Source organism: Triticum dicoccoides, chromosome 3B (assembly GCF_002162155.2).
Source record: "Triticum dicoccoides isolate Atlit2015 ecotype Zavitan chromosome 3B, WEW_v2.0, whole genome shotgun sequence".
Lineage (NCBI taxonomy): Eukaryota > Viridiplantae > Streptophyta > Magnoliopsida > Poales > Poaceae > Triticum > Triticum dicoccoides.
This window is the reverse complement of record NC_041385.1, coordinates 366,225,928-366,298,016: the sequence shown is the minus strand read 5'-3', so window position 1 is coordinate 366,298,016 and position 72,089 is coordinate 366,225,928.

Below are 72,089 nucleotides of genomic sequence, written 5' to 3'. Positions count from 1 at the left end.
TATCAATGACTTGAGTAATTATATGAGACTATTTGGTGGATTATGAGGCTTCGATGTTGGTAGATGAACTTGGTGGGATCATGAGTATAGATTAGCATAGCTTTCATTACCCCTGAGTAAATTGGATTTAGTAGGATAATTGTGTTCGCAAGCTGGAATTCTTGGAAGTATTTGGATTTAACTTAGCCATGGGATAGTGATAGGAGACAGTTGATATTACGTAAATGACTTGGGGGAACATGTAGGAATTCTCGTTGGACAAGAGATTTGGATTTAAGTAGGTGATTCTAGTTGAATATAGATGCTGAGTATGTCTACATGGTTCGGAGTAAATTGGATTTAGACGGATGATCTCGATCATGATACCATGTTTCTCGGTGGACGATAAACTAGGAGATTGGACTAATTGTCGGAGTTTATTTAGGCATCTTTGTGAGCTTGACCTTGGAGTATTACTAGATCACAATAACGAGAATTGGTGGACTGACTATAGTAAGGCAGCTTTTTCAAGTATTGGAGATTATAAGGACTTTAGGAGATCATGTGGAACACCAGCATAGGCGTTGGATTTGTAGAATTAATGGATTATGTAGTGATTAATGGAAGTTAACGGGTTGTTGGAGTTGATTCATAGAAAAGGAAACAAGATTTTGGAGTGGCATACGACGTGTTTCCTTAGGATAGAGATGCACTAGCATGGACCTTGGAAGAATAGGATGAGCACTTTGATTGTCCTGTTTTATTCCAGCTTGGAAGCTTGTATGCTCTACACATGGATTTTAGGGGTATCCACACACATGAGTTTGGGGATCATAGACATATATGATTTTGTTAGACCTCCTCTTGGGAGTCATGAGGATATGAATAGAATGAGTGATGATTGGAATTGACCTATACGAAATGATGCTTTCAGCAGTATAAGGTGATCTGTTTGGAGGACTAAGTAGAACAATTGGCATCTCAGGAATTGTGCTCAAGGATAAACGTTCACTCGCACCCTAGAATCCTTGAAACCCTTAAGCCCTACCAAGCTACAACATGGTCGGACCATGACCGTGGGTCTTGACTCTAGATCAAGAACACCTTGGACCATACTCAACCGTGACCACCACCAGTACCCCCATCCTACTTTATGTACCTCATGAACAAAGTCTTCATGGAGTAGTTGGACAAGTTTGTTGTCATCTTTATTTTGGTAACATACTTGTCTACCCGAAGACGGAATAAGAATCACTGAGCTGGTCAAGGAACATCTGAAGATCACCATGTCCAGGAGGAAGAACTAAACCAACCACCATCGTCAAGAAGTAAACCTCCGCATCGAAGACCATGCATATCTGCAAGCCACTTCTCTCAAAGGAACCAAGCATTTCCGTGTCAAAGGGAAGCTCACACCAAGATTTGTCGGCCCCCTTCGAGATCACTCTAAGATTTAACAACCCCTCTAAGATCACTACAAGACGAAGAGAAGACAGTTACCAGTTGGAGTTGCCACCTGAGTTACCTGATGTGCACAACGCTTTCCATGCATCACAACCCCGGAAGTGTTTCCAACTTCCTAACTTGCCCGATCTCTACGAGGGAATTGACCACCAAGCCATCGACCCCTAGCCCAATCTAACCTACCGCGAGCTACCCATTAGCAACCTGGATCAAGAAGAGCGTCATACACGAAGCCACACCATCAAGTACTTCAAGCTCAATGGAGCACTACACGGAAGCACAAGCAACATGAGGACTTGAAGACTACCCCAGATCCAAGTTTTTATATCCCTTTCTGCGCCTAGTTTGGGAATCTCGGGGACAAGATTCTTGTAAGGGGGGTAGGTCTGTCACACCCTGATTTTCATGCCACTACACTTAAGCTAACAATCATGATAAAATGTGGTTTGACAAAAACTTTTGAGTGTTTTGGACCTTGCCTTGATTGGTTTTTGTCTGTTGTTTGCAAGTGCTCTAAAAATAAAATAAATCCTCCAACTCTTATACTCCTTCTCCTTGATCCAAAAACCTTTCCCAATGATCATGCCATGTGTATAGGACATAAAAATAATTTCTTGCAAAAATAATTTGGCCAAATAGTATTTTCAAAAATTAGTTTTTCAAAAACCCCTGAATTGAGGTTTGCACTGCAAGTACTTAATTAAGGGCAGTAAAAATATTTCCAAAAATATATTTCACTCCTATTAGATATAGGATACCCAGAAACCACAAAAATATAATTTTAAAAGTTATTTTCCTATTTTATTTAAAAGCTTTTTCTTAAGGCCAGAAATGGTCTTTAATAGGGAAAAATTAATTTATTGTTTTAAAAATATTTGACAAAAATCAGGGAAACTCAGTGGGCATATATTTTCCATATATAAGAGTTTCAACACATGGTCATGTTTACAATATTGGACAAAACCTCCCAAAACCATTTCTGCCCATTTCAAGGGTTTGAAATATTTCTACAGGAAATATTTTCATAAAATTCCAAGGAAAATCCATCAAGTCGCAAATGCATATTCTGATCACCTTGCAAAGCTTCATGTCAATCAAGGTCATTTTGGTTCACCCAAATGCCCCAAAACCCTCTCTGACCAGAATCAAATTTGAACAACTTTGTACTACCAACTTTGTCTCCTTGACCCCAACTTTTGTGAGCATGTTCACATGACCAAATGAGGCCACTACACCAAGTGGTTCATCAAGGGGAAGTGATTTGCTCAACTAGATATACACAAGTTCATTTCTGCTAATTTCTAGGGTTTACAAAAGTTGCATTTGCAACTTTGCCCAAATAAGCTCCAAATTAGTGGAAGGCACTAATTATATGTGTCATTTCACCCTATGGAGTCTCATGGCAGATGGAAATCATCTACTTTCCCAAACCATTATCAAACACCTTCTAACACTTTACCAAAATGCCATTTTTGACCTCTTCCACTAATCTCCCTGGGCTCAACTTTGTACCACAGCTTCTCCTGACCATCTCCTACCTCCAGTAACTCTCCCCTGGCCATTGATCAATGATTAAGGGGTGAAGCACCCCCATTTACCTCCCTGGACAGCAACTTCTCTCTCTCCCTCAACTTCCCTCCTCACTCTAGTGGCTCCCCAGGGCATCTAAGGCCATATCCCACTTCTTTACTTCCCCCTAGAGCTACCAGACACCTTTGGTCGTGGCCACATTGCATAGAAAATGGCCATGCCGGCCATTTGGGCGCTTTGGAGCATGCTACCGTGCGCTCCCGCACTGTAGCCGCCCCCTTCCAACCGCCTCCGGCCACCTCGGGCCTCCCCAGCACGCCCGACGATGCACCTCGACGCCTGCGACACGCCACACCTCTGTCCCCCTCCTTCTCCCTCCTATCGCCCTAGCTCACACGCGTGCCAGCCGCCCGAGAGCTCCAATGAGCAGACTCACACGCGCGATGCTCTGACCCTTCCCCGCTATCTCTCTTCTCTCCCCTCGCCCTGGACCAACCCCACGAGCACCCCAGACACGCCCACACGCGCCCCGGTGGCCTATAGCGACAGCAACAGCCTCACCGGCGCATGAGCTCACGGTGCACCATCGCCCCGCCATAAAAGGCCACCCCAAGCCATCTTTGGCCTCGGTTCACTCCCTCTTTCCCCCAGCAACCTCCTTGAGCAGCCTGATCCTCCTCCTGCACCTTCCTTCTCCTCCTACCACCACATGGCCGCCGCTTTCGCTCGCTCAAATTCGAGCAACACCGAGCTCACCTCCCTCCCTTTCCTCCACACAAAGGCTCCCCGTGGTCCGGCGAACCTACCCACCTCCTCGAACCGTCGCGGGGATGCTCGAACGCCGAGAGCCACGGATGGCCGACGACCTCCCCCGCCACCGTCAAAGTTGCGGTCACCTCGGCCCTCTCCAGCGGCCGTGACCTACACCAGCGGATGCGCCGCTCTGCGCTGAGCTCGCCCATAGGCAGAGCGCCGCGGGAGACGGCTGGAGGCGCCGGCTATCGCCGGACGAGTGCTGGCGTGCGCTCTGCCTCAAGCGGGAGGTAGAGGACGACCGCCCAGATAGCTGGCAGGTGGCCCGCCCGTCAGCGGCAGAGGCGACTGAGCCGGCCCACCAGTCGGGTTAAGTGGAAACGGCTTCGGTCTGATCCGCTTGCCCCACTGGGTGGCGCCTTTCCCCAGTACGCCTTTGGCGTCACCACATCTGCCCGCGCAGCCGAGCCGCTAGGCCGGCCCACGGTCTATCTGTCGCCATGTGCGCAGGATAAGGTTAAAGCCTTATTCTCCTTTTCTTTTTCTAGTCAACTTCAAAAATCCATAAATAATTCAAATTAACTCCAAATTTGATGATTCAAATTTAGTAGTTTCTAAAATCATGCCCTACAACATGGTGCTATTGTCACATTTTTACGAAAGCATTTCCTTCACAAATATTTATCAAATCCTATTTTTCCTATTTCTGTGATGAACTTTAGAAAATCACAAAGAGCTCAACATTGATCCAAATGCCATGATTCAAATTCCTAGATGCTTCTAAGTTCATAACTTAGTTTATGAACATTTTTCTTAATACTTTCTGTACCCCACAAAATAATGAGCCGTTTCTTCATATTTGTCAACTTTGCCAATTCATAGGAAAATCATTTGAACTCCAAATCCAATAAAACCAACTCCAAGAGTCTTCTAAAATCATGCTTTGTTAAATGTGTTCGTTTGCTCATTTTTCAATATAATGTTTCTGTGCACTTCTTGCAAATCCATAAACCCCTTGATTCCATCATATCGAAATGTTTAGAAATATCCATTGATCCACTTCCAATGAATTCACCTTGGTCATTCCTCATATGACCAGAGGTATCCTAGAAAAGTCCAACTCACATTTTTAGAGCACTTTTATTTATTTATTTTGCCTTGTCGTGTTGCTTATTATGGTTGTTTTTGACGATAGTTGATGAAGTAGACGAAATGCTCAGAGTTGGACCAAAGATATTTGAAGACCTCGAAGACTTTGTTAAAACAGGCAAGCAGCCCTTTGACCATGTCTATGAAACCCTTTTTATGCATGTCATATAGCACCATATTGTTGTTGCAACAGAATCATGATGAGGTGGTAACCACTTTGATGGTTTGCCATCGTACTTCCTTGTTGATACTTGCATTGTGCATGACCCTACCTTCTTATGAGGGTTATGCCGGTGGGGGTAAATAGGATGCTAAAGTAGTGCTACGCAAAAAGGGACGGGAATATGCATGGTGATGGAGACAAAGTATTTTCAAAAGACTTTTCAAAAACCCCATCGGGTGCCACTTATGCCCGGGGGAGATGATGGGTTGGGTAGCCACTTGATGACGAAGTGGTGTTCCGAGGCAAGTGTGTGTTCTTTTCAAAACGGATTGGTTTAAGTTGCGACCATTATTCCAACCTTACATGCGCAACCACTCTACCCTTGTATGGGAAAGGGCATTATAGATTACCTAGGCCGATACTAGCTTGGAGCCTGCATTACTAGTGACGGGGGAGAGTTGGTACTCTCTCTCGGTACGGGTCGTGCCAGGTAGGGCGGCCATGACTATTTTGACAGGGCACCGGATACACCGTTGTGTCCCCTCTCGAATGTTACGATCTTGAGTGAGTCTCGTATGATGTACATCGTGAGGATACGGAACAACGAGTGGACTCCTTCTTAGTGTCGTCGAGGGAAAGATAGTGATCGGGTGCTTACCCCGGCTACTTGAGGTATCGCGGGTCGTGGATGACACGGAAGTTCCCCGGATCTTGTGGGTAAAGTGTGCAACCTCTGTAGAGTGTAAAACTATTCGAATAGTCGTGTCCACGGTCAAGGACAGTTGGGTAACCACTCTTGGGCTACGTCCACATGTTTACAAACCAGTGTGTGTGTTTGGATAAGTGGGAAGATCTACTTGGGTCAAGTCAAAGGACTTGACATGATTGAGTTGGGTTGATGCCCACTCTCTTTATGTTGATATATGTAACCTGTCCTCATGGTTACTTGAATTCTCCTGATGCATGTCTTACAAGTTGTTGAACAAGTCATTGCACTCAAAACTAGCTTTCTGCAAAAAATTACCTATATCATGCATTGTTGTATCTTGAAGCAAAACATGGGTTGCTTGCGAGTACATTCAAAGTACTCATTGGCTTGCCACTGGTTATTTTATTGGGCAGGCATGAAAGAACAGGATATAATGAAGAGTACCTTGGTGACGAACATGCGAGCTAGGATGCTTCCCAGTCAGAATGCCTGTAGGGTTAAGGCAGATGACATGGGTACAAGTTGTTATCGAAGATTTCCGCTGCGATGATACACTCAAGACTTGACCATGATGGTCCTACTTGTGTAAAACGGTATGTATGGATGTAAGACTCTTGTTATTCAGCTTATGTGTGTTCAGTGAGCATTAATCTCTGGGATCACTGTACACATGCATTCAGTGATCTCGACTTATGAGTCGGGGTCCCCACAGAAGTATTTTAATCTCCTCGAGCGCCGCAGTTGCTTCGTCTGTCCATTGGAAGTTCTTGGTCTTTTTAAGCAGTCTGTAGAGTGGGAGCACCTTTTCTTCGAGGCAAGATATGAAGCGGCTCAAAGCTGCCACACATCTGGCCAATTTCTGGATGTGCTTGAGCTCTGTTCGTATTGCAAGCTAGGATACCACTCTAATATTGGCCGGGTTGGCCTCGATTCCTCTATCGGAGATGATGAATTCGAGCAACTTTCAGGTAGGGACCCCGAAGACACATTTTTCCAGGTTGAGTCGTATATCATAGGCTCGTAAGTTGTCGAAGGTTTGGCGGAGGTCGTCTATCAGCTGGTCGATGTTTTTAGTTTTGACAACCACATCGTCCACATACGCCTCTACCGTTGTGCATATTTGGTTTTTGAAGCATGCTTGAATCATGTGTTTGTATGTGGCTCCTGCGTTTTTCAGCCCGAGCAGCATGGTCTTGAAGCAGAAAGGCCCGTAAGGAGCGATGAATGCGGTTGCCGCCTGGTCGGACTCCTTCATCTTGATCTGATGGTATCCGGAGTACGCGTCAAGGAAGCATAGCAAGTCATGTCCGATGGTGGCATCAATGATTTGGTCTATTCTTGGCAGGGGGAAGGGTCCTTAGGGCAGGCCTTGTTAAGGTCTTTAAAACTGACACAGAGCCGCCATGATTTGGCCATTTTTGGTACCATAGCAAGATTTTCTAACCACTCGGGATGCTCGATCTCGCGAATGAATCCGGCCTCCAGCAGTTTTGCTAGTTCATCGCCCATGGCTTGCCCTTTGGGTTCGGAAAACCAGCGTAGAGTCGGCTTTACTAGCTTGAAGCCTTGTAAGATGTTTAGGTTGTGCTCTGCCAGCCTGCGTGGGATTCCGAGCATGTCTGAGGGGTGCCAGGCGAATATTTCCCTGTTTTCACATAGGAACGTTCTTAACGCCTCGTTGACTATGAGGTCCAGTTGTGCTCCTATAGATGTCATTTTATTGGGATCAATTGGGTGCACTTGAAATTTTACTATTTCATCTGCTAGCTTGAATGATGTGGATTTTTGTCTTTTACTGAGGACCACATCATCCCTGTCGACTGTAGTGCATAGTGATGTCAACTCTTCGGCCGCGAGGGCTTCGTATAGTGGCTCTAGGGCAAGGGATGTCGTCTTCTTTCGGGCTCGTAAGGCTTTATTTGGGTCGCTTTTAAGTGAGATTACCCCGTTGGGCCCCGACATTTTGAGTTTCATGTACTCGTAATGCGGTATGGCGTGAAATCTTGAGAATGCCTCACGTCCTAGGAGGGCGTGGTATCTGCTATGAAAGGGCACAATGTGAAATATCAAGGGTTCGGATCTATAGTTCTTGGGTGTGCCGAACACAACGTCTAGGGTTATGCGTCCTGAGCAGTGTGCCTCCCTACCGGGTATTATACCTCGGATTGTGGTATGACTACTTTCGATGTGAGACCTATTGAACTGCATCTTATCGAGAGTATCCTCATAAATGAGGTTGAGGCCGCTGCCTCCGTCCATTAGCACTTTAGTTAGCCCCGAAAACCATCGACAATGGGGTCGAGGACCAGTGTGGCTGGTGTGTAGTTGTTACAGGGGCTTGGCTCGTCCTTCTCGTTGAAGGCGATAGGCGTGGCTACCCATGGTTGTGCGGTCGTCACTTGATATATCTGGCTGAGCTCTCGAAGAGCCTTTTTCCTTTTATTGTTTCAGGCGAACGTCTCATAGACCATAACGACATTCTGGTCCTGTGGTGAAGCTATGAACTATTTATCTAGAGGTGTAAGGCCCAAGATTGACCCCATGTTTGGCTACTTGTCTCACCACCCAACAGGCTCAAAGTTTGTGGGTTGGGTTTGCGTCTAGCAGGATCGACTGTATTGGGCATGGTTTATCCAGCAACTCGTCGAGCACTGATCTAGGCCTACTTTTCTTTTCATCGGGCTCATGTTCGGGCGATCGATGTGTGTATGCTCGTTTGATGCGAGACTTCCCATGTTGCGCAGCGGGCGGTGGCCCCATGTTCATATGTTGCTCGCTCCACGTGTTCTCCATGGTGCAATACTTGTGTACCATGTCTGATAGTTCGGTGTAGCTTTGAATTCGGCGATGGCGAGGGCGTTTAAGAGGCCCTCGTCCTTGCAGTTGAACTGGAAGGCTTTAATTATCTCTTTGTCACAGCAAGGTGCCATCCTATTCTTCACCAGGAGAAAGCTAGCCCAATAATGATGGACTTTCTCGTTTGGCAACTGTTTGACATACATGAGGTCCGATATGTCCAGGTTTCCCAAATCCTGGGAGTATTCCATATGGTGGGTTGGTGGGAAAAATTCGAGGATTCCCTCTTGCGGCGGACCCGGGCTATCCTTGATGGGTGGTCGAGTTATGTACGGTTCTGATCATGCAAGACTTGGATCCGGGCTGGTGCATGGCTAGATCGGCTCGAGGCCGGATCTTGCATTGGGGCTCAAGTCCAGGCATATCTCTGGGCTGGTGTCTGACTCCGAGCTGGAGGCTCGAGTGTACACCGTTCATAGCTTGTAAGGTTGTGGCCCCTCCCGGGCCTCTTCGACGGTGGCGATGAGGTGCGTGACTAGAGGGGTGTTGATTTCTCGGTCGTTGGGTAAGCCCGATCCGATCATAGGCCATGGGCCTGATAATGGAGATTCCCATTGCACGGAATAGTCTTACTAAGTGGTCTGCCGGCTGGGCACACGGGGGTGCCGGACACTCCGGCGATTCGGCGGGGGATCTTGCGGACGGTCTGTCAGACTCAGGCTTCAAGGCCAGACCCTAGGAGGCATCCGATTTTTTTAGGTCTACTGGCCCCAGGGATGATGCCCCCGAGCCAGCAGGTCCCTCCATGGGGGCGAAGCTATCAATCTGGTCAAGGTGAGAAGTGTGATCGGTGCATAATAATACGCCACCGAACACGAAGAGATGATCCGGGGCAGGAAAACCCTCGGCACAGGTGTGGTCTGTAGCGACCGGCCGACCCATCGATCCTTAGGCAATCCAACAGTGGAACTCTCAATCAAAGCACCAATGTCGGTGTCAAAACGCCAGACCTCGGGGTAGGGGGTCCCGAGCTGTGGATCTAGGATCGATGGGGAACAAGAGATGATGAACATGGTGTTTACCCTAGTGCGGGCCCTCTCGAAGAGGTAATACCCTATGTCCTGCTTGATTGTATTGGATGTATAGTATGATTTACAGAGTAAATCTACCTCGAGGTCAGCATGAGCTAAACCCTAAGGTGATGAGGTGATGAATATAGCTCTAGCCCTAAAGACTAAAACCCTCGGTTTACATAGACACCGGTAGGGTTAGAGTTACTGGAGATAGATTACAATAAGGGATAAAGAGATCATGCCTATCCTTGACTAGGAGGGTACACCATGGCTTCATAGGTCTCCCATCACTATATGGCTTCTCCAGTCCGGCCCATGTTCAATGGGCCGACGCCCCGAGGACCCCTTAGTCCATAACTCCCTCAATGAGGGTACAATGGTTCGGGTATTACAAAGGATTACATTGGCACAACAACAATACACCTGCTAAGATAGATCTATGCTAGTAGTGGAACAACTCGCAGCAACAGAATAACATCAAGCAGCGGAACAACAACGACAGTGATGAGCTCCACTCTGCAGGGACTCTAGTTGGGACACGGCCTCGATCGCAAAATCGGGATCCTTGACAAGCAATAAACCACGGCATCATCTGCAATCTGGCATGACACTCTAGGTAAGTACTTTGAATGTACTCGCAAGCTCACACCAACCAAAGCAATCAAGACAAACAACATCATGGCATTTATAGGTTAACTATTGATGACGGGCATGATACTACTAGAACAACATGAGATGAGCATGGCATGTACATGTTACTCATGATATGAACATGGTGATTCTAGTACTAGCATGAGAGGGGGTCACGTTTAAGATCTCATGGACCAACTTACTCTTCTTGAAGCTTATCTCGTAACCACCACAGATATCAATCTTTCTTATTGTCGTGACCATCACACAATCACCTCATGATTGTCGGTTTACACAAACAGGGGTATTTGTTTCCCCTGACTGGTGCACAGACTCATGAGCAAAACTGCCCTTGCTGGGCACGACAACAAACCAAGGAAAGCATTAAGGAGAGAAATATAGTTGTGGCCACCTTGGGAAGTGTCGGTGTCAAAACCGGCGGATCTCGGGTAGGGGGTCTCGATCTGTGTGTCAAGGATGATGGTAACAGGAAGCAAGGGACACAGATGTTTACCCAGGTTCGGGCCCTCTCGATGGAGGTAAAACCCTACTTCCTACTTGATTAATATTGAAGATATGGGTAGTACAAGAGTAGATCTACCACGAGATCGTAGAGGCTAAACCCTAGAAGCTAGCCTATGATGGTATGATTGTAATTGTGATCGGCCTTCTAAGGACCAACCTCTCCGGTTTATATAGACACCGGAGAGGGCTAGGGTTTACATGGAGTCGGTTACGAGGAAGGAAACACAATATCCGGATCGCCAAGCTTGTCTTCCACGCAAAGGAGAGTCCCATCCGGACACGGGCCGAAGTCTTGAGTCTTGTATCTTCACGCTTCAATAGTCCGGACGATGTATATTGTCCGGTTGTTCGGACACCCCCTAATCCAGGACTCCCTCAGTAGCCCCTGAACCAGGCTTCAATGATGATGAGGCCGGCGCGCAGTATTGTCTTCGGCATTGCAAGGCGGGTTCCTTCTCCGAATACTCCAAAGTAATTATCGAACACTTTAATCGTGTCCGGATCTGCAAGATGATCTTCACATGCCATCGTAGAGAGAATGATACTTCACAAATGCAATCTGCTGACAACTTTTTAGACAACGCGACGTGTCATTACGGTCGGGCCATTATTCGAACTAGCCACAGCGCATATTGTGAGGCAGTTTCCTTGACACGTCTTTGTCAAAGCAGAGATCGTGTCCCCTTATCACGGGATTCTCATCAATACAGGTATGGGTAACCCAACCGCACCATTGATCGCGGCGAGTGGGAGGCAGACGGGCTCCACCAGGCAAGTGGGGAGGCGCAAAAAACATTTACCGCTCCTATAAAGAGGTAAGGTCTCTTTCTCTTTCCCCACGCCTTCTCCTCCCGTTAGCTCATTCCCCTCTGTTCAAGCCCTAACGCCCAAGTACTCTTTTTCTCCATTGATGAGAGGTTTTACAAAGATGTCCGGATCTGGAGCGGGAGGCAGATGGATGGCCTCGACCATCCAGGAGAAGGACATCAAGAAGCTCCGGGGAGCCGGGTATCTGGCCCTGAAGATCGGCCACCGTCTCCCACCGGCGGGACAGGTTATCCCCACTCCGGAGTCTCATGAGAGAGTCGTGTTCCTTCCCCACTTCGTCCGCGGGCTCGGTTTTCCCCTCCACCCATTTGTCCGTGGAGTCATGTATTACTATGGGATTGATTTTCATGATCTTTCCCCCAACTCTTTTCTCAATATCTCGACGTTCATCGTCGTGTGCGAGGCCTTTCTCTGGATCTCGCCTCACTTCGGCCTGTGGCTGAAGATTTTCAATGTGAAGCCCAAGGTGGTGAGTGGCGAACACGCCGAGTGTGGCGGCGCCATGGTGAGAAAGATGCCCAAGGCGGTTTGGCCGAAGGGCGCCTTCAACGACTCCGACAAGGAGTGGTAGCAGCAGTGGTTTTATATCACCGAACCACGCGGCAAAAAGTGGGTTGCAGTTCCCGAGTTCAGGTCCGGAGCTCCACTGCGACTGACGTCCTAGCCCAAGAAGGGCCCGAACTGGTCCTCGACGGATGAGCTGTCACTGCTCTAGACACGCGTTCAGAGTGTGGTTGAAAGGGACGTCAAACTCGTCGACGTAGTCCAGGTGATGCTAGTTCGCCTGGTTCTCCCTTGTCAGCGCCGAGCCTGCACTCTGTGGGAGTTCGACCCAACCGAGCACCAAACCCTTCAAGAGCTCTATGATTCCTCCCACAAGGATATCTGCAAGGTGCTCTTCAAGTCTGGCAAATCATGGTCGGGCCCCGCCAAGGACCGTGGGTATCAATTATCCCATTCTGCAAGCTCGGTAAATTACAGCTACGCTCTGTCCATTCATGCCTCAGCTGGCATGTCATGAGGGTGACATCTTAATCGTGTTTCATTGTGACCTCAGGGATGGATAAAGAAGGTGGAGCGGATACATTTTCCGGCCTCGCTGCCGGAGGAACCGGCCGGACCTCTTCTGTCGAAGATGCTGGTCCCCGCGCCTTACGAAGCGCCAAAGAAGGAGGCCTCCAAGAAGGTCAAGAAGACCTGGAGTGGCCTCCGTCGCCGCGAGGCTTCGGACGAAAAATCCGAAGACTCAACCGACGTTCCTTCTTCAGAAGGCGAAGAGGAGGAAGGAGAGGAGGACGAGCCTCACTCTGAAGGTGGGACGAAGCATGCAGCTTCCCCGTCCCTGTAGGCCGAATCACCAAAGAGGGGGAAAGGTTCCCTCCCGGAGACATCCACCACGGCTGCCGACAGCAGCTCGGAGTGGGATCCCAGGGCCAAGCCCCTGGAGAAGTCGTAAGTATACGTGATCCGAACGCGCATATCCGTCCGGTGATTAATTTTGGATATAGTAACTTTAACCGTTGCCATATTTTGCACAGCCCGGCGAGGCCTCGCACCGGACAGTCCTCATCGGAGGATTCGCTGGGATTAGACGCCTTGGCGAGCAAGACGCCTCCGCGGGCCCTTTCCTTGAAGTCCAGGCGCGACACTGAGGTGTCATCTCGACAGGACCCGGACCAAGGAGGACATATCCCTGGAGCCGGACACACGGGGGCGGATAAGGCCCCCGGGACCTCTAAGGTTCTAGAGTCGAGCGAACAGCCACCTTTGATGGTGGGAGGCCTGCCTACCCCGCCGGCATCCTCTGTTCTAGCAAAGCTGCCCGGTGGTCTATCGATAGTGTTGAAGAATGCTTCTATCGTCGATGAGCACCGGACCCTCATGGGCGCGGTGGTTGAGAAGATTCAGTCCGCCGAGAGTGGGCTAAACGAGTCTTGCTTTGGCCTTATAAAGGCCTTTGAGGTATGTTTCCTAAGAAACCTTTGAGGAGTTGTCATAATATGAGTAGTAGCCCCTGATGCACTATCCGGCGAAGGAGACGGAGTCGGGCAGGGGATCAAATCCTCTGCTTTCGCAGGAGCCTATGTGAATGACGTATACCCCTTTGTGTGAAAACAGGCGTCTGCAGAGAGGACGGCCGCTTATAATGCGGAAGTGTCCGAACTGAAGCAGAGCCTTGCACGGGCCGAGGAAGAACTTGGCCGTGTGAAGAAGCAATTGGAAGACAAGCAGGGTATGTTGAAAACATTTGTCTTGAAGTTGGCATGAATGAATAGTTGTGCTTAGTGAAAAGTGTTTGTATTGTATGCTCTAGGAGCGAGTGCCGAATACGAAGCACTAAAGAAGGTTGTGGCTGATACCAACGAGAAGGTTGCTGCCGAACAAGCGCTTCGTGAAAAACACGAGGCCAGGGTCATCGCCGTTGAGCGAGAGCTCCAGGAAGCTGTGAAGAAAAGCGAGGGCTTGGAGCAAAGTCTAATAGGGAAAGAATCCGAACTCGCCCAAGCTCTCGAGGCTGCGGAAGGTGCTCGGGAAGAAGCCCGAGGTGCTGCGCGGGACATTCAAGAGGCCCGAAAAGTTGCGGCTGGTAAGGCCTTCTGTATTCTTAGCCCTTTGTACATGGTAATGGGAAGAATCCTAAGACGCAAGCTTAATTCTTATTTTCCCAGGGGCTTTTGCGGATCTTCCTCGCAGCATATCAGATGCCGCCCAATTCTACCGAACCGAGGAGAAGAAGTCTGTGGAGAGGGATTTCTGGTCGCAGTTTTTGGCGCCGATTTATCCGGTGCCTTTTATCGATCAGCTGAAACAGCTGGTCGAACTGCACCAGGCGGCCGAACTAGCCATGAAGGACTTAGTTGTCTGGCTGTGGCCTGCGAAGCCAATTCCAAGCAGTTACTTCGGACTCGTCAAGTGGATTGTGGGCGCCTGTCCTCGGCTTGATGTTATCAAGCGATCAGTCTGTATAGAAGGCACGCGCATGGCGTTTGCCCATGCAAAAGTGCATTGGGGGAAGCTTGACGCGGAGAAGCTGATGACTGAGGGACCGCCGGAGGGTAAGGAGCACCGCAAGCCCGAGCTGTACTGTGAAGGTGTACTGAAAGGGGCCCGCGTTGCGGCAGATAAGTGTGCCAAAGACATTATATTTCCTTGAGGGCATTCGTTCCGCTTTTTTAATATGGGATAATGGCATTTTTATTATATATTGCCTGTTTTGTTTGAACATATGTTCTTCCTGTGCCGCTGTTTATTGTATGTACATCCTGAGAGTTGGCCAGTCGTCGGCTTGTGCCCCCACGTAAAAAAGAATACGGGGGTGTTCGAGGTATATCTGAATGCTCTTTAACCCACAGTTGGGTCCTTTTAAGGAGGTGTTTCTCACCACGAACCAGGCAATCGGACTATAAGGCTTTATTACTCTCACTTAGCCATAGGAATTCGAGTGTGGTCGGCGCAGCCCGTAGTGTTCGGAAGGCCGAACTAGTGGCTCTATTGGCGCCTGATCAGAAGACCGATCCGTCGCACTCTGCATTTATAATGGCGTTGTGCGGAATAAATCTTTAGGGATTTTACGACCTCTCGAACAGCTGACCAGCTCTCGCTGCATCATGACAGTCGGTTTTCGGCTTTCTCTACTGAGGTGCTCGTCCGGCAGAACCGGGACACAATCGTAGTAGTTCTCCCAGCGCTACCTTAGCCGATAGAACGGAATGTAAGGTACCAAAACATGGGAGCCGGGCAAACCCAACCAATGACCCAAGACATGATTCAGAGCTGATGCATATAGTGCTATAAGTTCGGGGTGCCAAGCGACCGAAAAGGTGGTCGGACTGTATTGTCGTACTGTGCAGCCCCTGGCATAACCGGGCATAACACGAAGCGTGGCTACCATTTTTGGCAAAGATGCGTCGGCGATAAACGTCGTTTGGTTATTGTTATTTAAATCTACGCATTGTAGTAGGATGATATGTCTATGCATATGAGTACGATGTATGAAAAGAGGTGTTTTTGGCGGGACCTGTGATGGCTAGACTGGAGGGGGTTGTGAGTGGATCAAGAGTGAATCTGAACTGCCTTCTACCTGCATGTTCCTGCCATTGTGTGTCCAGGCTGATTCCATGCCGCCAATCCTGTTCTGCGTCAAAGTTAGTTTGTAAAGGCAAATGCTATGAGGTAGTTGAATGTCCTCTTGTGGTTGGTCTAAGGGTTCCTGATCGGACCCTGGTAAACCCCGCCATTATACCGTGAAATAGCGCGGACTCCTCAATTGGTGTCCGTATAGTTGGCTGTCATATCAAAATTTTGATAGGCATGCGCGACTCGCTACCCCGATAGCTGTGTGGTGTCCACTCTAAGTGCGGAGTCCGGCCTTGCCCGTGGGCATGATTATATCACACGGTGTTGGCCTAATGGTTTATCACATGGAATCTTAGTCAACGTGATTCGTCCCGTTAGCATACGGTAAATTACCGTATGAGGGGAAGGTGTCAAAGGATTACTCTTTGGCGTGGTATTTTTTTGGTGATTCGAAGGACAACCATTAGGGTGGTGGGCCAATGAACTTGGCCTTTGCACCTGGCATCCTTTAGGGCATGTTATTTGCGGCTTCATACACGTGTGGGCTTTATGTGTGATGGAGCCCCGGACTACTAGGTCTAGGGGTACGGCAATTGAATTGCTGTGGTTGGTGTGATCGGGGGCGATCGGCCGTACTTTTATGCTCTGGGGGGGTCTCTTGACTAGACGCCTCCCCTCATTGTTTCCGGCACACGACCAGCCGCCTTGTTTTGAGGATCCGGCATTCTCTATTGGTATGCTTTGCCGTCCTTCTAGGAGTACCATGAATTTCACATGGTTGATCGAGCGCGTGGCTCGGGCCGAATAGGCTTGAGCTGCTCTTTGTCCGTTGACCGGACTCGGATTTGCTGGACCTGGCACTAGTTTCCTTAACTTGACGTTTGTGGCCATTGCGCCGAGGCTTGAGGGTGTCTCTTTGCGTATCCTTCTTACTGTCTTGGACCGTAATGATGTGTGGATGTCGGGGTGTGTGCCTTGGGTTCTCCTGCTTGGGTTGAGGTAGCCAATTGTGCCGTGTGTGCCCTTTGTTGGGGCTGTCGAGTTTGTACTTTTCAGTGGCCAGTACCTTGGTCCACCTATCCACTAGCAAGTCTTGGTCAGCTTTAAGCAGCTCTTGCTTCCTTTGCAGGCTCCTTGCCATGGCGATGAGCTGTCGCTTGAAGCGAACTTGTTCCACTGGATCTTCAGGTACGCCGAATTCATCATTGCCGACGCTCACCTCGTCATTGGAGGGGGGTGTATGGTTGTCCCTCTCCAAGTATCCCATCTGGCCGGTCCAGCCTGCTTGAAGGTAGGCTGATCAGGACTGTATTCCTCTTCGGCACCCTCCGGATTGCTTTCGTCTCCGGGGGCGGTGTTGATGTGGCGGGGCTTGGAGTGGTGCCGACGACGCCCATGCTTTGCCTTTCTCCCTGAGGGGTTATCCTCCGTTGCCTCATCGCCATTGGTTTCCTTTGGATTGTCCACCATGTATATATCATATGAGGATGTGGCCGTCCACCGCCCTGTGAGCGGTGGCTCCTGTAATTCTCCTGCATCGTCGCCCATAACATCGATGTCTTCGGAGTAGAAAGCAAGCGCGTCGGTTAAATCATCGACCGTGGCAATGAAGTGGGTGGCGGGTGGGCAGCGAATTCCTTCGTCGCCTGCTTCCCACTCAAGTTGGACATACCTCGGCCCAGAGCCTCCTGACAAAGATAGAGACTTTAGTGAGTTCAGCATGTCGCCAAAGGGCGAGTGCTGGAAGATGTCTGCAGCGGTACACTCCATTATCGGAGCCCAACCTGGCTCAGTTGGCTCAAGGGTGTGCGGACCAGAACCAACAACCGGGTACGAGTCCGGGGGCCCGGGGTGACAGGCCTCCACAGAGGTGAGGCCCGTATCCGACTCCAACGCCGACGAGTGTGCGGCCTGCAGGGCAAGGTCCACCCCTCCATCCTTAGGCAACGCAACTTGCTTCGGATTTAGATCTGGGGCTACTGCAGGGGTATATCCCGGGCTTTGTCCGACAACAGGTTTAAGCCGTGCTCGTCGTGACTGTTCGGTGCTCCTGGCGCAGGCCCAAATCCGTCGAAGATCGAGTCTCCATGAATATCAGCTGTGTAGTTCAAATTTCCAAACCTGACCTGGTGGCCGGGGCCGTAGCTATCGATCTGCTCCAGATGGCCAAGCGAATTGGCCCGCAGTGCGAAGCCGCCGAACATGAAGGTCTGCCCGGGGGGGAAAGTCTCCCCCTGGACCGTGTTGCTGATGATTCAAGGTGCCATCAAACCCAGAAGCGACGACACAGAGGAACTCTCAACGAAAGCACCAATGTCGGTGTCAAAACCGGCGGATCTCGGGTAGGGGGTCCTGATCTGTGCGTCAAGGCTGATGGTAATAGGAAGCAAGGGACACAGATGTTTACCAAGGTTCGGGCCCTCTCGATGGAGGTAAAACCATACTTCCTGCTTGATTAATATTGAAGATATGGGTAGTACAAGAGTAGATCTACCACGAGATCATAGAGGCTAAACCCTAGAAGCTAGCCTATGATGGTATGATTGTAATTGTGATCGGCCTTCTAAGGACCAACCTCTCCGGTTTATATAGACACCGGAGAGGGCTAGGGTTTACATGGAGTCGGTTACAAGGAAGGAAACACAATATCCGGATCGCCAAGCTTGTCTTCCACACAAAGGAGAGTCCCATCCGGACACGGGCCGAAGTCTTGAGTCTTGTATCTTCATGCTTCAATAGTCCGGACGATGTATACTGTCCGGCTAGCCGGACACCCCCTAATCCAGGACTCCCTCAGGAAGGCCTCACTTGCCGGGCAGGAGAGCCTGGTAGGGTTGAGGACACTCCCAAGAACGAGTCTAGAATCACCCTGGTAGACTTGCTGGGGTCACTAAGATCAAACCCCGCCAAGCTCCTTCAATAGGGAACCTTCACCAAGGCGCCACCGCTCCACCTCGCCACACCCAAGTCACTGATCAGCACGGTGTCATGGTGTTAAGCAACCAGGTGGATCCTACCAAGCACGTGGCAGCATCAAGGAGGAGAGATTATCTTTATTGACACCAGTCCAGTAGGCGTGTCAAACTGATAAGAAGAGGCAGATAAGCGGTGCGATAGGCTTTTCGGGATTCGCCCTCGGCATGACACCTAGCAGTACATTTAATGCACTTTGTCCTAACTGCCAGAGTTAGGTATGATAGCACCGCTAGCTATCTAATTACACCCAAATGACTGTTTTGCCACTATGGTCACCCCCAACCTATAAAAGGAGGCCTGAGGCAACCTAGCAAGGGTTTGAACACTTTGACCCTCTGGTACTTGTAAGTTCATGTTGCTCTCCCCAAGGCACCCTTGCTGGGCCAGAGCGTGTCGAGCCTTCATCCACCTCCAAATCAATCCATCAAGCAGGAGTAGGGTTTTACACTGCAAAGCGGCCTGAACCTGGGTAAAATAAAGTGAGTTCATCGCCGTGCTGTCCCACACTGCTTCTGCTCTTTGTGCAATGCGGCCATCCCCATGCCGAACCACAAAGGGGCACCCCTGCCCCATAGGTGATCGTGCTTCCACGCCAAGATGTTTGGCGTGCCGGGTAGGGGGAGACGCTTGTGCGAACCTGAAGCAGTGGCCAGCGTGTCGATCTCCATCGACTTTCATCATCCATTGCTCCCAAGAAAGGGAGATCAGAGCGGCGGCGCCATTCCCTAGTTCGTCAGCTCCTCCACCTACGGCTGCGAGCGCCGTGGACACCGTGGCCGCAGTGGGCAGGTTGGGCGCGATGGGCAGCGCAACCTTTGTAGGCAGTGCTGCTATCACTCCTGCTATGAACTCATTCATGTGGGTGGCGCAGTGGCGTCGACACGGAGACAGATGACCCAATCGTTGACGAGCTGCAACTAGTGGAGCAGCCCTTCTTCCCATTGGAATGAATGTTTGGCTAGGTCGTTAGCCGCAGCAAGTCTGTCGGGGCCCTACCCCCATCCGTGTAGCAGCACTGCCCTGAAAGGAAACCGCGTCAGGGCTCGTTTTTTGTCTCACCCCAGCAAACCTCACCACGCGCGTTAGTGCCTTGCGATCGTGCTACACATGCGTAGAGCACTACCTTTTGTGTGTGGAAGGCTTCCCGAGGAAGGGGAGGACCTGCGCTATTGCGACAACAGCAGCTACCTGATAAAAATAAAGATGAGTTGCAACACTTTTTATTCTGGTTCCAGGATTCTTTCTGTGTGTCCCTTGCAATTCCTTTGGTTTAAAACCCTAGCATTTTGTGTGAGTTATCTGTACCGCAAGAGGGACTCTTTCGTTCTCGCCTGCGTCCTCGTCTGTTTCGAGTCCGCTCACTAGACCAGGCAGCCGCTAAAAGGATCGAGATGGACCTAGAGGGGGGGTGAATAGGTACAATTACAAATCTTAATTATTACTTAGCAATTTTAGGCAATAATGTAAAATATGAGAGTGAGCCTAACAATTGCAAGTGTAGTACTAAGTGCTAAGCAAGTAACACGAGTATGTAAGGAAGCAAGCACAATATGATATAAGTAAGTGCTAAGAGACAAGTAACCACAAGTAGAGAGTTAGGGTTAGGAATAACCGCAACTCCAGGAGACGAGGATGTATGTCTATGTTCACTTCCTTGGAGGGAAGCTACGTCACCGTTAGGGAGGTGGATGTTACCACGAAGGCACACCAACACCACGAAGGCTCACCCTATTCTCCCTTTGAGACAACACACGGAGGCGTTTCTCAACCACTATCTCCAAACCCTCACAAACTTTTCCGGGGGTAATCACAAAGGTCGATTCCTCTCCGAAAGACTCCTACCGCCTAGGAGTCTCCAACCTCCAAGAGTAACAAGAACGATGGGAAAAGCTCAAGACTTGCTCAAATCATGAAATCCTTTGGTGCAAAGAAGGAGAAGGAGTGGATCTATCACTTGATTGGAAAACTTCTCTCAAATGCTCTCAAATCCCTTGGGGATCTAAGGTTTGGTTTGGAGGAGTGAGAAAGAGAGTGAAATGTGTTCTAGGGTTTGTTCAAAGTGAGTGGTCAGCCCTCTCCCATGGGGAAGAAGGGCTATATATAGTGTGAGCACAATTATGGCCATTGTAGTGTAAGTGAATGGGAAGCCCGAACATCTGGGCTAGGGGCCGGACATGCGGCCTGGCAAGGTTCGAGGAACAAAAACAGAACCAGAACAGAAAACAGAGGGACCAGACATCCTGGGGCCAAGCCCAGACATCCGGCATATCAGGAAGGCTAGGATATCCGGTAGATGGCCGGACATCTCGCGTGATCACTAACAGGTTACAAAACCTCAGCTATTCTACGGGTAGTGGAGGCCAGACATCCGGCGTATCAGGAAGGCCCGGACATCCGGGGAAACACCCCGGACATCCGTCGTGCAGCACAGCATAAAAGTGTTCTCTGGATGGCTAGGCCCGGATATCCAGCAAGAAGGCCGGATATCCGGTGTGAGGCCCGGACATCTAGCGTGAAGCCCAGACATCCGGCAGCCAAGAGACAGAAACATGAAGGTTTTAGCATGTGCATGTATGGCAATGAGGTTTGTGGCAAGAGCAAGCCTTTAACTAACCCTATCGATCCCCTCTTAATAGTGCGGGATCCTATTCTCAAGAAAACAAATATGAAATCAATTTTTATGCTTCATCCTTGGGTAAAATCACTTTGTATGCTCTTGATCCACACACTTCGATTAACCGGGGACTAACACCTGAGATTTACTTAACAACCATTGTTAGTCCCCTAAATGTATATTGTCATCAACATCAAAACATGATGTAAGGGCATGATTGCTCTTTCAATCTCCCCTTTTTGTTTGTTGATGACAATCACACATGTAGTATTACAGTTGCAATAAATAATCTTAGCATTGACAAACATGAGAGCAAGAATACAAAGTATATTGATGTTTCTATTTGTATTTAGCTCCCCCTCATTGTGAGCATGAGATGAATATGTTAGGATGCATATGTATCTCCAGGAGATATATATGTGAGAGACATGTGCATATGAAACCACTGAGGGAGTCCTGGATTAGGGGTTCCTCGGATAGCCGGACTATATACTTTGGTCGGACTGTTGGATTATGAAGACACAAGATTGAAGACTTCGTCCCGTGTCTGGGTGGGACTCTCCTTTGCGTGGAAGGCAAGCTCGGCAATTCGGATATGTAGATATGATCCCCTGTAACCGACTCTGTGTAACCCTAGCCCCCTCTGGTGTCTATATAAACCGGAGGGTTTAGTCCATAGGACAACAACAATCATAATCATAGGCTAGCTTCTACGGTTTAGCCTCTACGATCTCGTGGTAGATCAACTCTTGTAATACTCATATCATCAAGATCAATCAAGCAGGAAGTAGGGTATTACCACCATCGAGAGGGCTCGAACCTGGGTAAACATTGTGTCCCCCGCCTCCTGTTACCATTAGCCTTAGACGCACAGTTCGGGACCTCCTACCCAAGATCCGCCAGTTTTGACACTGACATTGGTGCTTTCATTGAGAGTTCCACTGTGCCGTCATGATAAGGCTTGATGGCTCCTTCAATCATCTGCAACGATGCGATCCAGGGTGAGGTTTTTCTCCCCGGACAGATCTTCATATTCGGAGGCTTTGTACCGCGGGCCAACTCGCTTGGCCATCTGGAGCAGATCGATAGCTACGCCCCTGGCCATCAAGTCAGGTTTGGAAACTTCAACTACACTGCAGACACCCGCGGAGACTTGATCTTCGACGGATTCGAGCCCATGTCAGGTGCGCCGAACAGTCACGACGAGCATGACTTGGATCTGCCATCGTCCCTTAATCTGGAGCAGATTGTGCCATCCGAGGACGGGTGGATGGACCCCGCCCCGGAGGCCGCACACTCATTGGCGATAGAGCCGAGCACAGACTTCGCCACCAAAGAGGTCTGTGTCGTCGGACCCTCGGACTCTTCTCCGATCATAGGCTCTGAACTGCGCACGTCCGTGCCCGTCGAATCCGATTGGGCACCAACCATGGATTTTACCTTCGCGGATATTTTTCAGCACTCGCCCTTGGGTGATGTGCTAAACTCATTAAAGTCTCTCTCCCTGTGAGGAGACTCTTGGCCAAACTATGTCCGGCTTGAGTGGGAAGTGGACGAAGAAGAAATTCGTTCCCCACCCACCACCTACTTAATAGCCACTATCGACAACTTAACCAACATGCTTGACTTCGACTCCGAAGACATCGACGGTATGGACGACGATACAGGAGAAGAACAGGAACCACCACCTACATGGCGCTAGACAGCCACCTCATCATATGATATATATATATATATATATATATATATATATATATATATATATATATGGTGGACACGCCCAAAGAAAGCAATGGCAATGAGGCAACGGAGGATAATCCCCTTAAGAAGCAATCCAAGCACCAGCGTCACCGGCGCCTCTCTAAGCCCCGCCATAGCAAAAATAGCAATACTGGCACAAGAGATGATAGCAATCAGGATGGTGCCGAAGACGAAAACAATCCCGCCCAGTCAGGCTTTGAGCAGGCCAAACGGGAGGATGGGAAGCTAGCCCTAAGGAACAGGCAACGGACGGAGAATCAGAGGATGACAATTACATGCCCCTCTCTGTAGACGAAGTGAGCCTTGGAGATGAAGAATTCATCATGCCTAAGGATCTCGTCGAGCAGGAGCGCTTCAAGCGCCGGCTTATAGCCACTGCAAAAAGCCTGAAGATAAAGCAGCAGCAGCTTCAAGCTGATCAAGATCTGCTAACTGATAGATGGACTGACGTCCTGGCAGCCAAGGAATACGGACTCGAGCACCCAACCAAAACTTACCCAAAGCGCAGGTTGCTACCTCAACTCGAGGAGGAGGCATTAAAGCCCACACTACCAGCGCACAATGCGGCTGACCGGCCACCTCGTGGCCGAGACAAAGCGGCGTATCAGCCCGAACACCAGCCCGCACCCCGTCGCCAATCAAACAAAAACACTAAGGCATGGGGCTACACGCAGGACCTGCGGTACGTATTGGAAAACAAAGCAGGACAGCCAAGATCGATCTATGGATCATGAGGGCGCGCCCCAACGCGCGACGAGGACTGTCACGCCGGATATACTAAAAGCAAATCCGGCTGGGCCGAATACAACAGACCAGACCCATTTGAACTGCGTTGTGATGTAGCCCGGCATAGAGGCGCCGCACACCCCCTATGCTTCACTGATGAAGTAATGGATCATGAATTCCCAGAAGGGTTTAAACCCGTGAACATTGAATCATATGATGGTACAACAGACCCTGCGGTATGGATTGAAGATTTCTTTCTCCACATACAAAAGGCCCGCAGTGATGATCTACATGCCATCAAGTACCTCCCACTTAAGCTCAAAGGATTGGCTCGGCATTGGCTGAATAGCCTACCGGCAAACTCCATTGATAGTTGGGAGAACCTAGAAGACGCATTCCTTGACAACTTCCAGGGCACTTATGTGCGACCACCGGATGCTGATGACTTAAGTCACATAACCCAACAGCCCGGAGAGTCAGCCAGGAAATTCTGGACTCGGTTCCTAACTAAAAAGAACCAAATTATCAACTGTCCGGATGCCGAATCCCTAGCGGCCTTTAAGCATAACATCCGCGACGAGTGGCTCACCCGACACCTCGGCCAAGAGAAGCCGAAGTCCATGCCAGCCCTCACGACACTCATGACCCGCTTTTGTGCGGGCGAGGACAGCTGGCTGGCTCGTAGCAACAACACGTCAAGAAATCCTGGCACTTCAGATGCCAAATATAGCAACGGAAACCACGACGCAACAGACACAAGCGTCGCAACAATGGAGACAACACCGAAGACACGGCAGTCAATGCCGAATTCAGTGGCTCTAAGTCTGGTCAGCGGAAAAAACCATTCAAAAGAAACAATTCGGGCTCGTCCAGTCTGGACCGCATACTCGATCGCTCATGTCAAATTCACGGCACCCCTGATAAACCAGCCAACCACACCAACAGAGAATGCTGGGTGTTCAAACAGGCTGGCAAGTTGAACATCGAAAACAAGGAAAAGGGGCTGCATAGCGATGACGACAACGAGCCCCGGTCGCCGAACATAGGAGGGCAGAAGAAATTTCCTCCCCGGGTGAAAACGGTGAACATGATATACGCAACCCATATCCCCAAGTGGGAACGAAAGCATGCTCTAAGGGATGTCTATGCGATGGAGCCAGTCGCCCCAAAATTCAACCCATGGTCTTCTTGTCCGATCACTTTCGACCACAGGGACCATCCTACCAGTATCCATCATGGCGGTTCGGCCGCATTGGTCCTCGACCCCATCATTAACGGATTCCACCTCACACGAGTCCTTATGGACGGTGGAAGCAGCCTGAACCTGCTCTATCAGGATACAGTGTGCAAAATGGGCATCAACCCCTCAAGGATCAAACCCACAAAAACCACCTTTAAAGGTGTCATACCAGGTGTAGAGGCCTGTTGCACGGGCTCAATCACACTGGAAGTAGTCTTCGGATCTCCGGACAACTTCCGAAGCGAGGAGTTAATCTTCGATATCGTCCCTTACCGCAGTGGCTACCACACACTGCTCGGACGAACCGCATTTGCTAGATTCAATGCGGTACCGCATTATGCATACCTCAAGCTCAAAATGCCAGGACCTCGCGGGGTTATAACAGTTAATGGAAACACAGAACGCTTGCTCCATATGGAGGAGCACACTGCAGCCTTCGCAGCAGAAGTACAGAGCAGCCTTCTTAGGCAGACCCCTAATTCGGCAATAAAGCCTTCGGACACCGTCAAGCGAGTCCGGAGTACCCTGCAACAGGATCGTCCGGCACGTCTAGAGCTCGCCTAGCAATTCGGCCTCCGTCCTGATCCCAGTCAAGCGGTGAAATTTGTGCCATGCGTACATAATTACGCACTTAAAATACCATGGGCACAGGCGGAGGCATGGCCATACCGCGGTCCACAATATGGCTCAACCGCCCGAGGAACCTTCATCATTTTCTTTCTTTCAGGACCCTATTTTCTGGAAGCTCTTTTAGATAGCCTGATTATCGGACCCATCATAGGAAGGAAACACCAAGGAGGCAAGAAGCTTTGATGTATAAGGGAATACCCAGGTGGTCTTTGATAATGATCATTATACCTGTTTTACATACCCACACGCATCTTACCCTTGGCTAGGACATGTTAAATAGTCCTATTTTGCTTATCGCACTACTTGTATACATACGCTTTGACGTATTATTTAAATAAACAATGGAAAATAATGTACAGCGTCAGCTTATTATTACATTCCTTTACCTTTTTCCCTTGACTGCTTATTTATTACAAATTGCACCCGTACACTTTGGTACGTTCAGCTCGCCAGGGGCTTCAGCGTACCCCATAACACGACAAGAAAAGTCCGAACACTTTCGATAGTGCGGCACCCCGAACTTATAGCATTATATGCATCAGCTCCGAATCATGTCTTGGGTCAATAGTTGGGTTTGCCCGGCTCCCTTGTTTTGGTACCTTACGTTCCGCTATATCGGCTAAGGTAGCACAGGGAGAACTACTGCGATTGTGTCCCGGTTCTTCCGAACGAGCACCTCAGTAGAGAAAGTCGAAAATTGACTGTCATTATGCGGCAAGAGCTGGTCGCTGTTCGAGAGGTCTAAAATCCTTAAAGATTTTTTCCGCTTCAGGCGAGGAATCGGCCTTGTCCGATTTGGGCGTGTATAGCGCCCCAAGTTCGGCCTTCCGAATACTAGGGGCTTCGCCAATATTTAAAATTGTAGACTTCTATGGCTAAGTAAGAGTGATAAAGCTGTATAGTCCGATTGCCTTGTTCGCTGCGCTAAACACCTCCTTAAAGGACCAAAAAATTGGATGAAGAGTGTTTAGATTTATCCCGAACACCCCAGTACTAGTTACATGGGGGCAAAAGCCAACGACTGGCCAACTCTTAGATTTTATAAACGGCCGCACAGAAGGTAATATTTTAAATCAACAAGCATTATATAGCGCACATGAAATCGTTTTCATATTACAGGATCACATGAGTAGATTCATTCAAATATTACATCCTTAGCACATTCCTCCGCCACAAGGCGGGCAACCTTCAGGACGCCTCATAATACTTTTCGGGGTGGCAATGCTCCTTGCCCTTCGGTGGCCCCTCTGTCACTAGCTTCTCGGCATCCATCTTCGCCCAGTGCACTTTCGCATGGGCGAAGGCCCGGCGTGCACCTTCAATGCAGACGGACCGCTTTATGACTTTGAGCCGCGGGCAGGCAGACACAAGCCGCTTCACCAAGCCGAAGTAGCTACTGGGCAGGGGCTCGGCAGGCCACATATGGGCTATGAGATCCTTCATGACCAGTTTGGCCGCCTTGTGAAGTTTGACCAGTTGCTTCAGCTGGTCGCTCAAGGTCATTGGATGTTCGGCCCCAATATAATGGGACCAGAACAACTTCTCCATGGAGCTCCCTTCTTCGGCCCGGTAGAAACTCCGCGGCATCTGATATGATGCGCGGCAGATCTGCGAACACTCCTGGAGAGTCCCGAATTCGGGTAAGTAAAAGGAAAGTCTCCTTCACTTGCTTGCTTTGCATAATGAATGCCTTACCCGCCGCTATCTTCTTGGCCGCCTGAATCTCCTGAAGGGCCTTTTGGGCTTCGGCCTTGGCATCTTGTGTGCTCTGGAGGGCCTTCGCAAGCTCGGACTCTTGCATTTTTGAGTCACGCTCCAAGGACTCATATTTCTTGACAAAATCCTAGAGCTCTTGCTGGACCTCGTCGACTCGGGCCTCTTGCTTTTCGCGCTTGATGCGCACCTTGGCCGCTTTGTCTTCAGCCTTAGACAGCGCCTTCTTCAGGGCCGCCACTTTGGTTGTGGCCCCTATTAAAGTTCATGACGATTCTATGAGCTAAAACCATTTTTCCTTTATCAATATATGGACAGGGTATCACTTACCTTTGTTCTCCTCGAGCTGCCTCTTCGTGCGGCCGAGCTCTTCCTTGGACCGCTCCAGGTCCCGCTTCAGTCCGGAGACCTCCGCAGTATGAGCGGCAGCGGCCAGCAGTGACGCCTGCTTATTCACATAGACATACTATGATTAGACTCCTGTCGACATTATTTGATCCTTTGTTCGGCCTTTCTTTCCGAACACCAAACAGAGCATCAGGGGCTACTGTCTATACTGTGATAATTTTACTACTTACCTCGAAGCCTGTTAGGAGGCTAACGCAGGCGTCGGTCAATCCGCTTTTGGCGGACCGGACCTTCTCAATCACCGCACTCATGACAGTGCGGTGCTCTTCGTCTATGGAAGCGCCATGAAGCGCTTCCAGCAGGTTGTCCGATGCCTCTGGATGGACAGAGGTCATCAGCGCAGGCGGCTCACCCTCCTTAGTGAGGGGATGCCTACCTGAATCTGGAACCACTCGAGGTTCCGGCGTAGTATCCGGCTGGGGGCCAGACTTGCTGCGGCCCCCGTCATCAGAATCCATGGAGGTCTTTCCCCCATGTGCCTGGCGTCGGGGATTTCGCCTTGGGGCATCCCCAGAACGGTCTCCCCCTAGTCCGGTATCCTCTAAGACAACACCTCGGTGGCATCCACGGGCCGGGGGTGGTGGCCATCGGGAGTGAATCACTGTTCATCACCGACTGGCTCAAAGACCCATCCGAGGAGGATGCGCCGATGTGGGCTTTGGACGGACTGCACAATCATATTTGACATGATAAGAAGCAATAAAGCGAAACATACCGGAAGTATTGTGGTGTCCGGATACTTACGACTTCGCCAGGGGCTTGTCCCTAGGCAACCACTCCTTGTCGTTGTAGGTGGCTGTTGTTGAGTGGTCCGGAGGGAGGGTCCTTCCCTTCTTAGACCCTTCAGCCTCCCCAGATGGGGCGGCCTTCCTTTTCTCCCCCCCCCCCCCCGGTTGGGGGGGAGGACTTTCCTCTTCCTCCTCCTCGGTTTTGTTGGAGGAGCGTGCCTCGGTGTCTTCGGATGATGAGTCCGACACAACCTTGCACCGGAGACCTTTTCTGGTCCCCGCGGCCTTCTTCTTGGCCTTCTTCTCCTGCACCTCATAGGGCGCCGGAAACAGCATCTCCGTTAAGAGAGCCGTTGCTGGATCTTCAGGTAGTGGAGCTGGACAGTCGACCCGCTCCGCTGTCGCTACCCAGTCCTGTTGAATTGGTGTGGGGGCTTAGATCCCTCCCACAAATATACTGGAAAAGGAGCATCTTGTAAAATACAAATAGCTTACTGGATTGGCGCGGTGCTTTGCGCTGAGTCTGTGATCCTCGTTAATGGGAGGAGGTACCTCGGCGGCCTTCAACAACACCTTCCATACGTCTTTGTGCATCGTCTCGAAGAGCTCTTGCAGCGTCTGGTGTTCAACCAGGTCGAACTCGCACATATTGAATACCCATCTTTGACACGGAATGATCCGGTGGAAGAGCATGACCTGGACCATGTTGACAATCTTGATTTTCTTGCTTATCATATTTTTGACACAGTTCTGGAGTTCGGTTAGCTCCGCCGGCTCATCCCAGGCTAAGCCCTTCTTTTTCCAGGAGGTGAGCCGCATGGGGATGCCAGATCGAAATTCGGGGGCCGCCGCCCAGTTGGAGTCATGCGACTCGGTGATATAGAACCACCCCAATTGCCACCCCTTCACGGTCTCCACATAGGAGCATTTGAGCCAAGTGACGTTGGGCATCTTGCCCACCATGGCGCCTCCGCACTCCGCTTGCTGGATGACCACCACCTTCGGCTTCACGTTTAAGGTCTTCAGCCACAGGCCGAAGTGGGGCTTGATGCGGAGGAAGGCCTCGCACATGACGATAAACACCGAGATGTTGAGGATGAAATTGGGGGGCAGATCATGGAAATCCAGCCCGTAGTAGAACATGAGCCCGCGGACAAATGGGTGGAGGGGGAATCCCAGTCTGTGGACGAAGTGGGCAAGGAAAACAACCCTCTCGTGGGGTTCCGGAGAACGGACGATCTGCCCGGCATCCGGGAGCCGGTGCGTGATGTCTGCGGCGAGGTATCCGGCCTCCCGAAGCTTCGTGATGTCCTCCTCCGTAACAAAGGAGACCATCCACTTGCCTCCCGCTTCGGACATGTTTGGAATGGCTTTACGGAGAAGGTGAGAACTGGGGCACTGGAGCTCGAGAGTGCGAGAATGGATGAGCGGGGGAAGAAGAAGGCATGGGTGAGAAAGAGGAATCCCTATCTCTTTATAAAGGCGGTAGAAACTGTGCGCCTCCCCACTTGCCCGGTAAAAGCGCTTATTTCCCAAGCGCCACGATTGATGGCGCGGTTGGGTTACCCACACCCGTATTGATGAGAATCCCGTGATAAGGGGACACGATCTCTGCTTCGACAAGATGTGCCAAGGAAATTGCCTCGCAATATGTGTAGTAGCGGGTTGAGAAAAACGGTTCGAATAATGACCGGGCCGTGGCGTGATGTCACGCTATGAAAAGTTGTCAGCATATTAGATTTGTTAAATATTGTGCTCTCTACGGTGGTATGTGGAAATTATTTTGCAGAGCCGGACACGATCCTCATATTCAAAATCTTCTATGGAGTATTCGGAGAAGGAACCCGCCCTGCAATGTCGAAGACAATCTGTGCGCCGGACTCATCGTCATTGAAGCCTGGTTCAGGGGCTACTGAGGGAGTCCTGGATTAGGGGGTCCTCGGATAGCCGGACTATATACTTTGGCCGGACTGTTGGACTATGAAGATACAAGATTGAAGACTTTGTCCCGTGTCTGGGTGGGACTCTCCTTTGCGTGGAAGGCAAGCTTGGCAATTCGGATATGTAGATCTCGTCCCCTATAACCGACTCTGTGTAACCCTAGCCCCCTCTGGTGTATATATAAACCGGAGGGTTTAGTCCATAGGACAACAACAATCATAATCATAGGCTAGCTTCTAGGGTTTAGCCTCTACGATCTCGTGGTAGATCAACTCTTGTAATACTCATATCATCAAGATCAATCAAGCAGGAAGTAGGGTATTACCTCCATCAAGAGGGCCCGAACCTGGGTAAACATTGTGTCCCCCGCCTCATGTTACCATTAGCCTTAGACACACAGTTCGGGACCCCCTACCCGAGATCCGCCAGTTTTGACACCGACAACCACCATAACACATTTACTAAAAACATTTCATAGCCACAGGTAACAACATAGTCTCACATGATCAAGATAATAACATAGGTAGAAACATAACAAGTTTGAATAATAGTAGAGCTAACACAAATAGCCAACACATCATAGCATGACCATAATAAGATACTACTTTCCCCTTTGACAGCAACAAGTAAAAAGGGGCGAAGAACTAAACGGACTCGGTCACTCCTGGCGGATGTCATCATTATCAACAAAGGACTTGGGATACTCGTCATGAGATGGGAAACCGAGAGTAGAAGTGGACGGAGTCGCGGGAATAGGATCATAATCACACACGGGACTCCCACGATCACGGAGGCGCTGCTTGAGCTGATTCTTGGAGATGATGAGGTGCTTCTGAACATCATGATTCTGCTGATAGCTGAAAGTGATTGCCCTCATGATAGAAAATTGAGCCTTGCCAAAGAACGAGGCAAGGCATCCACGAGGAGCCAACGAGGAAGATGGAATAGAGGAACCAGTGGGCTGAGTCCCACCAGCAGACCTCCTAGGCTGAGTAGGAGCAGCAGTCTGAGCAGTAGCCACCACGCGCATATGAGGAGGAGGCTTCCAAATGGAATGAACAACAGTCTTAGCCACCTCAAAGGGAGTAGTGTGATCAATCAGAGCCTGAATGAATGGAGCATGAGGAAACTGGCGCGTCTGAATGAAACTGCAAAGACGGATCTCATGCCAAATGAAATGGGTTGTGTCCAGAGGCTCAGTGGGTTTGTCATGCATACGAACCATCAAGTCAATGCAATAGTTGTAAGCCCTCGAGCGATCTCCCTTCTTAGGATAGAGAGTGCGAAGCACACACTGATAGAGTGTAGTAAGGAGCACGGAAGATGGATACCTCATTGAGTGAATATGCAAGTTCTTCTTTAGTGAGCTGAGAGGTAGGTTTTACAAGTGGCAAGAAAGCGTCAATCCCTTTGGGCTTGTACTCTGGATCCATACTATGGATGCAATGGCCAACACCGGAGAGACGCAAAATCTGAACAAACCTGTCATAGGTGATGCTCAGAGTAGTGTTATCGGTCATCCAGGTGAGAGTGTTGTTCGGACCAAAGAAACATGTGGCATAGAACTGTAGAATGGCAGCTTCATTCCAATCACACCTGAAGGTCATTGCGGGACCAAGAGTCATATCATCAATGATCTTGACCGGATTGTTAGGAAACATGGCAGGATGATCACGCAGGAAGTTGAGATCCAAGTATGAGTGAGGAGCAAGTCCACGCCCATGGACGAAACTGGAATAGAGATCCTGCTGCATACAAGCTGGAACCGAGGATCCTCGGCATCAGCCACCATCTCATATTGATTGATATCCCGACGAAACACAATATATTGACCCGCCCCCATAGTTTTGAAGTTGTGAGTGGGGCGATCCCCGCTGTCAGGAAGCTCCATGGAGATGCAACGACCATGGACAACGGGCATTGCAGAACCACGAACTTGAGGCACCGGCGCCCTCCTAGTACTAGGCTTGGACTGTCCAAGGGAGTGTCTTGGTGCACTGTCATCCTCTTCCTCCCCAACATAGTCCGCATCATTTGGATCCGAGGCCGACGGACTAGTGGATGGTGCCCGCCTCTTCTTCTTGGTGGTGGTCTTCTTCTTCTTAGGCCGAGCATGCTCATCGGAGTCGGTTGAGCCTTGCCGGCGAACAACTGGAATGGATAATGATAGATCCCGATGAGAAGGATCCAACAAGTATGGAAACGGATAAAACAAACTAAATAATGGGATGAACATTTTTTAGCATGACCATAGAATAAGTCCAGTGGTAGATCAAAAATTGTGACATGTCCATGATTTAAATTGATTAGCCGAGTACATAGAAGGATTTTTAGGCTTAGGCAAGAGACACCAAAACTCTAGAGAGATATGGACGCCAAAATATGTATGAGAGAGTGAAGCCCTAAGATTTTTCGGTCACCATAAAAGTAGAATGGAGGAGAGATAGCATCCATACCCTGGTAAGAAGGCTCGGGGCCATTGGGGCCGCAGTTCTTGGTACGCGCCATGAGGAACTCTGGTGATGAATCCGGTCCCCCCCTGAGGGATTCACACCACAACCCAATAAATGGATTGGATAGAATCGTAGATCGGGAGGAGGAGAATCTGTGAGCAGGAGATTGGGGCCGGAGGTCGGAGGAGAGGGTCGGGGCAGCGCCGGAGTGATGGCCGGTCGGCGGCGGCTATGTGTGGCGAGATGGGGATATGAACGAGAGTGAGTGAGGAACTGGCCCCCAAATCCCACGCCCCTCCCAGTTATATGTGGTTGCGGGCAACGGGCCGGACATCCGGGGTTAGGCATGGATATCCGGCAAGCAGAGGTCGGGGAGCAGAAGAATCAATGCCAACGGACCGGACATCCAGGTATAAGCCCGGATATCCGGCGTGTGGGGGTCAAGGAGCAAAATGTTCAGGGCCCGGATGTCCGGCAAGAGCCCAGATGTCCGGCCACTGAAAGTGCATGATTGTAGTTTGAGCTCAGAAGGATTTTGCTCCAGGGCCCGGATGTCCGGCTGAGGAGCCGGATGTCCGGTCACTGGATAACAAGACCAGTTAGGGGAGAGATGTGGAAGGGACCAACAAATATGATTTGATATAGACTCCGCCAAGGAGTTTTGTTGAGAATTATGGGGAAAAGAAAACTTGAGTAATCTAAGGCCATACTAAGATGTAATAACAACCCAACCAAAATAAGTAATGAAAAGGTCCACACAAGCAATGCACAAGCGGTGACCGAGGTCACCATGTTTGAGCATATGGAATATATTGCCGCAAAGATGTAGACTTTGGGCAATAGTCATGACTCCATCATGTTAAAGTACCATAGTTTGAGAACCATGACAACTTTGAGAGTGTTTGTTCTATTTATGCATTATGTAGGGTGAGAATACTCATGAATCGAATGTCTCCCCCTAATTATATGCCTACATCAAGACAAGGCATTAAGTTCATGCATGAAAAGGTACTAGATTTCACATAATGCTGTCAAGCTCCAAGATACCAAGTTCACGCCTAAGTTGACAAAACCTTGCTTCATCCAATGGCTTGGTGAAAATGTCAGGAAGTTGCATATCGGTGCCAACATGGTCAATAGCAACGTCACCGTTTTCCACATGTCAAGAAGTGATACCTAATATCAATGTGCTTGGTGCGAGTATGATCTTTGGGGTTCTCAGCAATATTGATGGCACTTTCATTATCACAGAGAAGAGGCACATGTCTGTAGATGATACCATAATCCTTTAAAGTTTGCCTCATCCATAGTAATTGAGTTGCACAACTAGCAGTTGCAATGTATTCAGCTTCGGCGGTGGAGAGAGCGACACAATTTTGTTTCTTCGATGACCACCTTACCAAAGAGTGACCAAGAAATTGACATGCACCGGAGGTGGACTTACGATCCACTTTATCTCCAGCTCAATCCGCATCCGTGTACCCAATGAGATCAAACTTAGCATCCTTGGGGTACCATAGACCCAACTTTGGGGTGTGAACAAGGTATCTAAGAATATGCTTAACCGCCTTATGATGACATTCCCTAGGTGAAGCATGAAATCTAGCACACATGCATACACTGAACATGATGTTTGGTGTAGATGCACAAAGATAAAGCAATGAGCCAATCATAGAGCGGTATTTAGATGGGTCGAAAGGGATACCATTGGTGTCTTTAGTGAGTACAATTTTGGTTGGCATTGGTGTCTTACATGGACTAGCATCAGTCATGCCGAACTTCTCTAGGATATCCTTGAGGTATTTTGCTTGACACAAGAAAATTCCTTCTTGAAATTGTTGAATTTGAAATCCAAGAAAGAACTTCAAATCCGTGTTGAGTGACATTTCAAAATTCTTGGTCATGGAATCCGCAAACTTCTTACACAAATGAATGTTAGGAGAACCAAAAATGATATCATCTGCATAGATTTGGCACAAGATCAAATCACACTTGTCCCTATTAGTAAAAAGAGTGGGATCGATCACCCCTCTCACAAAGCCATCATCAAGTAAAAAGTTCTTAAGATGATCATACCAAGCACGAGGTGCTTGTTTGAGGCCATATAGAGCCTTATGGAGTTTATACACATAGTCTTTGTGATCGGGATCAACGAACCCAAGTGGTTGTGACACATATACTTCTTCTTGTAGAGGATCGTTAAGGAAAGCACTCTTTACATCCATTTGATGTAATGTAAACCCATTGAAAGCAGCATAAGCAAGTAAGATGCGAATGGATTCAAGACAGGCAACGGGGGCAAAGGTCTCACCAAAGTCCAAACCTTCAACTTATGAGTACCATTGTGCCACTAACCTTGCCTTGTTGCGGATGATTATACCATTCTCATCTTGCTTGTTCTTGAAAATCCATTTTGTTCCAATGACATTGTGTTCCGTGGTTGGCCTCTTGACTAATGACCACACTTGGTTGCGTTCAAAACTGTTCAACTCTTCTTACATAGCGACGAGCCAATCGTTGTCCACCAATGCATCTTGTACCTTGAGAGGTTCAACACAAGACACAAACGAGAAGTGAGCACACAAGTTTGTCAACTGTTTACGAGTGACTCTACCTTCCGATATGCCGGTGAGAATTTTGTCAACATCAACACGACCGGCCACTCGAGGCATGATGGAGGTTAGAGTTTCTCGAGGTTCAACTTCATGTCCATCATCCATGTCCTCAACATATGGATCATTAATGTGTGGTCGAAGATCTTCTTGTTCATATTGCATTTGTTGAGGTTCATCATCAATGATTGGACTTTCTTGTTCTTGCCCTTGATGATGATCTTGTTCTTGAAGATTAACATGAAGAGGAACTTGATCATCTTCTTCTACTTGGGCTAAGGGCATCGATTGAGCAATAGGAGCTTGTGGTGGTATGGGTGTTGAAGTAGTTTGATGATGTGTGAAGCTTCCATCTTCTTCTTCATCATCATGAGGTTCTTGTTCCATTGGAAGAAGTGCACCAACACCCATGGTCAAAATATCTTGAGAAGAATCTTCTTCACCTACATCACTTAGATCAACTTGCTCCCCATGGAAGCCATTAAATTCATCAAACACCATGTCAAAAGTTTCTACAACACATCCATTGGATTTTTTGTAGACTCTATAGGCGTGAGAGTCTGATCCATAGCCAACTAATATGCCCTCAATTGTTTTGGATTGAAATTTTCCTAACCGTTATTTTTTGTTGAGGATGAAACATTTGTACCCAAATACACGAAAGTACTTGACATTTGGCTTGTTCCCAGTTAGGAGCTCATATGGAGTCTTTTCCAATATAGTGCGGAGGAAGAGCCGGTTTGATGCATGGCATGCAGTTTTGACAACTTCGGCCCAAAAACTATGTGGTGACTTGTATTCATCCAACATGGACCTTGCCATCTCTACAAGTGTACGGTTCTTCCTTTCGGCTACACCATTTTGCTGAGCAGTGTATGGAGCTGAATATTGATGCTCAATCCCTTCATCACTAAGGAATTCTTCCAAGGTATAGTTCTTGAACTCAGAGCCATTGTCACTTCTTATTGCCAAGATTTCTTTGTCAAACTTGCGTTGTGCTTGCTTGGCAAAATCAAGGTGATCTTCGTCTCATCCTTGGACTTGAGGAAAAACACCCATGTATATCTTGAGTAACCATCAACAATGACAAGTCCATACTTTTTCCCAACAAGACTATCCCATGAAGGAGGCCCAAAAAGATCCACATGAAGGAGCTCCAGGGGCCTTGAAGTAGATACAATGTTCTTGGGTGGGTGCTTTGGTTGATGTTGCTTCCCGGCTATGCATGCACTACATACACGCTCTTTCTCAACAGAGACATTGGTTAGTCCAAGGATGTGATTCCCCTTTAAGAGATCTTGAAGATTTCTCATGCCGACATGGGCTAGCCGGCGATGCCATAGCCACCCCTTGTCGGCCTTGGCCATTAGACAAGTTGCATGGAATGTGCTCTCTTTCAAGAAATCAACCATGTAAATGTTGCCATCCAACTCTCCAACAAAGGCCACTTCGAGAGAATCTCTCTTAAAGACTTATAAATCCGTTAGTCCAAAGAGTGTATCATAACCAACAGAAGCCAATTGGCGAACAGAAAGCAAATGGTATTTAAGGGATTGGACAAGCATGACATTTGCAAGAGACATGTCATTTGTGATAGCCACCTTGCCCAACCCAAGTACCTGTCCTTTTGAACCTCCACGAAACATAATGCTCATGAATGGTTGAATAGACTCCATGAAATCGTAGATCAATTTGCTATCTCCTGTCATATGATTGGTACATCCACTATCAATCACCCATTTTACTCCGCCGGAGAAGGCAACCTACACACAATTATGACTTGGTTAGAGGCACCCATTTTGCAATGGGACCTCTCAAGTTAGTCACAAGGGTCTTAGGGACCCAAATAGCATAGAATCGGAATGCATTTCGAGGACCAACAAATTTTGCATAAACTTCTCCATCCTTAGTCTTATGAAGTACATAGGATGGAGGCATGAACTCTTTCGGCTTGTTGAGAGTGGGCATGCCCCTTGTGGCCTTCCCACTAACAACCTTACCTTTCTCCTTGTGCCCTTCTCGTACAAATGTTTCCTTTAGAGGGGTCCTGCACTTTTGAGAGGACGTCTTCTTCTTGCTTGTGCTTGGGTCAAACCCGAGTCCCTCTTTGGCAAACACCTCATTGTGTTGGCTCAATACCTCATTAAGGTTCTTTTGCCCTTGAGCACATGTCATGAGACCTTTCTCGATTTAAGCCTTGAGAAAGCGATTTTCCTCAAGAATAGATGCTAGATCACTACTAGAGTTAGTAGTACAAGCATCAACATTGATAATAGGAGAAGAGTAAGCCTTGGCTAGAGTTTCAAGATAAGTAAGTTTGAGCGTCTCAAAACTCTTTGTAAGAAGGGTGAGCTCTTCTTCCTTAGTCTTGAGGGACACGGATAGAAGCTCACAATCCTTAGAGAGAGAAGCATGAGACTTCACAAGATTACTTTTATCATTCATCAACTCTTTGCAAGAGTCAATAGCCTTTTTCAAGGAGGCAATATCTTTAGTACGAACATTAATGTTTGCACCAATTTTTAAGCATAGTTCATCATTTCGTCCTTCCTCATATTGGACTTTCCGCTCAAGGATTTCACATTTTCCTTTTTCCTCGATGACGAGGGTTTCGAGTTCCTTAATGGTGATGGTGTGCTTACTCACCATCTCCATAAGCATACGAAACATAGTGAGCTTCTTTCCTTTGAGGGAGCACATGAAATTATTAAGTTTAGCAAGCATAGGATCATCTAGATCATCATCCTCATAACTATCCTCCGCATCAAGATACTCATCACTAGGAGTAGAAGGAGTGAAAAGAGGAGGATTTGATCGTGGAGTTACCTTGACCTTGTCAGGAGAGCTTTGGTCCTCTCCATCTTCTACCACGGCCTTTGCCATTAGGCACTTGTGAGTGTTGCCCTTGTAGTCTTTCTTGTAGTTGTAGGTGACCACATCACCACTCTTGTTCACTAACCTCAAAGTGTTTTGAGAGTCTTGAGAAACTCCGGCAACACCACTAACATCATCCGGATCGGATTCTTCTTGAGCAACCATTGCTTTCCCATCTCTCTTCTTGAGCTTGGAGTTCAAAGGATTTGGCAACTTCTTCTTGGGAAAGGTCTTGGGAAACCTTGGTTTATCCTCTCTCTTCTCATAAGGGCACTCATTGGAGAAGTGGTTGGTTTCTTCACAGTTGTATCATTTTCTTACTTTCTTCTTTTGAAATCTTCCCTTGAATTTTCCCGCACTAAAATTCTTGACAAAGAGAGCCATGTCTTCATATGAAGGGCCCTCATCGGATTCAATCTCATCACCATCTTCATCATCATCATCATCTTCTTCTTCTTCACTTTGCTCATCTTCACATACATGCTTGGCCTTCAATGTAAGATTGATCTTTGATGTTGGAGTACCATGCATGGCAAGATGTTTTGTGGCATTTTCCTTTGACTCTTCAAATGGTTGGAAGGTGGATATGATGTCATCTGTAGTCATTTCCTTGAAGGCATGGTGTTGTCTTATGTCCCACACCATTTGATGGTGATATGGGGCAAGAGCATGAAGCAACTTATTCATAAGGAATCGCTTAGACGTGTTGAATTCATCTTGTGTCTTGTCACACTCACACGACTCAATGTCAGCGGAGAGTCATGAGACGCTCAAGGAGTTGATTGGGAGTTTCACCTTTCTCCATACAAAAGTTTTGCAATTGCCCCTTGGCAATTTCATATTGAGCGGAGGGTGGAGGTACCGGTCTTGGATGTTATAATACTTTCCCATAGTTCCTTGGAACTTGTGATGTGTATGAATGGTCTCCTTTGCTTTTCAACCATACCTCTCCTTATACACATGGTTGCAGTGTCATTGAGATTCTTGTCATAAATTTCTCTTGGTGTAGGATTCTTTGGATCAACCACATGGTAACCATACTCGAAGATCTCCAGCATCTCATCGTTTCCATATCGAAGATGATCCTGCATAGCAACTCTCCACAAGGCAAAATCGAAAGTGGCATCAAGTAAAGGAGGTTTGCCTTGAGGATTAGATTTCGGTTTCTCAACATGGGGTCTTGCATAAAGCCAAGGAACACTGGAGTGATCATTACTGGGAGGTTGTTGACCAAGTGACGGAGCAAGCACAGTTGCCCTCGAAGCCCCACCACTAGAAAGTGGTGCAAGCACCATGGACAACGTGGCTATTCTCATTTGGACCAAGGCCTCAAGAGAAGCATCATGCTCCTCTTTTTGCTTAGCAAGAGCCTGTTCCAGTTCCTCAGAAGTAAAGGACTTGACTTCAGAAGAAGCCTCGCCTTTATCCTTCGGATCTGCAACAAGGGGAATCCCATCGGGGTTCATCTCGCTCTAGGGCGGTTAAGCCACAATAATAGAGCACGAGGCTATGATACCAATTGAAAGGATCGAGATGGACCTAGAGGGGGGTGAATAGGTACAATTACAAATTTTAATTATTACTTAGCAATTTTAGGCAATAATGCGGAATATGAGAGTGAGCCTAACAATTGCAAGTGTAGTACTAAGTGCTAAGCGAGTAACATGAGTATGTAAGGAAGCAAGCACAATATGATATAAGTAAGTGCTAAGAGACAAGTAACCACAAGTAGAGAGTTAGGGTTAGGAATAAACACAACTCCGGGAGACGAGGATGTATGCCGATGTTCACTTCCTTAGAGGAAAGCTACGTCACCGTTAGAGAGGTGGATGTTACCACGAAGGCACACCAACGCCACGAGGGCTCACCCTATTCTCCCTTTGAGACAACACCACAGAGGCGTTTCTCAACCACTAGTGGTAGACCTTGGGGTGGTCTCCAAACCCTCACAACTTTTTCGGGGGTAATCACAAAGGTCGATTCCTCTCTGAAAGACTCCTACCGCCTAGGAGTCTCCAACCTCCAAGAGTAACAAGAATGATGGGGAAAAGCTCAAGACTTGCTCAAATCACAAATTTCTTTCGTGCAAATAAGGAGAAGGAGTGGATCTATCACTTGATTGGACAACTTCTCTCAAATGCTCTCAAATCCCTTGGGGGTCTAAGATTTGGTGTGGAGGAGTGAGAGAGATAGTGAAATGTGTTCTAGGGTTTGTTCAAAGTGAGTGGTCAGCCATCTCCCATGGGGAAGAAGGGCTATATATAGTGTGAGCAAAATTATGGCCGTTGTAGTGTAAGTGAATGGGCAGTCCGGACATCTGGGCTAGGGGCCGGACATCCGGTCTGGCAAGGTTCAAGGAACAAAAACAAAACCAGAAAAGAAAACAGAGGGGCCAGACATTCGGGGGCCAGGCTTGGACATCCGGCATATCAGGAAGGCCAGGATATCTGGCAGATGGCCGGACATCCGGCGTGATCACTAACAGGTTACAGAACCTCAGCTGTTCTACGGGTAGTGGAGGCCGGACATCCGGGATAGGGCCTGGACATCCGGCGTATTAGGAAGGCCCGGACATCCGGGGAAACACCCGGACATCTGTTGTGCAGCACAGCACAAAAGTGTTCTCTGGATGGCTAGGCCCGGATATCCGGCAAGAAGGCCGGATATCCGGCGTGAGGCCCGGACATCCGGCTTAAAGCCCGGACATCCGGCAGCCAAGAGACAGAAACATGAAGGTTTTAGCATGTGCATGTATGGCAATGAGGTTTGTGGCAAGAGCAAGCCTTTAACTAACCCTATTGATCCCCTCTTAATAGTGCGGGATCCTATACTCAAGAAAACAAATATGAAATCAATTTTTATGCTTCATCCTCGAGTAAAATCACTTTGTATGCTCTTGATCCACACACTTCGATGAACCGGGGACTAACACCTAAGATTTACTTAACAACCATTGTTAGTCCCCTACATGTATATTGCCATCAACATCAAAACATGATGTAAGGGCATGATTTGTGTTTCAGCCGCACCGAGGATGTCAAAGGGTAACTTGCCGGTGGTGCCTACGCTTGCAGAATGCTAAGGGCCCGCTCCCAACAGCAGCACAACTAGTGTTTGCCCCGGCAAGCTCCCGGCATGCACATGATTCACACTCACACAAAAACGATGGGCAAGATAAACTTAAAAGGAAAACATTAGGTTCATACAACTACTTAATAGTACTATTACACATCATGAGGTAGCAAAGCCTGACACAAGGCTGAATTATGTATTTTTGTTTGGTAGCAACAGAATAAACGAAGCAGGGGAAGTCAATCTCGGCAGCCTCCTTGTACCCGGGGCACTCGGAGAACTTTGTCGGCCAGAGGCCCGACAACATGGCAGCAACAGAAGTATTTATCCTGACAGTCAACCTTTTGAAAGCATCAACGTCAGGATGGGGATGCACGTAATTGACGAGAAGAGTGAAGATGGCGTCCCGGGCGAATTTTCAGGACTCATTGGTGAAGCAGACAACTCTGTCGTCCTCATATGTCTTCATCCCGTCGATGAGGCCCTCGAAAAAGTGCGTCAGCATGACACTGGGGCTTCATGCTCACTGGCAGTGAAGGCCCAGCCCTTCATGTTCATCTTGGCAATCTAGGAGGAGATACGCTCGGCTATGTCAACCATGTTCTGCAACCAGATGCCATACAGCTCAGCCTGGTCCTTGAACTTGGCCTCTGCATCCTTCCGGAAGCTCAAGCGGTGTTGGCCTCCTTCGTCAAGGCCCTTTCTTGGTTCTTGTCCTGCTCAAGATCCTTCTCAAGGGTGTCCAGCTTGGCGTTCATGTCCTCGATAGTGTGAGAGGCAGTATTCATTTCCTCATCCTTGGATGAGAGCTGAGACTGCAGCTCCCCCAGTGTAGAGCATGATTTCCGCGCTTCCTCCCAGAGGGCCTCGATCTCCTTCTTGTTCCAAGCAACCTCTTCCTCCTGTTTCCCCATGCAGGTCTCCAGCTTTGTTTTGGCACTGGAAGCTATGACAACGTTATCAGCCACCTCCTTGAGTTTTGCTGCCATGTCCAGGGCTTGTGAGTCGATGACTTTCTTATGGCTATCCTCTAGGTCCTTGACCTGTTGTTGAACAAGACCTTCTTGCTCATCGTCCTTACTGTGCAGAGTGTTGGACATAACCTGTTCACGATCGGCAAGATCCCCGGCCTTGGCATTGAGCTCCACTTCACGCTCCGACAACCTGATATCACGAGCTCTTGCCTTTTCTGTGGTAGCAACCATCCTCTCTTCTTGGTCCCAGAGCTCGCGGGGTCTGCTATTGTACCAGGAGCGCCGTTCTTCTGCCTTCTCCTTCAGCTGCTGGGTGGCAGAGTCACGGGCTTTGTGATCATCCTGGATCGCTTGCCACTTCTGCTCGTACCTCTCCTGTACCTCCTTGAGCCCAGCAGCCACTGTTTCTAGGAATGCCAAGTCTTCTGAGCTGTCACTAGGATCGCTTGCTTCCTTGGTCCTCTGGGTCAGGGGGCCAGTATGCGGCAGATTTTTTCATCAAAATCCACCCCAACAATGACTGATGAGCCGGGCGCTGTTGGTGTTGGGTGGGCTACAACCATTGCCAAGTTGCTTGCCGGTGTAGCCGCCCTCAAGTGGGAGGCGTCGCTCTGAAGGGGCGCCTTCTCATCAATTTCCATGACACGGATGGTCGTGTCTCCAGGAATTCCCTCTTCCCCCATCAATGCTCCTTGGACGTCCTTGGAGGCCTCGGAACGGCCTTCATAGTTCGGCTTCATCTGTCAAGTACTCTCTAGGTAGTTCGGCTTCGGTCCATTCGGCTACGAAATCGGCCAGCACCTGAGATTTAATGGCTTGGCGTGGCTTGTATGTTATCTCGAAGGGGAGAAGCTCGATGGCCCATTTGGCGATGCAGCCTATAGCATCCCTGTTATTGATTATATTATTCAAGGGGACTTTTGATGCTACTGTGATCGAACATTCTTGAAAGTAATGACGTAGTTTTCAAGATTCCATAAAGACCTTGTAGGCTATTTTTTGATAGTGTGAGTATCATGATTTGCATGGCGTAAGCACCTCGGACACATAGTAGACCGGCTTTTGGATTTGGAACTTGTGTCCCTCGGTCTCCCATTCTACGACGAGTATCGCGTTGACCACCTGATTGGTGGCTGAAATCTATAGTAGCATGGGCTCGCCAATGCCGGGCGCGGCCAGGATAGAATTACCGATGATGAGTGTCTTAATATCCTCGAGTGCCATGGTTGCTTCATCTGTCCATTGGAAGTTCTTGGTATTTTTAAGTAGTTTGTAGAGTGGCAATGCCTTTTCTCCGAGGCCGGATATGAAGCGGCTCAAAGCGTCCATGCATCATGCTATCTTCTGGACATGCTTAAGCTCCGTCACTATTGCGAGCTGAGATAGCGCTCTAATTTTGGCCGGATTGGCTTCGATTCCTCTATGGGAAACTATGAATCCGAGTAGCTTTCCAGCAGGGACTCCGAAGAGACATTTCTCCGGATTGAGCCGTATGTCGTAGGCCCGCAAGTTGTCAAAGGTTTGACATAGGTCATCTATCAGTTGGTCAATGTTTTTGGTTTTGACAACTGCTACGTCTTGAGCTTGCGTTGGTTTTCCTCAAAGAGGAGAGGGTGATGCAGCAATAGTAGCGTAAGTATTTCTCTCAATTTTTGAGAACCAAGGTATCAATCCAGTAGGAGGCTCCTCAAAAGTCCCATGCACCTACACAAACAAACAAAGAACTCACAACCAACGCAATAAAGGGGTTGTCAATCCCTTCACGGCCACTTGCGAAAGTGAGATCTAATAAAGATAGTAAGATAAGATAAATATATTTTTGGTATTTTATAATATAGATGCAAAAAGTAAAGATGCAAATAAAAGTAGATTGGAAGCAAATATGATAAGAGATAGACCCGGGGGCCATAGGTTTCACTAGTGGCTTCTCTCAATATAGCATAAGTATTACAGTGGGTGAACAAATTACTGTCGAGCAATTGATAGAAAAGCGAATAATTATGAGATTATCTAGGCATGATCATGTATATAGGCATCACGTCCATAACAAGTAGACCGACTCCTGCCTGCATCTACTACTATTACTCCACACATCGACCGACTACTGCCTGCATCTAGAGTATTAAGTTCATAAGAACAGAGTAACGCATTAAGCAAGATGACATGATGTAGAGGGATAAACTCAAGCAATATGATATAAACCCCATCTTGTTATCCTCGATGGCAACAATACAATATGTGCCTTGCAACCCTTTCTGTCACTGGGTAAGGACACCGCAAGATTGAACCCAAAGCTAAGCACTTCTCCCATGGCAAGAAAGATCAATCTAGTAGGCCAAACCAAACTGATAATTCGAAGAGACTTGCAAAGATAACTCAATCATACATAAAAGAATTCAGAGAAGATTCAAATATTATTCATAGATAAACTTGATCATAAACCCACAATTCATCGGATCTCGACAAACACACCGCAAAAAGAGTTTACATCGAATAGATCTCCACAAGAGAGGGGGAGAACATTGTATTGAGATCCAAAAAGAGAGAAGAAGCCATCTAGCTAATAACTATGGACCCGTAGGTCTGTGGTAAACTACTCACAACTCATCGGAGGGGCAAGGATGTTGATGTAGAAGCCCTCCATGGTCAATTCCCCCTCCGGCAGAGTGTCGGTGAAGGCTCCAAGATGAGATCTCGCGGATACAGAAGGTTACGGTGTTGGAAATTGTGTTTCGTATGCCCCCAGGATGTTTTTGGGGTACGTAGGCTTATATAGGAGGAAGAAGTACGTTGGTTGACGCCCGAGGGGCCCACGAAACAGGGGGCGCGCCCTATGGGGGGCGCGCCCTCCTATCTCGTGGAAGCCTCGACAGCTTCTTGACTTGCACTCCAAGTCCTCTGGATCACATTTGTTCGAAAAATCATGCTCCCAAAGGTTTCATTCCGTTTGGACTCCGTTTGATATTCCTTTTCTTCGAAATACTAAAATAGGCAAAAAAAACAGCAATATGGGATGGGCCTCCGGTTAGTAGGTTAGTCCCAAAAATGATATAAATGTGTAAAATAAAGCCCATAAACATCCAAAAGGGGTAATATAATAGCATGGAACAATAAAAAATTATAGATATGTTGGAGACGTATCAAGCATCCCCAAGCTTAATTCCTGCTCGTCCTCGAGTAGGTAAATGATAAAAAAAGAAATTTTTGATGTGGAATGCTACCTAGCATAATTCTCAATGTAATTTTCTTTATTGTGGCATGAATGTTCAGATCCAAATGATTCAAAATAAAAGTTCATATTGATAAAAGAAATAGTAACACTTCCAGCATACTAATCAAAGTAATCATGTCTTCTCAAAATAACATGGCAAAAGAAAGTTCATCCCTACAAAATCATATAGTTAGGCTATGCTTCATTTTTTGTCACACAAAGATGTTCCCAACTTCTATACCCCCAATGACAAGACAAGCAATTGTTTCATACTTAAATAATCTCAAAGTTTTAAAACCTTCACGCAATACATGAGCATGAGCCATGGATATAGCACTATGGGTGGAATAGAATATGATGATGGGGATTGTGTGGAGAAGACAAAAAGGAGAAAGTCTCACATTGACGAGGATAATCAACGGGCTATGGAGATGCCCATCAATTGATGTCAACATGAGGAGTAGGGATTGCCATGCAACGGATGCACTAGAGCTATAAATGAATGTTCAACAAAAGAAAACTAGTGGGTGTGCATCCAACTTGCTTGCTCACGAAGACCTAGGGCATTTGAGGAAGCCCATCGTAGGAATATACAAGCCAAGTTCTATAATGAAAAATTCCCACTAGTATGAAAAAGACAACTTATGAGACTCACTATATGAAAAAAATGGTGCTACTTTGAAGCACAAAAATATGAGACTCCTACATGAAGAACAAGGTGCTACTTTGAAGCACAAGTGTGGAAAAGAGATAGTAACATTGCCCCCTTTTTTATTTATTTTCTTTTATTTTCTTTTATTTCCTTTTTCTTTTTCTTTTTCTTCTTCTTTTTTTGGGCCTTCCTTTTTTTCTTTTGGCCTTTCTTCCTTTTTTTTCTTTTTGGGCGATTCTCTAATAATGATGTCATCACACTTCTATTGATTACAACATACGAATTACAACTCGAAACTAGAACAAGATATGACTCTATATGAATGCCTCCGGCGGTGTACCGGGATGGTGCAATGAATCAAGAGTGACATGTATGAAAAATAATGCATGGTGGCTTTGCCACAAATACGATGTCAACTACATGATCATGCAATGGCAATATGACAGAAGTAAAGTATGTCATGATGATGATAAACGGAATGATAGAAAGTTGCATGGCAATATATCTCGGAATGGCTATGGAAATGCCATAATAGGTAGGTATGGTGGCTGTTTTGAGGAAGATATAGGGAGGTTTATGTGTGATAGAGCGTATCGTATCACGGGGTTTGGATGCACTGGCGAAGTTTGCACCAACTCTCAAGGTGAGAAAGGGCAATGCACGGTACCGAAGAGGCTAGCAATGGCGGAAAGGTAAAAGTGCATATAATCCATGGACTCAACATTAGTCAAAAGAACTCATATACTTATTGCAAAAATTTAGAAGTCATCAAAAATCATGCACTACGCGCATGCTTCTAGGGGGATAGATTGGTAGGAAAAGACCATCGCTCGTCCCCGACCGCCACTCATAAGGATGCACAAGCCAGGTACACTTCATGTTTCAAATTTGTTACACAACTTTAACCATACGTGCATGCTATGGGAATTGCTAACTTCAACACAAACATTCTTTGAATTCATAATCACCCAACTAGCATGACTTTAATATCACTACCTCCATATCTCAAAACAATTATCAAGTATCAAATTGATCATAGCATCCAATTCACTTCCTATGATAGTTTTTATTATACCCAACTTGGATGCCTACCATTCTAGGACCAATTTTATAACCATAGCAAATACCATTCTGTTCTAAAAGACTCTCAAAAAGATATAAGTGAAGCATGAGAGACTAGCAATTTCTTCTAAATTAAGTCACCACCGTACTCTAAAAGATATAAGTGAAGCACTAGAGCAAAAACTATCAAGCTCAAAAGATATAAGTGAAGCACATAGAGTATTCTAACAAATTCTAATCAAATAGGCTTCTCCCAAAAGGTGTGTACAGCAAGGATGATTGTGGTAAACTAAAAATCAAATACTAATATAATACACGACGCTCCAAGCAAAACACATATCATGTGGCGAATAAAAATATAGCTCCAAGTAAAGTTACCAATGAACGAAGACGAAAGAGGGGATGCCTTCCCGGGGCATCCCCAAGCTTAGGATTTTGGCTATCCTTGAATATCTTGGGGTGCCTTGGGCATCCCCAAGCTTAGGCTCTTGCCACCCTTTATTCCATAGTCCATAAAAGCTTTACCCAAAACTTGAAAACTTCACAACACAAAACTCAAGAGGAAATCTTATAAGCTCCGTTAGTGAAAGAAAACAAAACCACCACATAAGGTACTGTAATGAACTCATTCTTTATTTATTTTGGTGTTAAAACTACTGTAATCCAACTTCTCTATGGTTTATAAACTACTTTACTAGCCATAGATGCATCGAAATAAGCAAACAACACACGAAAAACAGAATCTGTCAAAAACAGAATAGTCTGTAGCAATCTGTAACTAACACAAACTTCTGGAACTCTAAAAATCCTACCAAAATAGGAAGTCTGGAAAAAAATTTATTGATCAGGAGCAAAAATAATCAACACAAAAGCACGTTCCTGTGATTTAACAATATTATATTCGTGCGTGCAAAGTTTCTGTTTTTCAGCAGAATCAAATCAACTATCATCATAGGTTATCCTATAGGTTCTACTTGGCACAAACACTAATTAAAAGATAAAAACACATTTAAATAGAAGGTATATGCAAGATTTATTACTAAACAGGAGCAAAAACAAAAAACATAAAAAAGTTGGGTTGCCTCCCAACTAGCGCTATCGTTTAACGCCCCTAGCTAGGCATAAAAGCAAAGATAGATCTAACGGGTGCCATCTTTGGCACTAAATTCATAAGTAGCCCGCATGATAGATTCATAAGGTAATTTGACTTTATTTCTTGGAAAGTGCTCCATGCCTTTCTTTAATGGAAATTGGAATCTAATATTCCCTTCCTTCATATCAATAATCGTGCCAATCGTTCTAAGGAAAGGTCTACCAAGAATAATAGGGCAAGAAAGATTGCAATCTATATCAAGAACGATAAAATCCATGGGCACCAAATTTCTATTTGCAACAATAAGAACATCATTGATCCTTCCCATTGGATTTTTAATGGTGGAATCTGCAAGGTGCAAATTTAAAGAGCAATCATCAAGATCATGGAAACCTAGAATATAACATAAAGTCTTCGGAATCGTGGAAACACTAGCACCCAAATCACACAAAGCAAAACACTCATGATCTTTAATTCTAATCTTTATAGTAGGTTCCCACTCATCATCAAGTTTTCTAGGTATAGAAACTTCCAAATTAAGTTTTTCATCATAAGATTGCATCAAGGCATCAACAATATGTTTGGTAAAAGCTTTATTTTGACTATAAGCATGAGGAGAATTAACAACGGATTGCAACAAGGAAAAACAACTTTCTAAGGAACAATTATCATAATCAAATTCCTTGAAATCTGAGACAGTGGGTTCAATGTTATTTGAAGTTGTGGCTTCTCCAATCCTACTTTTACCAAATTTAGCATCAAGATCTAAAAACTCCGAATTCTTGGGACGCCTTCTAGGCAAAGTTGATTCATCATCAATCCCATAATCATCAAAATTCATATTGCAAAACATAGATCTAATAGGAGACGCATCAATAACTTTAAGATCCTCGTCATTATTTTCATGGAAACTAGAAGAACACGCTTTTATAAAGCTATATTTTTTAGCACGCAATCTAGCGGTTCTTTCCTTGCACTCGTCAATGGAAATTCTCATTACTTTGAGAGAATCATTGATATCATGCTTAGGAGGAGAAGATATAAGTTTAAGAGAATCAACATCAAGCGAAAGTCTATCAACGTTCCTAGCCAAATCATCAACTTTGAGCAATTTTTCTTCAAGCAAAGCATTAAAATTCTTTTGAGAAATCATAAATTCTTTCACACTATTCTCAAAATCAGAGGGCGTCTTATTAAAATTACCATAAGAATTATTGTAGGAATTTCCATAATTATTAGAGGGGTTACTAGGGAACGGTCTAGCGTTGAAGTTTCCTCTATAAGCATTGTTTCCAAAACTATGCCTACCAACAAAATTCACATCCATAGATTCATTATTATTCTCAATCAAAGAAGACAAAGGCATATCATTGGGATCAAGAGGAGTATTTTTAGTAGCGAACAATTTCATAAGTTCATCCATCTTTCCACTCAAAACATTGATTTCTTCTATAGCATGCACTTTTTTACTAGAAGATCTTTTGGTGTGCCATTGAGAATAATTAGCCATAATATTATCAAGAAGTTTTGTAGCATCTCCTAACGTGATTTCCATAAACGTGCCTCCCGCGGCCGAATCTAAGAGATTTCTAGAAGCAAAGTTCAAACCGGCATAAAATTTTTGTATGATCATCCATAAGTTCAAACCATGAGTAGGGCAATTGCGAAGCATCAATTACATTCTCTCCCAAGATTGGGCAACATGCTCATGATCAAGTTGTTTAAAATTCATGATATCGTTCCTAAGAGTGATAATCTTAGCGGGAGGAAAATACTTAGAGATAAAGGCATCTTTGCACTTGTTCCAAGAATCAATACTATTTTTAGGCAAAGACGAAAACCAAACTTTAGCACGATCTCTAAGTGAAAACAGAAATAACTTCAATTTGACAATATTGTTATCCGTATATTTCTTCTTTTGCATATCACACAAATCAACAAAGTTGTTTAGATGAGTAGCGGCATCTTCGCTAGGAAGGCTGGCAAATTGATCTTTCATAACAAGATTCAGCAAAGCAGTATTGATTTCACAAGACTCAACATCATTAAGAGGAGCAATCCGAGTACTAAGGAAATCATTATTATTGGTATTCGAGAAATCACACAATTTGGTATTATCTTGAGCCAAGGCAACAAGTAATCTAACACACAAGCAAACAGAAAAAGGCAAGCGAAAAAGAGAGGAGGAGATTGGGAAAGAGAGGGCGAATAAAATGGCAAGGGTGAAGTGGGGGAGAGGAAAACGAGAGGCAAATGGCAAATAATGTAAATGCGAGGGAGATGGGTTTGTAATGGGTACTTGGTATGTCTTGACTTGAGCGAAGACCTCTCCGGCAACGGTGCTAGAAATCCTTCTTGCTACGTCTTGAGCTTGCGTTGGTTTTCCTCGAAGAGGAGAGGGTGATGCAGCAATAGTAGCGTAAGTATTCCCCTTAGTTTTTGAGAACCAAGGTATCAATCTAGTAGGAGGCTCCTCAAAAGTCCCACGCACCTACACAAACAAACTGAGAACTCGCAACCAACGCAATAAAGGGGTTGTCAATCCCTTCACGGCCACTTGCAAAAGTGAGATCTAATAAAGATAGTATGATAAGATAAATATATTTTTGGTATTTTATAATATAGATGCAAGAAGTAAAGATGCAAATAAAAGTAGATTGGAAGAAAATATGATAAGAGATAGACCCGGGGGCCATAGGTTTCACTAGTGGCTTCTCTCAAGATAGGATAAGTATTACGGTGGGTGAACAAATTACTGTCGAGCAATTGATAGAAAAGCGAATAATTATGAGATTATCTAGGCATGATCATGTATATAGGCATCATGTCCGTAACAAGTAGACCGACTCATGCATGCATCTACTACTATTACTCCACACATCGACCACTATCCAGCATGCATCTAGAGTATTAAGTTCATAAGAATAGAGTAACGCATTAAGCAAGATGGCATGATGTAGAGGGATAAACTCAAGCAATATGATAAACCTTATCTTGTTATCCTCGATGGCAACAATACAATACGTGCCTTGCAACCCTTTCTGTCACTGGGTAAGGACACCGCAAGATTGAACCCAAAGCTAAGCACTTCTCCCATGGCAAGAAAGATCAATCTAGTAGGCCAAACCAAACTGATAATTCAAAGAGACTTGCAAAGATAACTCAATCACACATAAAAGAATTGAGAGAAGATTCAAATATTATTCATAGATAAACTTGATCATAACCCCACAATTCATCGGATCTCGACAAACACACCGCAAAAAGAGTTTACATTGAATAGATCTCCACAAGAGAGGGGGAGAACATTGTATTGAGATCCAAAAGGAGAGAAGAAGACATCTAGCTAATAACTATGGACCCGTAGGTCTGTGGTAAACTACTCACAACTCATCGGAGGGGCAAGGATGTTGATGTAGAAGCCCTCCATGGTCGATTCCCCCTCCGACAGAGTGCCGGCGAAGGCTCCAAGATGAGATCTCGCGGATACATAAGGTTACGGTGTTGGAAATTGTGTTTCATATGCCCCCTGGATGTTTTTGGGGTACGTAGGCTTATATAGGAGGAAGAAGTATGTCGGTGGACGCCTGAGGGGCCCACGAGACAGGGGGGCGTGCCCTATGGGGGGGCGCGCCCTCCTATCTCATGGGAGCCTCGGCAGCTTCTTGACTTGCACTCCAAGTCCTCTGGATCACGTTTGTTCCAAAAATCAGACTCCTAAAGGTTTCATTCCATTTGGACTCCGTTTGATATTCCTTTTCTTCGAAATACTGAAATAGGCAAAAAAAACAATATGGGCTGGGCCTCCGGTTAGTAGGTTAGTCCCAAAAATGATATAAATTTGTAAAATAAAGCCCATAAACATCCAAAAGGGGTAATATAATAGCATGGAACAATCAAAAATTATAGATACGTTGGAGACGTATCAACAACCACATCGTCCATGTATGCTTCGACTGTTTTGCCGATTTGTTTTTGAGGCGTGTTTGAATCATGCGCTGGTATGTGGCTCCTGCGTTTTTTAGTCCGAACGGCATGGTGTTGAAGCAAAAGAGGCCATGTGGGGTGATGAATGTGATTGCTGCCTGGTCGGACACCTTCATCTTGATCTGATGGTATCTGGAGTATGCGTCAAGGAAGCATAACGAGTCGTGTCTGGCGGTGGCATCGATGATCTGGTCTATCCTTGGTAGAGGGAATGGATCCTTGGGGCAAGCTTTGTTGAGGTCTTTGAAGTCGACGCAAATCCACCTAGACTTATCCTTCTTGGGTACCATAACCAGATTTGCTAACCACTCAGGGTGCTTGATCTCACGGATGAATCCGGCCTCCAGCAGTTTTGCAAGCTCTTCGCCCATGGCCTGCCGTTTGGGTTCGGAGAATCGGCGCAGGGTTTGTTTCACTAGCTTGAAACCTTTCAAAATGTTGAGGTTGTGCTCCGCTAGTCTTCGCGGTATTCCTGGCATATTTGATGGGTGTAGGCAAATATTTCCCAATTTTCATGCAGGAATGTCCTTAGCACCTCGTTGACTGTGGGTCTAGCTGTGCTCCTATGGATGCCGTTTTATTGGGATCTGTTGGGTGCACTTGGAATTTGACCATTTTGTCTGTTGGCTTGAATGATGTGGCACTACTGCAGGATGTTGCTAACGCGACACTACGATCAGAGACCCTTCGACGAAACTGTGTGCAATGCAATAATTGCAACCGGTGGTGTAAAAAATAGTCAAAAGGTGCAAAATGTTTGCGATGACGGATGCATCAAACACGGTTCAGATTTTGGTTGCGTGTGCGATGCAGGCCATATGGTTCAGTTCAATTAACTGTTTGCGATAAGGAGTAACAATAGAAATGGGTGCCATATGAAGGCAGGTGCGATGAAGAGCATACGATGCACTCGGATGAACTGTTTGTGATGAGGCGAAACAACAGAAACAGGCAGCCAGATGAAGGTGTGTGCAATATACAACATACAGTTCACTCGAATGAACTGTTTGCGTTCAGCCAAGAGAACAGAAATGGTTCAACTTAACAAGATGTGTGTGATACGCGGCAAATAGGTCTATAATTGGAAATGTGTGGGAACACTGATAAGAGCATAGATGATTACTGTTAACAAGTTGTGTGTGTTATGAGCAAACGATTGTTGGTATACAATTGACAGTGACTGATGAAATTATCATAGACGGGGTCCATTGTTTAGTCCATGTGTGATGTGATTTGCTCTGTCTACAGATCATCAACATATATACTTCAAAAGACAGCATTGCATAACCAAATGAAGCATATAATTACACAAGTGACTACACACATAACATTTTCACACACCAAAGTAAGTGATTACATGCATACTAAACTAGGAGAAACGAGGATCTAATCATCTACTTCTTGTTGCGAAAACGCTTGCCATTGCTCTACTTCCGGTTGGATCCCTAGCCATTTTGGGGAAGGAGGCACTTCCTCATGTCAATGATCCGCCTATACATGTCGTAGCTCGTGTATGCCTCCTTGGCCGCGTACACGACATAAGCTTTGTCGAGTTTCTACATCCAGGCTGAGTGTCAGGCACGCTTGTCCTTGTTGCAGAAATCCTTCATGTCTCTGTAGTAGGGGTCGGTGATGGCCTCGGCGAGGTGAACCAGTGAGTCCTTCTCATGCTCCTTGCTGCCCCAGATCTTGTATTGGCCCTAGATGTCGATAAGATTCTGGCAGGCGATGCCCGAATTCTTGAGCACCTTGGCATCATTGGTGATGTCCATCATAGCGAACATGTAGTGGGGGCTGTTGATAAACCTGGCAAAACGCTCGCAAGGCCTTGTGGCCAGGCAGTAGTGGTAGACGAGGACGTGGTTGCACACGCACATCTGGGCGACGGCGACCTCGGGACGAGATCCGGCGTGGGCGCGGGTGTATTCGAGGTCGAACCCGACCACCTTGTACTTCTCCTCGGCAAGCAACAACTCCATGATGTGGATTGAGTGCTCCACCCAGACCAGGTTGTTGGTGTACACCACCGAGAGCTCCATGAACCTTTGGTGGGTGTCCACCATGGCATGCATGGTGATCTGCTGCTCATCGTCGGCAGCCGCTTGGAGCGCCATTGGAGCCGCGCAGGATACCCTCTAAGAATTTGTCCTGGTGGGTGTGCTTCTTGCAATGGTGGGGCACGATTGATAGGTTGAATAGACACAAGGGTTAAATGGCCGTTGTAACAAATGGGTGCCAGCCGGCCTGTAATCGTCATGTATTGTCATGGCATTCATAGAAGAGGATTTCAGTGCATGCTTGACAACACCGCACCGCATCCGTTTCAGTTGGCCACGCGTCGGCTAGAAGAGGGACAAATCGTGGGTGTTTATTGGCAAAAAGCTTTGTAAAAACAAAGTGTGTGGAATGACTTCGATCATAAGTTTACCCGTGGGTGATGAGGTCAAAGTTACACAGAAGGGTGATGATGGAAACTCGAGTGCGATAATATTCTGCACTCTACAGGGCACACAGTGGAAGAAACCAACTGTGTGCAATAATGTCGAAGATTGCAGTCAAGTTAGCTATACAGATCATGTGCTGTGAGATCGACAAGGTAAACAGATTCGAGAATGGTTAATAAAATCTAAGACCATTGCATATTAAGGTCAAAATAGTGCTACAAATGTACGAGTCTCATACGATGCCATTTCAACGATTGTACTACAAAAGCTCGAAATATTACAAGGTTCAAATTCCAGAGTTATATGGCTCAAATTTGAAGATTACAAGGTTCAAACTGATATTAGAAATAAAATTCAGCTCATCAGCTGCAAACACTCACGCTAATCCGCTGAACATGGATATCATAGAGGTTCAAACTAATATTACCACTTGTAAGTCTGGTTTCGAAACCTCACAATTTTTGCAAAGGGGTCACCACTGAGAAGTCATGTATGGGGTTGACACGATGACTTCCAATTACTCTGTCATCTGAAGTTCCAAAATGAAATTCAGCATTTTTCGAGCCTATTCCATTCTGCCGCAGGCGCCGGCGCTGATCAACAAACCATTCATTTTTGCGAAATAAAATGTAGGGCAAACCTAATTACCTTCAGCACCCTTGCTCTGACAAGAAAGAACCTGGCAAATATAATCTCCCGTAAGGTCCCTCGGTAGGAGTTCAAAGTAATTTCTGAGAGATGTAGATCTAGGCATTCGACGTGATTATTATATTGTATCACATTATCCACCACCGGGCCTAATCTTATCTACAAAGAAGAAAACATGTTAGTGCCTACATGCAGTTTTGGACACTACTACAGGCCTATTTGGTTTGCAGGATTTGTAAAATGCACTAACATGCCATCTTTGATCTGACATGATTAACATGGGCATTAACATGCCATCTTCGATCTTCACAAGAGGTTGGAGTGGATGAAAAGTTCCCTAAGAAAACTAGTACAGATGAATCCAAAGGAGAAATGCGTATGGATTGTAACCATATGGATCAAGCAACCAATATGGGGGGGAACATATATGTACTAAAATCCCCCAAAAGAATCCTTCAGAAATCGTAGTACATTGTCACTGTAAACTTGGAAAAAGGTGCCAAAAATTGAACTCCCTTATGGTTAATATTTAACAGGAAAGGAACATCACCTCGATATATAGCTTCTCCAGGCACGGAAAGCACCTCAGGAAACTAACAACTTGCTCTAGGTTGGGGCCGATAGATTCTAGTGCCAACACCTTCACTGTGCACAATTTCGGGGTCAAGCTTGTCGGAATCATTTTATGAATGAGAGACAAACAAACATCTTCAAAATTAGAAATAATGTTAATTTGTAAAAGGAGAGGTAGAAGGTGGCTGTTGTACCTGAATGGGTGTGGATCCAATAACAAGTTCGGACTATTTCCCAGACAAGTAGCCCACCACTGTCAATGTCGGTGCAAAAATGACATCGATTCTCGTTGGACCTACTTGATCAAGTACAAGTAAACTCTCAAGTGCAGGTGTGTCCTCAATGACCATACTGTGGTACACATCTTGTGATGTCTTCCTGCCGAACCAGCAACACACATAAATAGTCCGGAGAGTCATGGAGGTGATGTGGAATGTACTCAACCCATTGATCGCCTGAAGACGAAGATACTCGAGTGCAGTACAGCCACGGAGCTGGCGCTCCATGTCACCGTTTGAGAGGCAGACAGCGACACGCTCAAGGTGCTTCAGTCGTGGTAGAATAAGAGCGGGCGCGTCATTAAGGGGGGGGTGGCAATTCCTGAACTTGGCGACGCGCAGCGTGGGCGCGAGGCAGAGCGTGGACGTTGGCAGCGAGAGCATATGCCCATCATCAAAAGTGAGATCCTCGAGCTGATCTAGGGCGGGGTGAGGGAGTCCTGGATTAGGGGGTATCCGGACAGACGGATTGTGTACAACATCCGGACTATTGAAGCGTGAAGATACAAGACTCAAGACTTTGGCCCGTGTCTGGGTGGGACTCTCTTTTGCATGGAAGGCAAGCTTGGCGATCCAGATATTGTGTTTCCTTCCTTGTAACCGACTCCATGTAAACCCTAGCCCTCTCCGGTGTCTATATAAACCGGAGAGGTTGGTCCTTAGAAGGCTGATCACAATTACAATCATACCATCATAGGCTAGCTCTTAGGCTACGATCTCATGGTAGATATACTCTTGTACTACCCATATCTTCAATATTAATCAAGCAGGAAGTAGGGTTTTACCTCCATGGAGAGGGCCCGAACCTGGGTAAACATTTGTGTCCCTTGCTTCCTGTTACCATCAGCCTTGACGCACAGATCGGGACCCCCTACCCGAGATCTGCCAGTTTTGACACCGACATTGGTGCTTTCATTGAGAGTTCCTCTTTGTTGTCACTGCGGGGCTCGATGGCGCCTTCAATCATCAACAACACGGTCCAGGGGGGAGACTTTTCTCCCCGGACAGATCTTTGTGTTCGGCGGCTTCGCACTGCGGGCCAATTCACTTGGCCATTTGGAGCGGATCAATGGCTACGCCCCCGGCCACCAGATTAGGTTTGGAAACTTGAACTACACAGCTGATATTCACAGAGACTTGATCTTCGACGGATTTGGGCCTGCGCCAGGGGCACCGAATAGTCACGACGAGCACAGCTTAAACCTGCTGCCGGACAAAGCTCGGGATTTAAACCCGGAGCGAGTTGCGTTGCCTAAGGACGGGGGGTGGACCTCGCCCTGCAGGCCGCACACTCATCGCCGATGGAGCCGAACACGAGTCTCACCTCTGAGGTGGCCTGTGATTTCGGACCCCCGGATTCGCATCCGGATGTTGGTTCCTGTCGGCGCGCTCCCGAGCCCGCTGAGCCTGGTTGGGCTCCGGTAATGGAATTCACCGCTGCGGATATCTTCTGGCACTCGCCCTTTGGCGACATGCTGAATTCGTTGAAAACTCTCTCTTTGACAAAAAATTCCAGGCCAAACTATGTCCGGCTCGAGTGGGAAGGAGGCGAAGAAGAAATTCGTTACCCACCACCACCCACTTCATAGCCACGGTTGATGATTTAACCGACGTGCTTGACTTCGACTCCGAAGGCATCGACGATATGGACGAGATGCAGGAGAAGATTCATAATCTATGGGGTACCGGACTTCCGCCTCGTCACATGACATATACATGGTGGATACGCCCAAGGAGGACGACGGTGACAATCTGGAAGATAAAACCCCCGGGCAAAAGCCAAAGCGACGGCACAGACGCCGTCCCAAGTCCAGCAACAGTAAACATATCAGCAAGAGCGCCAGAAGGATCGATACTCCGATCAACCCCAAAGGCAACAACGACCATATGGAACCAGCGATGGAGTAGGACGAACCAGGTCACGCCAAACACAGTTCGGAGCAGACGCTCGAGGACAATGATCCAGAGGGACGAGTTCAGCAAACCGGCCCAGGACAAGAAGACTATCCGGACGATGATGCATTCATCATTCCGGAAGAACGTGTGGAACGAGATAACCTCCACAGAAAGCTTATGGCCACAGCGAGAAGTCTGAAGAAACAGAAGCAACGGCTCAAAGCCGCACAAGAAACGCTCAACCGCAGATGGAACAAAGTGTTAGACACTGAAGAAAGATATGGCGACGATCACCATACAAAGAGCTATCCAAAACGCAAGCTACTGCCAGAATTCAACGATGAGGCCGTTCCACCAAAGACTAATACGACCGAGAGGCCCAAGGTACCGCTCCACAACCGCAACAAAGCGGCTACCGACGCCGCGTATGATCTACATGAGCACCTGGATAAAAAAGCTGGTGCAGCTAGGTCCATCTACGGGTCTAAAGGACACACCCCGGCGAGGGACTATGGTCATCAAAACGATTATGCCAATCAAATACCATTTCGGAATAAACACCGGACACAACAACAGCCGACGGCATGCCACAGCACGTCCAGATACAGAGGGGCTGCTCACTCCATGTGCTTTACCGAAGAGGTACTAGACCATGAATTTCCACAATGCTTTAAACCTGCAAACATAGAGGCATACGACAGAACGACAGACCCAGGGGTCTGGATCGAGGACTTTATCCTGCATATACACATGGCTCGTGGGGATGACCTCCACGCCATCAAATACCTTCCCCTCAAACTGAAGGGACCAGCTCGACACTGGTTGAAAAGCCTCCCCGAAAATTCAATTGGGAGTTGGGAGGAACTCGAGGATGCTTTCAGGGCCAATTTTCAAGGGACTTATGTCCGTCCTCCGGATGCTGACGATTTAAGTCACATAATCCAACAACCCGGAGAGTCCGCCCGCAAGTTTGGAACAGATTTCTCACTAAGAAGAATCAAATTGTTGATTGTTTGGATGCCGAAGCCTTAGCGGCATTCAAACACAGCATCCGCGATGAGTGGCTCGCCAGACACCTCGTCCAAGAAAAGCCAAGGACAATGGCAGCCCTAGCAAGCCTTATGACCCGCTTTTGCGCGGGTGAAGATAGTTGGCTAGCCCATAAAGGCACCAGCGACCCCAGCACATCCGAAATAAGGGATGACAACAGGAAGCCACGGCGCAATAAAAATAAATGCCAAAACAAGAAAGAGAGCCCGAACAACACAAGGTTAATGCCGGATTCAGGGGCTCTCGACCTGATCAGCAAAAGAAGCCATCTAAAGGAAGCAAAGAGGGATCGTCCGGTCTGAACAGAGTCCTGGACAGACTGTGCCAAATTCATGGCACCCCTGACAAGCCTGCAAACCACACGCACAGAGAGTGCTGGGTCTTCAAACAGGTCGGCAAATTAAATGCCGAACACAAGGGAAGGGAAACACCAAGTGAGGACGAGGATGAACCTCACCAGCCGAACACTGGGGATAGAAAAAATTCCCACCAGTGAACATGATCCACGCGACTTGTACATCCATGAGAAGGCACGAACGTGCGCATAGAGATGCGCGTGATATAGAGCCCATCGCACCTACACTTAACTACTGGATGTCTTATCCGATCACCTTCGACCGCTCGGATGGCCGAACTAGTATTCGGCGTGAGGGATCAGAGGCCTTGGTGCTCGACCCAATAATCGACGGATACCATCTCACCCACGTCCTCATGGACGGCGGCAGCAGTCTCAATTTAATATATGAGGACACTGTCCGCAAGATGGGGATAGACCCATCAAGAATTAGTCAAAGCTACACCACCGTTGAAGGGGTGATACCAGGCGTTGAAGCCTACAGCAGGGGCTCCGTCATATTGGAGGTAACATTCGGCTCTCCAAGCAACTCCAGAAGCAAAGAACTACTCTTCATCATTGCACCCTTCCAAAGCAACTATCACGCATTGCTTGGAAGAACGGCATTCGCCCGCTTCAACGCATTGCCGCACTATGGATACCTTAGACTCAATATGCCCGGTCCACATGGCGTCATCACCATTAGCGGAATAATAGAGCGCTCTTCACGCGCAAAGGAACACGCGACGGCCCTAGCGGCCAAACTATAAGCGGCCTCCAATATCAAAAAAAAACCATGACTGGGGTACAATCATATTTTCAGGCAAATAGTATAAATATAGCCTTATAATCAAAATAAACATTGTTTTTACAATGATTCGATTCATCACTCGAACTAGACATTCTTCGAGCACTGCGCCTCTATTAGGCGGGCACCCTCTATGACCTGCGCCAAATAGTGCTCAGCCGGATATTGGCCCCCCACCGGATCCTGGACCGCTATAATGGTGGCATCCATATCCGTCCAATAGGCTTTAACGCGGGCAAGAGCCATCCGTGCACCCTCCATACACGCCGACCTCCTCATGGCATCGATCCAAGGCACGGCCCCAAGGAATTGTTGCACCGAACCAAAGTAACTATCTGGCTTAGGCCCCTTCGGCCAAAGATGGTCTATTACAGACCGCATTGCAAGCTCGGATAGCCTGTGAAGCTCCGCTACAGCAGCCATCTTGTCACTTAACGGCAGCGGGCGAGTGGGAGCATTGAATTGCGACAAGAAAAGCTTCTCCACTTCCTTATCACCCTGATCATCGAAGAACTTGGCAGCGTCAGCTGTACTCTTCGCCAAATCCGCATACGCGTCCACAGGACTCCAGCGCCCATCCAAGGGAGCGTACTTCGGATCGAAAAACTTCGTCCGCAGCAAGTAGGAGCCCCCAGCCGCAATTTTACCGGCCTGTTGAAGCTCCTCATGCGCACCCCTAAGCTCAGTCCGTATTTCCTTGTTAGCATTCAGTGCCTTGTCCAGATCGGCCGAACTATCCTTATGCTCCTTTTTAAGGAGCTCATACCGGTCAGTGGTATTTTTTAATTCCAAAGCCATTTAGGCTATCTTTTGCTCGCTTCGGCGATAAGCAGCCTGTTCGGCTCTCAATTCCTCGGCCGCCTTTAGGGCAGCCGCATCGCTAGCCCGAGCTTGCTCCTTGGCCTGGGCAAGTTCCACCCTTAGGGCTTCCACGGCAGCGACACCATCTGCAGTCCAAACATATTACATTAATATCATGCCGCCTTCATATTTTCTATATAAAGGAAGGCAGAGCACATACCTTGTAATTTGTCCAGCTGCTCATTCACCAGCGTGATATCGGCATCGATCGATCCAATCTGCCTCGTTAGTTCGGCAACTTCAATGGACTGGCCGGCGGCCGGACCCACAGGTACCTGCACATATTTACAGCATAATCATTGATTTATGATCCCCCGTTTGCCGCCTAGGGCGGGCAACCAGAGTCTTAGGGGCTACTATCTATATGGAGCACACCTAGTGCGTGCCTCACAGCCAAAGAAATAGTGTATTCTTCATTACATACCTCAAAGCCTCTGAGCAGGCTTGTGAATGCTTCATTCAAACCGCTTGTAGCGGATGAAATCTTCTTGAGCATCGCGCTCATTAATGAGCGGTGCTCCTCCAAGAGCGCAGCTCGCTCCAGTAGGCCTGTCAGTGCGTCCGGCCGGACATTAAACTGTGTCGGACCCTCCCCATCACCCCTCGTGGGAGCCAAACGCTCCGAGCTTAGGGCGGCTGACGCATTGGCTTTCGGCTTTGGCAGATCCGGACTCCTCCGTGACGACACCTTGGTGTCACCCGCTTCATGAGTCGGAGAGGTGGGTGGGGTCTCGCTCTCCATCATATCCAGAGGAAGATCCCCCGAAGACGAACTTTGTCGAGAAGAGCTGCTAGCCGGACTGCACAAGGCGAATCCTGGTTACTGATCTAGGAGAAGCACAATACCTTCAAATTAACGATTGACTTACAGCTCGGTGGAGGGCTGGCCTGTTGGTGGGCATAACACGGTGAGGATGCCCGTCGCGGCAGAGCCCCTTGGTGATATCTTCTTCCCTTGCTCGGGCATCTACGTCTCCAGGTCTTCGGAGGCGGCCCTCTTCTTCCCGCGCGGGGAGGAGGCCTTAGCCTCCCCTTCCCGACTATCCTCCCTAGGGGAGGTAACAATTCCCCCGGTTTGGGTGCGTAGCATGTGGAGTGTGGTTTCTTCGTTCCTCCCCTTTTCCTTCCCTGAGGGCATTCTGTTGAGTACCCGGTCAAGCATCTTGTCCATGGTGGGACCAGGCGAACCTTCGGAAACTGGTGCCGGACACCTGATTCTCTCTGCCTTGCTGAGCCATTCCTGGCCACGGATGATTTTCAAAATAAACAATTATGACAAATTCAAAACAAGGTGTCCGGTATCAAGGCTACTTACTTGGGTATCTAGGCGATTGCAGCTTAGGCCCGCATCCTCGGTGGTGTCCGGACACTCTACTTTCTGTCCGAAGAATAATTTGCATATCCCTTCGAGCTTCAAGCCGAAGAAGTGCTTGACAGTCCGCAGACCCTCCGGATTGAACTCCCACATCCGGAGAGGCCGGCGTTGGCACGGCAACATCCGTCGGATTAACATCACTTGCATTATGCTGACGAGGTTAATGTCCCTCTCAAAAAGCTCCTGAATGCGATTCTGCAGTACTGGTACATCACCAGCGGGCCCCCAATTCCATCCTACGTCGGTCCAAGACACTAGTTGTGATGGAGGGCGCGAGCGGAACTCGGGAGCAGCCACCCACTTTGCGCCTCTAGGAGCCGTGACATAGAACCACCTCCGTTGCCATACATCGAATACTTTTGGAAAGAACCCTCTGGCCATGGGGCATCGGCGTTCCTGCTTATTACGGCACATCCGCACTCCACATGTCGCCCCTCGATCATCTTCGGCTTCACATTGAAGGTCTTGAGCCATAAGCCGAAGTGCGGGGTGACGTGGAGAAAAGCCTTGCACATGATAATGAACGGCGAGATATGGAGGATAGCAAATAGAGCCAGATCATGAAAATCCAACCCATAGTAGAACATCAGCCCCCTCACAAAGGGATCGAGGGTGAAGCCCAAGCCGCGGAGGAAGTGAGGGACAAACACGACACATTCATTGGGCTCCGGTGTGGGGATGACCTGCCCTGGAGCAGGAAGCCTGTGCTGGATATCGGCGGTCAGGTATCCGACCTCCCTAAGCTTCGCAATGTCTTCCTTTTGAATCGAGGAGGCCACCCACCGGCCTTGAGGGTTAGATTCGGACATATTGGAGGATCTGGGGGGTTGGAGCTTAGGTTTCGGGTGTTAGAACTCGAGGTGCGAGAAGGCGCGAGGAAGGTGGAAAAGAGGCGTAGGCCTCGACCCCCTTTATAAAGAGGGTGAATATCAAGAGTCCTCGGTGTGACCGTTTGAGGCTTATATAAAAACACACGGAGTTATACCAACGGCCGTCGTGGGGTCACGCACGCCCATATTAATGAAAAATACCGTAATAAGAGGAACACGATCTCTGCCTCGACGGGACGTGCGAATAAAACCGCCTCGTAACACGAGTCGTGGAAGGGTAAGAAATGCAGGTTCGTGTTGGACCAGGCCATGATGCAGGGGCACGACGCACGAAGATTGCCAGCGGATCAGATTTATGCTATGTGAAGATCATCTTGCAGATCCGGACACGGTCTACGTGTTCGATAACCACTTAGGAGTATTCGGAGAAGGAACCCGCCTTGCAATGCCGAAGACAATACAGCGTGCCGGACTCATCGTCATTGAAGCCTGGTTCAGGGGCTACTGAGGGAGTCCTGGATTAGGGGGTATCCGGATAGGCGGACTGTGTACAACGTCCGAACTATTGAAGCGTGAAGATACAAGACTCAAGACTTCGGCCCGTGTCCGGGTGGGACTCTCCTTTGCGTGGAAGGCAAGCTTGGCGATTTGGATATTGTGTTTCCTTCCTTGTAACTGACTCCATGTAAACCCTAGCCCTCTCCGGTGTCTATATAAACCGGAGAGGTTGGTCCTTAGAAGGCCGATCACAATTACAATCATACCATCATAGGCTAGCTCTTAGGGTTTAGCCTCTACAATCTCGTGGTAGATCTAGTCTTGTACTACCCATATCTTCAATATTAATCAAGCAGGAAGTAGGGTTTTACCTCCATCGAGAGGGCCCGAACCTGGGTAAACATCTGTGTCCCTTGCTTCCTGTTACCATTAGCCTTGACGCACAGATCGGGACCCCTACCCGAGATCCGCCAGTTTTGACACCGACACGGGGATAAGAACTAGTCATCAAGCTTGGCTCGGTCCTTGCCGTTGCCAACAGAACTTGCCCATTCTAGGGCCTCTGGTTGGGACAAGGTGACTACCAAGGATCTTGGAGAATTCATCCAAGCTTTTGCGATAGCCATGGAAGAGCTCGTGGGTGTCGATGAGGTCGAGAGGGGTGGAATTCCATAGGGGGCGCCACCGCCAGCGAAAGGACGGTTGTTCGTGCCCCATATTTGATTGGGAGGAGGGAGATGATGATTGTCAACATATCATCGGGGAGGCTGCTGATGAAGTCTAGGCCTGCTGGAGTCGCTTGCGATTCTAGCTGGCCCCACCTTCGCTTGTTGGCAGCCCTGTTCTCCACCTCCTGAGTCTTCTTGTCAGCGGCGCTTTCTGATGGAAATGGGAGTACAGGGAATATTTAGTTAAAACGTGGCAATAGAAAAGTGTACTGGTAACTAGAAGTTATTAGGTAGGAATATAGTAAGAAAAGGGGAATAACAATTGGTTGCTTAAATACTACACAATTCACTTGACATTGCTGGGTAAGTCAACATGCAGATAGTTGAAAAGAAAACTTACTTCGAACAAAGTCTAGACGGATGATTTTGTGAGGGAAGTTAGCATATATCTCATGACCAGGCCCTTTTATGTGCAGTGCAATTTTAGTCCCAGCTTTCAGTACATAAAACTTAGAAATTTATGTCCAAAAGGCAGTGCCAAAATAGGAGTCACCACGTTCATCAAGTCTTACAGTAGCAACGATTGTAAATCCATGGTTTGTGTGTAGTATGACATCCCTACAGTCTTGATTTATGTAAAGGGAAAGATTGTGCACTACATATTCTATTGCATAGCAAGGGATGCGCTGCAGAAAATGGTAGGGTTGTTAAAGAAAATATGGCAACATGCAAATATGAGCCCAAATTGAAAGAACTATACAACAGTTGAAATCGAAGGACAAAAATCTCTAATTAAATAGATAGGGTAAACATGATGTCATGGAAATATGAGAGTAATCGAAAGAACAATACATCATTAATTTTCCTAATACAAAAAGAAGAGGGGGAAATCCCCTTTGACGTATATGGTGCATGTCGCACCTTTTATCCAAATGTAGCAATATTTAGAATATGTTCAGGAAAGTAGGCCATGCCAACCGATTTAGGGTGAGATTGAACATACCGCGTGCATCCTCAAGTCATCTGGTACGGTGAGATGGAATCTCTGGTGGAGGCCGCAAAGTCCTGCTGTGTCGGCGCACTATACACCCTATGAATGAAAGAAAATCCTCATATTAGCTCGAATAAAAATGAATTCACGGCGATTTCCGCCGGGTGATTAGAGGAGGCAGAGGAACTGGGATAAGAGATGAGATAATATCTCATTAAATTAGTTAGTTACCATGTAGTCCATGAGAAGAACCCTCAGTACGGCAGATACCCCAACCTAGCGGAGCTGGGTCGACCGCGAGAAGCGTCAACAAAGTTAGTGGCGATAGGCGGCAGCAAGCGAAAGTGGCGAAATGCGGTGGGGTTTGCCGGCAGCCTGGCAGTGGCGGCAGGCATCAAGCTAAGTGGTTACCGTTGTCGGTGTCAAAACCGGCGGATCTCGGGTAGGGGGTCCCGAACTGTGCGTCTAAGGCTAATGGTAACAGGAGGCGGGGGGACACAATGTTTACCCAGGTTCGGGCCCTCTTGATGGAGGTAATACCCTACTTCCTGCTTGATTGATCTTGATGATATGAGTATTACAAGAGTTGATCTACCACGAGATCGTAGAGGCTAAACCCTAAAAGCTAGCCCATGATTATGATTGTTGTTGTCCTACGGACTAAACCCTCCGGTTTATATAAACACCGGAGGGGGCTAGGGTTACAAAGAGTCGGTTACAGAGAAGGAGATCTACATATCCGAATTTCCAAGCTTGCCTTCCACGCAAAGGAGAGTCCCACCCGGACACGGGACAAAGTCTTCAATCTTGTATCTTCATAGTCCAACAGTTCGACCAAAGTATATAGTCCGGCTGTCCGAGGACCCCCTAATCCAGGACTCCCTCAGTAGCCCCTGAACTAGGCTTCAATGACGCTGAGTCCGGCGTGCAGATTGTCTTCGGCATTGCAAGGCGGATTCCTTCTCCGAATACTCCATAGAAGATTTTGAACACGAGGATCGTGTGTAGCTCTGCAAAACAAATTCCACATACCACCGTAGAGAGCACAATATTCCAAAAATCTAATCTGCTGACAACTTTTCATAGCGTGACATCACGCCATGGCCCTATCATTATTCGAACCGTTTTTCTCAACCAGCTACTGCGCATATTGCGAGGCAATTTTATTGGCACGTCTTGTCGAAGTAGAGATCGTGTCCCCTTATCACGGGATTCTCATCAATACGGGTATGGGTAACCCAACCGCGCCATCAACGTGGCGCTTGAGGAATAAGCGAGTTTACCGGGAAGGTGGGGAGGCGCAGGATCCCTGCTGCCTTTATAAGGAGATAAGGACTCCCTTTTTTTCATCCACGCCTTCTTCTTCCTCTGCTCATCAATTCCCCCTGCTCGAGCCCTAGCGCCCAAGCATTCATCTTCTCCTCCCAAAAAGGTTTTCCAAAACTGTCCGGATCCAAAGCAGGAGGCAAGTGGATGGCCTCTACCGTCCGGGAGAAGGATATAAAAAAGCTTTGGGAGGCTGGGTATCTGGCCAAGAAAATCGGCTAGCGTCTTCCGACGGCGGGACAGATCGTCCCTACTCCGGAACCCCACGAGAGGGTTGTATTCCTTCCTCATTTTGTCTGCGGGCTAGGGTTTCCCCTCCACCCATTCTTTCGCGGCATCATGTATTATTATGGGATCGATTTTCATGATCTATCCCCCAATTTCTTCCTCAACATCTCGACATTCATCATCGTGTGCGAGGCCTTTCTCCGCATCCCGCCACACTTCGGCTTATGGCTGAAAGTTTTCAATGTGAAGCCCAAGGTAGTGAGCGGCGAGCACGCCAAGTGCGGAGGCGCCATGGTGAAAAAGATGCCCAATGTCACATGGCCAACAAGTACTTTCAATGATTCCGTCAAGGAGTGGCAGCAGCAGTGGTTTTACATCACCGAGCCGCGCGGCAAGGAATAGGCCGCTGCTCCCGAATTCCGATCTGGAGCCCCCCTGCGGCTTACGTCCTGGCCCAAGAAGGGCTTGAACTGGTCTTCGTCCGACGAACTATCGGTGCTCCAGACGCGTGTCAAGGATATGGAAGATAAGAATATTAAACTTGTCAATGTGGTCCAGGTGATGTTAGTTCGCCGGATCCTTCCTTATCAGCACCGAGCTTGCAATTTATGGGAATTCGACCCGGCCAAGCACAAGACCCTGCGAGAGCTCTTTGGCTCCTCGCACAAAGACATCTGGAAGGTGCTTTTCAAGTCCGGCAAATCATGGCCGGACTTAACCGAGGACTGCGGGTACCAGTTGTCCCGCCCTGCAAGTTCGATAAGTTATTATAAGTTTTATTCGCATAACCCAAGGGAAATGCTTAATGTTTTTTCCACAACTCTCCTAGGGCTGGACGAAAAAGGCGGGGCGGATCTACTGTCCGGCCGCACTGCCTGAAGAACCGGCCGGCACACTTCTAACGAAGATGCTGGTCCCGGCGCCTTACAAGGCACCGAAGAAGAAGGCCGAGAAGGAGGCCCAAAAGACCAGGGGCGGCCTCCGTCGTCGTGGCGCCTCGGACGCAATATTCAAAGATTCCAATGCCCGTTCTGCCTCTGAAGAGGATGAGGAGGAGGAGGATGACGAATCCCTAGTAAGGGGAAGAAGGAAGAGGACGGCCTCCACGTCCTTGGAGGCTGAGTCTCCTAAGAGGGGGAAAACTCCTCTTCCAGACGAGTCCACTGCCGCCGCCGACAGCAGCCCAGAGTGGGATCCTAGGGCCCAGCCCCTGGTAAACTCGTTAGTATATAAAATCCGAACGCGCTTACGCGTCCAGGCTCATCATGGCATGATATCTTAATTTGAGCCGTACTTTTTGTAGTCCGGCGAGGTTCCACACCAAACAATCCTCGTCGGAGGATTTGTTGGGCTCGGATGCTATGGAGAGCGGGACACCCCCGAAGGCCCCCTCCCCCAAACATGTGAATGACACCGAGGTTTCTTCCCAGAAGGACCTAGGCCATGGAGGGGGGGAAATATCGCAAAGGCGGCGCCAGGAGGTCAGACTTCAGGGTCCGGACATATGGGAGAGAAGGCTCCCATGGACGTTGGCGGTGAGGCCCATCTTGAATCCGGCTGTCACGCCCAATATGTGATACTATCCTAAAGAGACTCGAAGGTCCCACCAAGGATAGAACCGCATATGGATACGCTTTTGCAAGGTGGATATCATTACATCAACATTACATAATAGATGGGGATACATACAAGGCAAACAAATGCCGCAAGGGGTACAACAATACATCATACATGAGATCAACATCCGACTACGGATGAAACACAAACAGAAGCTCAAACAACATCCACCCTGCGAGCCCAGGCTGCCGACCTGGAACCTATCCCCTGATCGAAGAAGAAGCAGAAGAAGAACTCCAAAACAAGCAAACATCGCTCTCGCCTCATGATCATCGCATAACCTGTACCTGCAACTGTTGTTGTAGTAATCTGTGAGCCATGAGGACTCGGCAATCCCATTACCATGGGTATCAAGACTAGCAAAGCTTAATGGGAAAGGAAGGGGTAAAGTGGTGAGGTTGCAGCAGCGACTAAGCAAAGTATGGTGGCTAACTTACGCAAATAAGAGCGAGAAGAGAAGCAAACGAAACGGTCGTGAAGCCAGCAATGATCAAGAAGTGATCCTGAACTCCTACTTACGTCAAACATAACCCAAAATCGTGTTCACTTCCCGGACTCCGCCGAAAAGAGACCATCACGGCTACACACGCGGTTGATGCATTTTAATTAAGTCAAGTATCAAGTTATCCACAACCGGACATTAACAAATTCCCATCTGCCACATAACCGCAGGCACGGCTCTCGAAAGTTTATACCCTGCAGGGGTGTCCCAACTTAGCCCATCACAAGCTCTCACGGTCAATGAAGGATATTCCTTCTCCCAGGAAGACCCGATCAGTCTCGGAATCCCGGTTACAAGACATTTCGACAATGGTAAAACAAGACCAGCAAAGCCGCCCGATGTGCCGACAAATCCTGATAGGAGCTGCACATATTTCGTTCTCAGGGCACACCAGATGAGACATCCTACGAGTAAAACCAGACCTCAAGTTTCCCCGAGGTGGCCCCGCAGTCAACTCGGTTCGGACCAACACTCGAAGGAGCACTGGACCGGGGGGTTAAACAAAGATGACCATCGGGCTCCGGACACCCAAGGGAAAAAGGCTTAGGTAGGAAAATGGTAAAACCAAGGTTGGGCCTTGCTGGAGGAGTTTTATTCAAAGCGAACTGTCAAGGGGGTCCCATAAATCACCCAACCGCGTAAGGAACGCAGAATCAAGGAACATAACACCGGTATGATGGAAACTAGGGTGGCAAGAGTGGAATAAAACACCAAGCATAAGGCCGAGCCTTCCACCCTTTACCAAGTATATAGATGCATTAATTAAATAAGAGATATTGTGATATCCCAACATAATCCTGTCCATCATGGAGCAATCTTCGACTTCACCTGCAACTAACAACGCTATAAGAGGGGCTGAGCAAAGCGGTAACATAGCCAAGCAACGGTTTGCTAGGAAGGGTGAAAAGATTAGAGGCTGACATGGCAGTTTGGGAGGCTTGAAGAACAAGTGATAGGTAGCGCAGCATAGCGATAGAACGAAGAAACTAGCATAGCAATGATAGTAGTGAGATCCAAGGAGACAGTCATCTTGCCTGAAATCTCGCTAGGAAGAAGAACGAGTCAATGAAGAAGATGAAGCCACGAAGACGAACCAAGCGTAGACGAATGAATCCTCACGATCGCAACGAAACAGGAACTAACGAGAAGGAGCACAACCGGAAAGAAGCAAACAACAAGGTAAACACACAACACATAAACATGACATGATTCATAACCAATCATGAAGTATGAAAAAGGCTACATGAAGCTACTCATGGCAAGAGGTGATGCATACAAGGGCAACATATCAAAGCAAGTTTAAATGAGGCCGGAAACAACATATAACAAATCCGGTAAGTCCTCATATGCAAATTTTGAAATTGGGCCAGATCTGAATAAATCTTATGTTCAAGTTGTTAAACAGCAAGTTAAGATGCACCAAGAGGATCTACATGAAATTCTAGTAAAGTTACATATAAAGTTCATTTAGTTCGGAGCTACGGCCTAGAAGATATGAGCGAAACAAGCTAAACATGGCATTGATGCAAAATGCATTCAAACATCAAGAAACACTCACAAAACATTGATGCAACAAGGTAACATGAAACTACATGCAAAACTAAGCAAGTTCCATATAGAGCACACTCAAAACAGAGCAACGGTTCAACACATACCCATGAAACAAGTTTAAAGGACAAGCTGTCCAAAAGAGCAACTAGGCATCTAGCAAGCATCAAAACAATATGCTACATCAACTCAACATGGAAACAAAAGGCATGGACATGATTTACATATGAAGCATAACAAAACATGAACACTGAACTATCTCTATAAACCACTAGAACATGCTCAAAAGGGCATGGCAAGATTGCAAATAATAACAGTTTCACAGACAGCAGAAATAACCGAGCATGACAGAAATAACATCAGGTTGCAATGTTTAGAGCTATCAAACAACATGTTATAGCAACATATCATGGCAAAAAAAGGCATTTCATGCTAATACTAAAGATAAAGAACAAAACTCCCTTACTGAACTAATTCCAAAGATCAACATAAAAGATGGTAGCATCCATGCAAACATGGCAAGTGATATGACAGATTCAGAATAACAGTACATGGCAGGAACAACGATAAGTAGGCACGTTGGTGAGCTTGTACCACTCTCCACAGATCGTTTCATGGCATGTGAAGTCAACCAAAAGTAATATGACATAATTATGAAGCTACACATGGCAAGAGCAAGTTCATAGGGGGCATGGATCAGTAGCAAAACACATGGCAAAACTAGACTTAATGTTAACAGGCTGACAGCAACATTACTTAGCAAATTTGGATCATGATATGAACAATCTACAGCAAGCTATAAATGCAACCAAGGGCATGGTTGCATAGATCATGACATGTAGAATAAAACATCCTTAGTTAACATCTCCAGATTATGCATAGAATGACTTGTAGAAGCAGGTTTACCTAGCATCATGATATAACAAATTCAGCCTAGCAAAACAGTAACAGCAAGTACCCTACTTCACGAGCTTGATGCACTCACTACAAGGCACACAAAAATACATGGATTGCACCAATGTAAAGATGGCATGACAATGCTCCTAAAACATGTAGACATCATGCTCGAAGGACGCACACACAAAATGCAACGAAAATGACAAAACAGCAAGTCATAACAGTTTCAGTAGGTTAACATCATATAGCACTCTTGCAACAATGATTAGGGCACCAAGGTGGATTCAAACAAGCATGGCACAATGGAATGAAAT